This window comes from Meles meles, chromosome 16 (genome assembly GCF_922984935.1).
Source record: "Meles meles chromosome 16, mMelMel3.1 paternal haplotype, whole genome shotgun sequence".
Classification (NCBI taxonomy): Eukaryota; Metazoa; Chordata; class Mammalia; order Carnivora; family Mustelidae; genus Meles; species Meles meles.
In genome coordinates, this window is record NC_060081.1 from 30,168,213 (window position 1) to 30,238,824 (window position 70,612).

Here is a 70,612-nt window from a genome sequence, read left to right on the forward strand (position 1 = left end):
ACAAAATCTCTCAGCATCCCACCACCTGCAGTGGCCTTTCCCAGCCTGTTTTTGACCCTCAAAACTTTCATTGTCAAAATTTGTCAACCCCTTGGGAATTTATACATCACTTTATCTCTTTTTCATAATACATGATAAGTGACATTAGGTATATAATCATTTCATTTTAAAGCAGCATGTTTCTTAAAGTTGCAAAGTTCATTTTAACATCTTGAAGAGGGAGAGAAAAGACAAATGCCCACTTTTCCCCATGTAACAGGTGAGGCATGAAAGTTAATGGACTTTAACAGGAGTGAATTGTTCCAGAACACTTAGGTATAAGAAAGGGCAAATAAAGTTCCTTGTCTACATCGGGTATAATCTGCTTTAAGCCTCCTATCACCTAGGTTGGCTAAAAAGCCCAGGGTCAGTTTTTCCTCCCCCAACGTTTGTATTGTATGGGAATTCTGGAGCTTTTGCAGTTTATCCCAAACGGCAGAAGATCAGGTACTTTTTTTAAAAACGAAGATTTTATTTTTATTTATTTAGAGAGAGTGTGTGCGCAAGCAGGGGGGAGGGGCAGTGATGGGGGGAGAGAGAGAGAAACCTCAAGTCGGTTTCCCACTGAGCATGGAGCCCAATGTGGGGCTTGATCAGGACATGAGCCCAAATCAAGAGACACTCAACCAACTGACCCACCCAGGTGCCCAGAGGGTTAGGTCCTCAAACCATGGGAGTAACTGTTGCTTTTCATCTTTGCCATCTGAAGGCAAAATCTGTGGCTCAGTTCCAGTGTGCCAAGCTTGGTCACAGAAACCTTTGTCAAGACTCCCAGTCTACTATCTCTGAGATCCTAGGACCAGGAGGACCTGAATCCCACCAGGCTCAGGGCCTCATTATTTCAGTGTAATTGCAGCTTCAGCATTGTCTCCATATCAGGAAGCCAGCTTCCTGTTCTTCTCAACCCTGGAAACACCAAATACTAAGCCTCCGGCACAATTCAGCTTAAAATACTCCACAGGTCTAGTCTTATATGAGGGGTGTCTTTAAGGTTCTTGGCAATTTTTTCAGCAGGAGGAACTTAACTCTTTGCCATGGATTAGGAAAACTAAGTCCTTAAGAACAAAGGCCTGGCTACCCTCTTTGGGGAGGGCAAACATTCGTTCCTTTCTCAGAAGGATGTATAGTGAAAATTCCTCAATGTCACCTTGCTACATAATTAATAAAATTTCCTAGTACATATATATGTAAAAAAAGGCTTTTTTGTCAAATACACTTTTCATTCAGGCATAATTATAAACAGCAAAATGCATAGATCTTAAGTGTACAGTTTGATGAGTTTTGATAAATTTATACACCTATTAACTAGCACCCCCAATCAAGCTTATAATACTGCCATAATCCTAGAGAGTTCCTTCATGGTCCTCGCCAGTCTGTTCTCCTCCCACCCAGAGGCAATCTCTATTGTGATGTCTAGAGTCATGGATTATTTTTGCCTCATTTGAACCTTATAAAAATAGGATTATACATCCATTGGGAGATGATTGGAAAAAGACGATGTGATATACATATACAATGGAATATTATTCGGTCATAAAAAAGATTGAAAACTTGCCATTTGCAACAGCACAGGTGGATCAGGAGAGTATAATGCTAAGCAAAATAAGCCAGTCAGAGAAAGACAAATTCCATATGATTTCACTCATATGCGCCATTTAAGAAACAAAACAAATGAACAAAAGAGAAAAATGAGAAAGACAAACCAAAATACGGACTCTTAGCTATAGAAAACAAACAGATGGTTACCAGCGGGAAGGTGGGTGGGAGGATGAATGAAATAGGTGAAGGAGATTAAGAGTATACTATCTTTATTCTTTTTAAGATTTTTTTTAAGTAATCCTTATACCCAACAGGGGGGGTCAAACCTACAATCCCAAGATCAAGAGTGGCACACTCTACCAACTGAGCCAGCCAGGCACCATAAGAGTATCTTGATGAGCTCCAAGTAGTATATAGAACTGTTGAGTCACTGTATTATATACCTGAAACTGAACATAACACTGTATGTTAACTATGCAGGAGTTAAAATTTAAAAAATAAAAAAAATAATTTCCTTCTTGCATATTGCATTTCAAAAAGTCAGTTATTTTTTATAGTTAAAATGTATATAAAGTGTCTATATAAAATGTAAGATAAAGTTTCAAGATGTTAATTGTAAATGATACATTGTTGATGTGGAACCCTATTTCCATTGGAAATATGCCTGGCCATGTGCTATGTATGTTTAATTTTAGTAGATGATAACAAACAGTTCTCTAAAGTAATTATACCAATTTATACTTCCATTAGTAGAGTATGAGAGTTCTAGTTTCTCCACATTCTTGTGAACACTTGACATTGACCATCTTTTTAATTTTAGCCACTCTAGGTAGTGTGTTTGGCATTGCGTTGTGGTTTATAATGTGCATTTCCATGTTTACTAATGATATTGAGAAACTTCTTATGTTAATTGGTCATTTGAAAATCCTCTTTTATGACCTTCCTGTTCAATTTTTTGGCCCATTTTTAACGGTTGGATTGCCAATCTTTTACTTACTAATTTGTAGGAACTCTTTACATATTATAGACATGAATTGTTTGTCAGATGTAGGTATTCAAAATCAATCTTCCCACTGTGGCTTATCTTTTCACTCACAGTGGTGTGCTAATGAACAGAAGTTCTTAATTTTAATGAAATCCAATGTATCAGTTTTTGCTTTTATGCTCAGGGTTTTTTTTGTCATGTCCAATGTAAGAAATTTTTGCCTGCCCCCAGGCTATGATAATAGTCTTCTATGTTTCTTCTAGAAGCCCCCCCCACCTTTTTTTCATTTACATTAAGGCCTATGATCCATCTCAAATTACTTTTTTGTGTATGGTATAAGGTAGGGATCAAAGTTCTTTTTTCCTCCCATAGAATTATCCAATCCCTCCAGGAAGGCAGGGACTGGGTGAAATGAGAGAGTCATTCACCTTGGGCACAAAATTTAAGGGGCATCAAAAAGCCTAGTAAACAAGGTAATATTTAATACAATATTATTTAAAAATAAAAATTAATGTGGAAAATTTATGATGAACAAAATACCAAAATTTTAAATCTGACACTATACTTACATGACTACCTCACCATCACACTCTAAACTCCAGTCGTTTCTCCCAGCACCATTTACTGAAAAGACCATCACTTTTTCTCTTTCAATTGCATTGATGACCCTGTCATAAATCATATAAATGTACACATGTGTGGGTCAATTTCAGGGCTCTTTATTTTGTTACTTTGGTCTGTCTGTCCTTATACTTCACTGTCTTTATTAATAAGACTTTGTAGTAAGTCCTGAAGTTTGGTCGTGTCTTACAACTTTGATCTTCTTCAAAATTGTCTAGTTATTCTAGGTCATTGGCATTTCTTTCTTTTTTTTAAAGATTTATTTTATTTATTTTAGAGAGAGACCACGTGCCCATGTGTGAGCTGGGGGAGGGGCAGAGGGAGAGGGAGAGAGAGAATCTCAAGCGACTTCCTACTAAGTGCAATGCCCAATGCAGGATCACAACCCAAGCCAAAACCAAGAGTTGCACACTCAACTGACAGCCACCCAGGCATCCCAGGTCATTGGCATTTCTGTATTTTTTAATTATCCTGTTAATTGTCACACAAAAATATGCAGGATTTTTATGGGAATGAAACTGAATTTATAGGTCAGTTTAAGGATAATTAATGTAGTAAAAATAATGAGTGTTCTGATCTTTGAATGTGTTTGTCTTTCCATTTATTTAGGCCTTTTTAATTTCTTTTAATAATATTTAGCTTTCCATAAAGAGGGATTTCTGGAGCTATAGTAAATAATTTTTTTTGTCATTTTAAGGAAATTTTTAAACAAATCAAAAGCACATAGAAGTGCATAATAAGGGGCACCTGGGTGGCTCAGTGCGTTAAAGCCTCTGCCTTTGCTCAGGTCATGATCCAAGGGGGTCCTGGGATGGAGCAGAGCCCTGAGTTGGGCTCTCTGCTCAGCGGGGAGCCTTCTTCCCTTCCTCCCTCTCTGCCTGCCTCTCTGCCTACTTGTGATCTCTGTCTGTCAAATAAATAAGTAAATAAATAAATAAATCTTTTTTTAAAAAGTGCATAATGAATCTTCATGATTCCATAACCCAGCTTCAACTCTGCATTGTTCTGAAGCAAATGTCGGGTAACATAATTTCATTCATGATTAAATATGTGTGTCTAAAAGGTAAAGACTCTTTTAAGAGAAAATACTTAATCACAGTATCATTACTATGCCTAAAAATTTAACAATAATCTTTGAGTACCATCAAATATCCATCAGTATTCAAATACCAAATGTAGGGGTGGGAGGTTGGGGGAACAGGTGGTAGGTAATAGGGAGGGCACGTTTTGCATGGAGCACTGGGTGTTGTGCAAAAACAATGAATACTGTTACGCTGAAAAAATAAATAAATTAAAAAATAAAAAAAATTATTAAAATTAAAATAAAAATATTTTATAAAGAGTAAAAAAAAAAAAAAACCTACCAAAATAGGAAAATAAACACTGAATTTGGTTTGGGCAAATACCAAATGTATCATAAATGATATAAATTATTTTTTACAGTCTGCTTGACTCAAGATCTAAATAAGGTTCACATATTGAGATTGGTTGGTGTGTTTAATTTCCTTATAATTTGTAGATTCCCTACCTCCATATCTTTCTTTTATTCTTTCCATTTATATGTTAAAGAAATGGATCATTTGTCCTCTAGAGTTTTGCAGGCAAGATTCTACTGATTAAATACCCATGTTGTTATTTAATATGTTCCATTTTTCTTCTCTATTTCTTTAAATGGGAAAGTTGGGTCTAAGACTTATCAGAATTACTTCTTTGGAGGGAGGGGAGACAATTTCAAAGGTCATGATGATTATTAGGAGGGACACAATGTCTGGTATTTTATTTTATTTTTATTTTTTAAAAGATTTTATTTATTTATTTGGCAGACAGAGATCACAAGTAGGCAGAGAGGCAGACAGAGAGAGAGGGGCAAGCAGGCTCCCCACTGAGCAGAGAGCCTAATGTGGGGCTGGATCCCAGGACCATGGGATCATGACCTGAGCCAAAGGCAGAGGCTTTAACCCACTGAGCCACCCAAGTGCCCCAACGTCTGGTATTTTAAATGCCATTTTCTAGGGGCACCTGCCTGGCTCAGTCAGTAGAGCATGTGACTCTTGGTCTTGGGATAGTAAGTTTGAGGCCCACACTGGGTGTAGAGATTATTTAAAAATAAAATCTTAAAAAAATGCCATTTTCGGAATTATATCAGTACTTCAAAATAGGGTGCCTGGGTGGCTCAATTGGTGAAGCAACTGCCTTTGGCTCAGGTCATGATCCTGGAGTTCTGGGATCAAGTCCTGCATCAGGCTCCCAGCTGCACAGGGAGTCTGCTTCTCCCTCTGATCTTCTCCACTCTCATGCTCTCTCTCATGGTCTCTATCTCAAATAAATATAAACAAATAAATAAAATAAATCTTTAAAGATTTATTTAATTTTTTTATTTTTTAGAATTTTTTATTTATTTCTTATTTTTTATAAACATATAATGTATTTTTATCCCCAGGGGTACAGGTCTGTGAATCGCCAGGCTTACACACTTCACAGCACTCATCATAGCACATACCCTTCCCAATGTCCATAACCCCACTCCCCCTCTCCCAACCTCCCCTCCCCCCAGCAGCCCTCAGTTTGTTTTGTGAGATTAAGAGTCACTTATGGTCTGTTTCCCTCCCAATGCCATCTTGTTTCATTTACTCTTCTCCTATCCCCCTAACCCCCCATGTTGCATCTCCACTTCCTCATATCAGGGGATTTATCTAAAATTTTTAAAATTTAAATTTCGTTTTAATTTTAATTTTAAATTTAAAAATAAAATCTATAAAGATTTTTTTTTATTCATTTATTTGACACACAGATCACAAGTAGGCAGAGAGGCAGGCAGAGGGAGAGAAAGAGGAGAAGCAGGCTCCCCACCGAGCAGAGAGCCTGATACCAGCCTCCATCCCAGGATCCTGAGATCATGACCTGAGCTGAAGGCAGAGGCCAGGGTTTCTATTTTCAATCAGTTTTTTAAAAATTAAATTAAATTATTTATATTTAAAAATATTTTATTTATTTATTTGACACGGAGAGAGATACAGCGAGAGAGGGAACACAAGCAGGGGGAGTGGGAGAGGGAGAAGCAGGCTTCCAGCTGAGCAGGGAGCCAGATGCAGGGCTTGATCCCAGGACTCTGGGAACATGATCTGAGCAGAAGGCAGACTCTTGACAACTGAACCACCTAGGTACCCCTAAGCATCCAAGACTTGATCTCAGCTTAGGTCTTGATATTGATCTTTATCTTGATCTTAGGGTCATGAGGTCAAGCTCTCCATTGGGCCCAGTATGGAACCAACCTAAAAAAAAAAAAACAACTGATTTTTGTGTGTTGATACTGCATTCTGTAACTTTGCTAAATTCATTTATTAGTTCTAATTGGGTTTTGTGTGTGTGTGTGTGTGTGTGTGTGTGTGTATGTGTGTGTATTATTTACGATCTTCTGTAAATAAGATTATGTCATCTATGAACAGAGATAGAGATTGTTTAACTTTTCCTTTCCAAAGGAAAAGATGGCTTTTATTTTTCTTACCTAATTGCTCTGGTCGGAGTTTCTAGCACAATGTTAAAGAAAAGTAGTGAAATTGAGCATCCTTGTCTGTTCACTACCTTAAAAGGAAAGCTCTCAGGCTTTCGCTATTGAGAATGATATTAGCTATGGGTTTTTCATTAATACCCCTTACTATATTGAGGAAATTCCCTTCTATCCCTAGTTTGTTGAGTGTCTTTATTTTTTTTTATTAAATCATGAATAGGTGTTGGATTTTGGCAATCCTTTTTCTCCACCAGTTGAGATAATTGTCCATCTTTTTTCCCCTTTGTGTTATTAATGTGGTGTATCACATTGATTTACTTTCTTATGTTGAACCACCATTCCTGGGAGAATTTTTGCATTTAACGCTTTTATTCAACACTGTTTAGCTAAAACATTTGGCAGTACTATGAATAATATTATGTAGACTCTTATAATACACTCTCTGAGACTGATGTCATGATTCAAAAGGGAGAAATAAAAATTGTTTTATTTGAAATGGTAACAAATGTAATTTCTGCCTTTAAAGTGACCTGGAACAAGCTTGCAAAAAACTTAGGAGATTACGTTACTGATTGGGAAATCCTGACCTAAAGGATCAAATAAAAATTCCATCATTTGGCAAAATCTGGCTTCCGCTTATATTTTCAGCTTTTGTCTTAGCCAATGTGCACCTGACACTCATGACTTTATAATCTTCTTGGTGATGGTGCTTTTGACTTGCCTGGCAGGCTCTTTTTTTCACCAAAAACTTTCTGTTGATTCTTCAGACTCCAGTACAAATGGCCACTTCTTGAGTAATTTTCCCCATCTTTCCCAGGCAGTTAATCACTGTCCTTTTATTCTGTAACACTTATATTTCTGTTATATATTTATTTATTAATATATCTATAAATTTTAATAAATTTAATATATTTATATGTTTTGTTATCTATTTATTTATATACTATTTATGTGTTATATATTTGCCACACTGTATTATAATTTAGCTGTTTAGACATCTGTTTTGCCATTAATGTGAATTCCCAGAATACAGGGGTCATATTTATCTTTGTAGTCCTAGCACCCAACCTAATGCCTAGAACTTAGTAAGCACTCATTAAATGATCTATGAATACATGAATGGGGTGCCAGTTGTGCTGTGGTTATGGACACCAACTGTATCAATATTTGTGTCTGTGAGAGGAAATGTGCTCTTGATTCTCTAACCTAGAACATTTTCTGATTTTATTTTTTTCTCTTTGTGCCTCTCTAGACTTCAAAGCAGCGTAAATTGAAAAAGATCCAGAAACTCACAGGTCAGAAAGATCCTATCCTTTATTCTTCAGCTCAAGGCTAATGACAAATCAACTGTGGGTCTGCTTTAAAACTCCAGACTTTAATAACAGTTTGAGGGAGGGAATTTGAGACAGATTATGTAAACGAAAGAAATGTGCTTATTCTTTCTAGCATCTCCAAAGATGCTAGATTCTTTTTAGCAACTTCCAAAGAGATGTAAACAGATTGATAATTCTTCCTATGCTTCTTTTCCCCATGCTCTCTTTCCTAATTTTCCTTTCGTGTAGAACTCAAAGCATCAGGAAAGAAATTTGGTGAGATTAATGTTTGGTGCAGGAAGTTCCGATAACTTTTTCCCCTGTCATAGGCACTGGGTAGACTCTGTTGGGGGGAAAAACATGTGTTATGAACTTTGATTCCCCTACTCCAACTCCCTACTCGCATGACTGTTCCTGCGCTTTCCAACAGCTTAATCTACTACATGGTGAAGGCAGCAGAGTAGAGTTCAAAATATAAAAACTTGAGACTTGGGTTAAGTCTGAGCTCTACCACTAATTAACTTAATGATCCTAGGCATGATTTCACCTTTGTTGTCTTATCTGTAAAACACCGGGGTGGAACAAGGTAGAGGTGGTATCAACAATTAGGGTGCTAAAAGCTTCTTTACCTCTGTTCCCAGCTTCCCAGTGGGAAGAAAAACTTAGGATGAGCTGCTCGGAAGCTACTTGGACACAGTGAGTAGAGTTGACCTTCACTATCTATTCCTCCTCTCTTCAGCTTACTCTACTGATAAACTCTGTATGAGTTAGGAGAAAGGTACCTAGTACTGTTTTACTTCCCTCACAATGATAGCTGTTCCTTTTCTAAGTTAAGTCACTATTCTTATTGGTTTCCTTACTAGTACTTTAATATCACTTCAGTGACATTGACCTACTCTTGTGTCCAGCTTTTCAGGTCTCCCTATAGGATGGGCCCAGGAGTATGTACTCTGGTCCATGGACAGAAGTCTTCATCAGATCTTCCAACATCTGGAATGTGCAAGGTCAGGGAAGGTCATTTCTGGGGGGAGGTTGGGTGGTGGAAGTTTTTGTTTTTGTCTTAGGTAAACTCTACCCACAATGTGGGGGTTGAATTCTTGAGACCAAGAATTGCATGCTCTACCAGCTGAGCTAGCCAGGTGCCCCAAAGGTGGTAGAACTTTTAAGAGGGAGGGAGGAAGAGACCAAAGAAGGGAGGTAGTAGAGAGGGAAAGAGGGAGGGGAAAAGAGAGGGAAAAGAGAGATTGTTAGGTGGTGGCTTATTTACTTAGTTTTGGCAGTGGGGATAAATTCTGGGTCCAAAGGTTTTAGTCCATGGATCATTTCTGATTGGAATGGAGACCCATACCGTCCTCTCCTCCTGGTAGAGGAATTCTTCACACAAGTAATTGATATTGGGGAAAACAATCTCTTTTGTTGTTATTGTTCTCCCTCGGGCCAAAATATTTCACATTTGAAATAGCCGTTACCTTTCCCTTTTCCTACTTTTTCCAGCCTCAAAGCAAATGGAAACTTTTCTTTATTTCTTAGATCAAGTCTTAAGAAATTATGTTTGCCTGAATCACAGGATGTGATTTCTTCCTCCACCTCCTCTGTGCTTGTGGCTCAGAAGCCTGTTTTACCCTGTTGTGGCTGTAAGAAGGCAAAACATTCTACTAAGGACAGCAGCTCCTTTGGATCATTATGCAACAACTCCTGCCTGTCCCACCTTCCCGTCTTTTCTGAAGGAACAACCTGGCAACTCCGGAGCCATAGTTTACCTATTTTACCCAAAACCCAGTCTTCCATGTTCAGGAACAAAGGCACACCCCTGCCTCCTTTTCAGCTCTCAGAGTTTGGGAAATCAAAACTTTTACAGAATTTGGCAGCTCTTTCACCCTTAAGATCCCAAAACTCTTTTATCAACTCTATGTTTGAATCCCCAGATCTCCGCCAACAAGAAAAAACAAAGAATGGGGGAGAGAGCAAGAGTCATTTGACATTGGATCATGGGCCAGATTTTATTTTCACCAAGGCAAGACCACGATTCTCGGGGTGGGCTCCAATCCGGCTTTCTCCTTTAGCTAGGTGGGAGTTAGAGGGACATATGGCTTGGAAGGTTTATACTTTGAGGGAACAAGCAGTGCCTCTGCCTGTGAGGGAATCATGGGGAATGCTGAATTATTTAATTGAGGCACAAGGAGGAGTTCCTGAACCAGAGAAACCTCAAATCCAGGTATCTGTGCCCATTCATCAAAGCACTGAACAAAGTCTCTACAATAAATTCCCAAACTGTCCATCATTTCAGCTCCATGTGAATATTGGAGTGGAATCTGGATTAAATAGAACAGAAACAAAAATTTCACAGTCACTTATCCCAGGTAAGCAGTCACAACTTGGGGATGGCCCCCAAATCCTTACATCCAGGCCCTTAGTTACATCATTGGGCACTCCACTTCCCAAAAATTTAGGAGCTGACATAATTCCAGAGAAAACCACTGGACTGCAGAAGGAGCCAAAACATGTCCTAGAACTTAATATAGAACAGAGGGTCATAGGTCGTCTGGAAAAAAGGATTCAGCAGCATAAGTCCCACATGACTAATGTGGAATTGACCCCAAGTCTACCATGTCAAGTTACAGATAGTATAAAGGTAACTCCTTTAGCTTTACTTCAAGTCATGGATTCGATGGGGATGATCCCAGAATCACATTCAGAAGTGATAGAATCTGTAGGTTTGTTCCCACAGCCACCAGCCAAAGTTGGGAAACCAATGGAAACCACAAAAAAAGTGAGTGTAAGCACTAAACCATCATATCAAGTCACTGAACCAGTGGAGGTAACACCAAGTGCTCAGCATCGAGTTATGGAATCAAAGATGACCTCCAGACCAGTGAATCAAGTCACAGATAATGTGACGGTAACTCCTGCAGCATTGCTTCAAGTCACAGATTCTATGGGGATGATTAATGAATCACATCCACATATCATAAAACCAGTGGGAAAAACCCCAAGAACACCATCCCAAGCCATGAAATCAGGGGAAATAGCCACATCATTGGACCATAAAGTTATACCATCAGGAAAGATGCATCCAAAGGCAAAATATACAGTTGTGGAAACTGTGGAAATGACTTTTGGGCCACATCCTAAAGTTACTGAATCAGTGAATATAACCTTAAATCCAGAAAGTCAAATCACAGGACCATTGAAGATTCCTCCAGGGCCAATATGTCAAAATACAAGATCACTGGAAATGATCTCCAGTCCATCGCATCAAGTTACTGATTACACGAAAGTTACTCCAGTGGCACAATTACAAGCTATGGATTTCATGGGAATAATTCCACCAGCACCGCCACATGTTATAGAATCTGGAGATTCACAGTCTGAAATTGCAACTTTGGCCCCAGGAGCAACTCAACCAGTCGGTTTGACATCTTCTAGCTGTCCTCCTACTATTGGTCCACCTGGAGTTGTAGGATCTGTGGGTTTACCTCCAAAGCCACCACTTAAAATCACAGAATCAGTAGGGATGATTCCAATGCCATCACATCAATCCATACACTCTTTAAAGGTAACCCCAGCAGCACTGGGGTCACCCATGGGAATGATCATAACACCACAATCACAAGTTGTAGAAACTCAGGATTTGACCTCAAGGCCAGTATCTCAAGTCAGGAAACCTCTGGAGTTGACTCCTGGGTCACGGATTCAAGTGCAAGACTCTGTGGAGATGACTCCACAACCATATGTTCAAGGCACAAAAACTACAGCATTAACCCCAGGGCTACCTCATCAGGTCATGGAATCTCCACGTTTGACCCCAAGGCATCAAATCTTAGAATCTTCAGAGATGTGTCCAAGGAAAAGCCATCAAATTATGGAAACTATGGGGTTGGCTTCTGACCCCATAATCAGAAATCTGGCTGAGCCAAAACAGTCACATCATCAAATAATGGAACATTTAGGGACAGTCCCAAGATCACTGGGTCAAAGAGCACCATCTAAGGAAATGAGCCAAGAGCCACTGCATCAAGTCACAGAATCTGCAGTAATGACCACTACATCTCTACTTCCAGGTGCAGAATATCTGGGGGTGAAGCCAATGCCACAAGTTAAGACTGTGGATTCTATGAAGTTATCCCCAGGATTGCAGAATGTAAAATCTATAGACGTAACTCCAGGTTCGGTCCCACAGATGGTAAAATATGGACAGCCGATCCCAACTGTGAGCCCTATAGAACTGGCCCCAGAACTTCAACTGCAGACTGTAAAATCTAATGAGTTGGCACCTATTTCACAGCTGGAAAGTGGGAATTCTGTGCAGTTAGCCCCAGGGTCTCAGCTTCAAGGTGTGAAATCTATTCATTTGAACCTAGGAACACAACAACAAAGTGGAAAATCTGCTGAGTTAGCCCAGGCACCACACTTGCAAAATAGGAAATCGCTAGATTTGACCCACAATTCACAGTTGCAAGGTCTGGAATATGTTCATTTGGCCCTCCCACCGAAGTTTTCAGATACAAAAGCTGTGGAGTTGATCCTAAGACCACCACAGGAAGATAAGAAATCTATGGAGTTTGCCTCAAAGCCATGGTTACCAGATGAAAGATCTAAGGAGACAGCCCCAGTACTATTGCTTAAAGATGTGAAATTTCCTCAAATGGCAGAATGTAGAAATGTGATTCCTGAAACACAGGTGGAAAGTATGAAATATGAGGAGCCAAGCTCAGGGGCACACATTCAAGCAGTAAACTCTGTAGAGCTGAACCTCAAGCCAAATCATCAAGCCACAGAACCTGAAGGATTAACCCCATGGCACCAAGCTTTGGAATCTTCAGGAATGATCACAGAGCCAGGATATCAAGGAGCAGAAGTAGAGTTGACTTCCAACCCTTGTCACCACAGGAAAGAATCTATGGAGTTGACACAACCATCTTTAAGAAGTACTCCAGGGCCATTGAACCAGACTTCAGAATGTATGCAGGCAAACTCAGTGCCGTTCCAAGATGCTCTTGAGACAATGCTCCAAGGCGTAAAAGCCCTGGAGACTCGAATGCCTCAACACATAATACAAGAATCTCCAGCGTTAGTACCAGGATCAGAGATGCAAGGAATAAATCCAGAAGTGTTGAACCCAGAGTCCCAAAGTATGACGTTTGTTCACCTGAATCTAGGACCATATTCAGAATTTAGGAACTATAAGAAGTTGACCTCAGAACCTGAATTTCAAGGTATGAAATCTGTGCCACTGACCCCAGAACCACAGCCCCAAAGTACAAAACCTGACGGGTTAGCTCTAGGTCCATTAATGCATGGCAATACAGCTGTGGATTTAACTGTACCACTGGAAGTATCTAAGAGGTTGATTCCTGAAACACGCTTACATGTTGAATCGAGGAAACTAAGCGTGGAACCACATTTACTAGCAAAGACATCTTTGGGTCCAACTTCTAGACCAAGGCATCAAGACACAGCCTCTGTAAAGTTAGCTTCTGAGACCCGGCCACAAGAGGAGGAATCTGTGAAGTTAATCCCACAGCAAGTCACAGGAACTCCTGCGATGATGCCCAGGCCATGTTTTCAGAATTTTTCAGAGATGACTCTGGGGCCAGGCCATCAAGACACAGAAACTGCACAGCTGTTTTCTGGGACTTTGCGCCAAGTGGCATTAACACCAAAACCAACAGGTCAAGTTATAGAATCTACGGGAATGACTCTAAAGCCACACCTTCAAGTTACTGAGCCTTCAGAGGTACCCCTAAGGTCAGAATACGAAAACACAGAACCTTATGGGTTGGCATTGTCTCAAGTTGAAAATATCCAGGAGACAATGCCAGTACCACCATATTCAGTAAAAGGATCCCTGGAATTGACTTTGGGACCACAAATGCAATATGAGAAATCAGAGCCACTAATGCAAAATTTGAAATCTGTGAAGTTAACCCCTGTGTCATCCCCAGTAGTGGTGGGATCTAAGCAATTTATCACAGGACCAAAACGACATGTTCTGGAGTTGACCCCAGAGCCACAGTTCCAGGGAGTAAAGTCTATGCAGCTGCATCCAGAGCCACAATTACAAGACGTGGAATATGTTAATTTAATCCAACAGCCAGCTACTACTGGAATGGTAGAATCTGAGAAGCTGGTACAAGAACCAATACTACAACATATAATATCAGAGGAATTGACTAAGGCGGCACAGCTTCAGGATGTGAAATTGATCCCAGGGCCACATTTGCAAAGTGTCAGATTTTCAAATTTACCTCCAGGACCACCTTTTCAAGGAGAAAAGCCTGTAGATTTCATCTCAGAGTCCCCACATCATAGTGTGAAATCTGATGCACTGACCCCAGGTTCCCCAGTGCAAAAAATCAAATTGTCAGACTTTACCCCAGGGCTAAAGCATCAAAGTGTTATGTCCGTACAATTGTCTCCAGAACCAGAAACTCAAGGTATGAAATCTGTGGAACAAAACTCAGGACCACGCTTGCAAGATGTCAGATTTTCTGATCTGACCTTAGAACCAAAGCATCAAGGTTTGAAACATGTGCAATGTATACCGGGAACACAGGTTCAAGATATACAATCCTTGGGATTTGTAACAGAATCACCTTTGCCATTAAGCCAAGGGCTCTTGAGTGAAAATATGAAAACTCTTCCGTCTATTGAAGGATCACAGTTTCACAGCACGCAGTCTATGAAGTTGACCTCAGAACTACAGTTTCAAGGTGTGCAGTCTCAGGAACTGCACCTAGGGCCAAGGCAGCAAGATGTCAAATTTTCTGAATTGACTTCAGGGCCAAAACTTCAAGTTGTCAAATTTGGGGAGCAAACCCCAGGATCAGTGTTTAATGGTGTAAATTCTGTGGAGATGACTCCAGAATTAGCATTTCAAGATTCTAAATTAGCAAAGACATCTCCAAGGCTTCAAGATATAAAACAGGTGGGGCTTACCCCAGGGCCATGGTTACAAGATGTCAAATTTTGTGATCGGACATCAGGAACGCAACCTCAAGGTGTGAAAACTTCAGAGTTAAACTCAGGGCCACAACTACAACATGTGAAATTTTTTGAGTTGACCCCAAACCCAAAGATGCAAGGAGTAAGATCTGTGGGGTTGTCCCCAGGACCTCAAAAGCAAGTGGTCAAGCCTGATATGCTAGTACCAGAGACACAGTTTCAAGGTGTAAAAAATTTAGGGAGGGACCAAATGTCCAACTTGGAAGGTAACATTTCTTATCGAATTGTCTCTCAGCCAGAGAAACCAGATGCAATATCTATGGGGTTGACTCCTGAGTTACAGTTGCCAAGTGTAAACTATTCTGAGTTGGCTAGAAGAACAAAGTTACAAGGTATAAAATCTTCTGAATTGATCCGAGGGCCAGGTGTGGGGGGTATGAAACCAATGGAGCTGACCCCAGACTCAAAACTTCAAGGTGTAAAATCTGAGTTGTTGACCTCGGAGCTGAAAGATGTGAAATCTGTGGTCTTAACTACAGGACAGGGTCCAAAAGGTACGAAATCTACTTTGCCAACCCCTAGTCCACAGCTGGAAGGTGAGAAATCTATGGAGATAACTGCAGTGCCATGGATAGACTATGTCAAACCTGTGAAAAGTACCAAAGATACCAAGCTTCAAGGTACAACTTCTGACTTGATTCTGCATGCAAGAATTCAAGACTCCAAAGCTGTGGAGTTGGTCCAAAGAACACAAATGCAAGATGTGCAAACTGTGGAATTGAAAATTGAAAGTGAGAAATCTGTGCCTTTTGCACCAGGGCCATTACTCCAAGGGTCTGAACTGCAAGGTGTGAAACCCAAGGAACTGACTTTAGAGCCACAAATCCAAGAGAGTAAATTTGTCGACAGTACCCCGTGTTTCAAGCATCAAAGTTTAAAATCTGTAGAGGAAACTCCAGATTCAGAGCCGCAATGTGTACAATCTGTAAAGTGGACCCCAAGGCTAAACAAGCAGGAAGTAAAATCTGTGAAAGTGACCAGAAGATCAAAGTCTCAAGGAGTAAAAACTATGGATTTTGCCCCAAGGCAACAGTTTCAAGAGACAGCACTCATGAATTTAACTTCTGGGCCAGAACAGGATGGCACGATATCTGTAATCTCACCAAAGCAGCAATGTGTGAATTCAGAGCAGGTGAAGAGAGGGGCTATGTCGGACGATAAGCTGTCTTTGGAGTTACTTCCAGAGCTAAAATTTAAAGGTAAAAAACTAGTAGACCTCAATTTTGAGTTACAGTTTAAAAGTATGAAATCAGACTTGACTCCAGAATCAAATATTCAAGGTTTAAAACCTAAAGAATTCAAGCCTGATCCACTTGAACCACAGTTGCAAAGCATAAAGTCTCCTAAGTTGACCCCAGGGTCACCATTGCACCAAATTGAAGTCTCAGAGTTTGCTTCAGAGCCACAGCTTTGTGTAAAAACCGTTGAGTTAAAACAAGAGCCACTGCTTGAAAGTATGAGATGCATTCAGTGGATACCAGGACCTAAGTTCCAAGCTGTGAAATCTGTAGAGTTAAATCTCAGGTCACAGTCTCAAGGTGTTAAATCCCTAGGGTTGAGATCTTTGACACAGTTAAGAGATGTGAAGTCATCTGAATTGACTCTAGGGTCAAAAACTCAAGGTGCGACATATACAGAGTTCAACCTTGGGCCACAGTTGCAGAACATGAAAATCCCTGGGGTGCTCCCAGGAACACAGCTGCACAAAGGGAAGCTTTTGGCATCAACCTCAGAGCCACAGCTTCGAGATGTAAAAACTACTGAGCTCAAAAAAGAGCCACAGCTGGAAAGAATGAGGTGTATCCAGTGGATACCAGGACCTGATTTCCAAGGTGTGAAGTCTATAGGGTTACAGTCTCAAGGTGTCAAGTCTCTAGGGTTGAAACCTTTGATACAGTTAAGAGATAGAAAGTCATCTGCGTTAACTCCAAGGCCAAAGCTCCAAGATACGCAATCTTCAGCATCACTCCAGGAACATAAGCTTCAGGACTGTGATTTGACACCTTGTCTACAGGTTAGAAGTGTGAAATCATGTGAGCTGACTTCAGGGTCAAAGCTCTGTGATATAAAATTTATGCCACTGAAATCTAGGCTTTGCATGCATGATGGGAAATCTAAATTGACTGCAAAATCAAAGCTTCAAGAAGCGAAACCCTTACATTCATCCCCAGGAGCACAGCTTCAACGTGTGAAGTCTCTGGTGCTTATGGAAGATTCACAGCTTCCTGGTGTGAAATCTGGCGTATTAAGCCAAAGGTCACAATTACAAAGCAATACAACTATAGAATTGAACTCCCCACTACACTTGACAAGCATGAAGTCATCTGAATTGACTCTTCAGACAAAGCTTCAAGGTGTGAAATCTGAGAATTTCAACTCTGGGTCACAGTGGCATGATCTAAAACCTTCTAAGTTGTCACCTGAGGTAAAGTCCCAAGATAAGACATTTACTGAGTTAAATCCAAGTTCACAGTTGAAAGGTATAACATTTTCTACATTGATCACAGGGACAAAGATTCAAGGTACCAAATGTACAGATTTCAACCTTGGGCCATTGTTACAACATGTGAATTCTTCTGAAAGGACCTCAAAGACAAAGCTTCAAAATGTAAAACATAAAGAAAGCTGCCCCAGTCCCCAGGTGCAAGTTGTGAAATCTTCTGACCTGACCCTTGGATCAAAGCTTCAAAATGTGCAATTGGTGTTCAACCCTGACCCACAGTTTCAAGGAGTGAAAAGTTCTAAATCAATTTCAGAAACAAAGATTCAAGATATGGAGTCTGTGAATGTCAAACCTGGGCCACAGCTGAGACGTGTGAAATCTTCTGAATTGATACAGGGGACAAAGCTTCAAAAAGTGAAGTCTGTGGATTTCAAGTCAGGCCCACAGTTGGAAGATGGGGCATCTTCTAGATTGGTCATGGGTATAAAGCTTCAAGATGTAAAATCTCTGAATTTTAAGTCTGGACCACACTTGAAGGATGTGATATCTTCACAACTGATCCCAAGGGAAAAGCTTCCAGGTGTGAAATCTGCAGAACTGAAAGCTAATCCAAAGTTACAAGGTGAGAAATCTTCTGATTTGATCCTGGAGAGGAAGTTTTCAGGTGTGAAAGCAGGCCCACAGTTACAAGATGTGAAATGTTCTGAGTTGATCATGGGTATAAAGCTTCAAGATAAAAAATCAGCAGGGTTTGGTTCTAGATCACACTTGCAAGGTATGAGATCTTCTGAAGTGATCCCAGGGTCAAAACTTCAAGAAGGGAAACCCTCTGAGTTCAACCACGGTCCAAAGCTACAAGGTGGGAAATCTGATTTAATTCAGATGAGGAAGCTTCAAGGTGTGAAATCTGTGGAGTTCAACCCTGGACCTCAGAGACAAGGTGAGAAATCTGACTTGATGCTAGAGTGCAGACTCCAAGATTTGAAATCTGTTGAGTTAAAACCTGTTCTGCAGTTACAAGGTGTACCATCTTCTGAGTTAACGCCAAAAACAAAGCTTCAAAATGGAGAACATGTGGAGCTCCTTACCAGACCCACGTGGCAAGACATGAAACCTCTTGAATTGACTCTAGGTGCAAAGACCCAAGATGTGAAATCTTTGGGGTTTGAGTCAGTCCCACAGTTACAAAATAGGAAATTGCCTATGTCGACACCAGGATCACACATTCAAGCCCTGAAATCTCTGAAATTCAGCCCTGGGGCGAAGTTGCAAGGTGCAAAATCTCCTGAGTCTGTAAAGCTTCAAATAATGAACACCACAAAGGTCAACCATGACCTAGAACTCCAGGTCACAAAACCCTCTGAGTTAGCTTTGGAATCAAAGATTTGCAATGTGATATCTTCCGAGTTCAATGCTGGGAAGCCGCGGCAAGAAGAGAAGTCTTTTAAGTTGAAACCATGGCCAGAGCTTCAAAGTGTGAAATTTGTGGTATACAACCCTGGACTACATTTGCAACATATAAAATCTTCAGAATTGTGCAAAGAGACAAAGCCCCAAGATGTGAAATCTAAGGAATCCAATCCTGAGCAACAGTGGCAAGATGTTAAATCTTCTGAGTTATGCCAGGGATCAAGGCCTCAAGGTATGTCATCTTTCAAGTTCAATCCTGGGCCACAGTTACAAGAGATAAAACCCGAGTTGTGCACAGACAGGAAGCTTCCATATGAGCAATTTCTGGAAACGAAGCATCAGCCTAAATTACAAGGTGGGAAATCCTCTGAATTTAATCTAGCCCCACAGCTTCAGTGTATAAATGTTAGGCCATTCAGTACTGGACCACAACTGAACAGGGTAAAATCTGAGTTGAATTCTGGATCAGAGTCTCGAGGTATAAAATCCCAGGTGTTCTGCCCTGGGCCACCTTTGCAAGATGTGAATTCTTCTGCATTTATTTCAAAACCAAAACTTCAGTGTGTAAATTCTGTTGGATGCAAATCTGAGCCACCCTTGCAAGGTATAAACCCTTCTGAATTAACTTCAGTTTCAAAACGTCAAGGTACAAAGTCTTCTGAGTTGAGTTCAGAGATCCCAAGGGAGACGACTGTGGTGTTCAACCTTGATCCACCTTCGCAAGATTTGAAATCTGAATTGATTCCAGGGTCAAAGTTTCTTGCTATAGCACCTATGGAATGCGACCCTGAGCCACAGATGAAGTGTATAAATTCTTCTAAGTTGAATCCAGAGCCAAAATTACAATGTGCAAATTCTATGGGGTGCAAACCTGGGCCACCTTTGCAAGGCGTACAGTACTTTGAATTGATTCCAGGGACAAAATGTCAAGGTACAGGATCTCAGGTGAATCCGGGATCCAAGAATCCAAGTGAGACATCTATGGTGTTCAGCGCTGAACCACATGTACAAGATTTAAAATCCGAATTGATTCCAGGGTCAAAGTTTCTTGCTGTAGCACCCATGGAACGCAACCCTGGGCCACAGATGAAGTGTGTAAATTCTTTTGAGTTGGATCCAGAGCCAAAGTTACAATGTGCTAATTCTATGGGGTCTGAACTCGGGCCACCTTTGCAAGGTATACAATCTTTTGAGTTGACTTCAGGGGTTAAATGTCAAGGTATGGGATCTTTTGATTTGAATCTGGGGTCAGAAGTTCTAGGTATGAAATCTCTTATGTTCAACCCTGTGCAACATTTACAAAATGTGAAACATGAATTTAGTCCAGGGACAAAGTTTCAAGGTATAACATCACAAGAATTAAACTGTGGCCCACAGCTGCAAGGCGTGAATTCTTCTGATTTGAATTTTGGGTCAGAACTTCAATGCATAAATGCTATAAAGTTTAATCCAGACCCACAGATGCAAGGCATGAAACCCTCTGAATTGAATCCTACGTCAGAATATCAAGGTACAAAATCTATTCTGTTCAACGCTGGACCACATTTGCAAGGTGTGAAAGCTTCTGAGTTAATTCCAGGGACAAAGTTTCCAGAAATACAGTTTTTGGAGAACCACTGTGGGTCACAGCAACAAGTTATGCACCCAGTGTTCACTTTAGGCTCTTCACTGCATGGCAGGAAATCTGTGTTATTTTTACCAAAGCCACTGCTTGAAGATGTAAGGTCTGTGAAGATGAACAAAGAGCCAGTGTCTTGTGGTGGAAATTCTGTGAAACTGGCTTCAGGCTCTAAGCTGCAGGACTTGAAGTGTGAGATGTTTGCACTAGAGCCATGTTTTACAAAAGTGAAATCTGTGGAGTTAAATCCAGGGCCACATCCTCAAGGTATGAATTCTGGGGAGCTGCCCTCACACCTCAGGCAGCATAGTGAGAGATCTGTGGTGTTTGCACCAAAGTTGTGTTTTCAAGATGTGAAATCTCTGGAGTTGAAACCAGGGCCACAACCTCAAGATGTGAATTCGAAGGATTTGATTTCTTGCCTCGGGCAGAAATCTGTGGTGTTTGAATCAGAGCCATGTTCTCAAGATGTGACATCTTTGAAGTCAAACCTACAGCTACAGCCTCAAGGTGCTAATTCTTCAGGGTTTCCATCATGCCTAAGGTCCCCAAGTGTTAATTCTGAGGTCTTTGCACCGGAACTATGTTTTCAAGATGGGAAATCTGTAGAGTTGACACCAGGGTCCCAACAGCAAGGTATGAATTGCCAAGAGCTGACTTCAGGATGGCACGGTATGAAATCAATAGTGTTGGCACCAGAGCCAACTAAGAAGTTCATACCAGGACCCATGTTGAGTAGTGTTAAATTTTCAAATTTGTCTCCAGAATCACAACGACAGGGTGAGAAACCTTTGGAGTTTCCTCCAGAAGCAAAGTTGCAAAGTATAAAACATGTGAAATTGTCTTCAGCATCTCTGCAACAAGATATAAAATCTGTAGAGTTACTATCGGGGTCACTGCTTCAAAGAACAAAATCTGAGGAACTAACTCCAAAGAGGAGCTATCAAATCACAGACTCCTCTGAGATAATCCCTAGGCCAGGGCATCAATTTGTAGAAGGTGCAGAGATGATCCCAACACCAAAGCCTCAAGTCCCTAAATCTGTGAATTTGGTGATCCCAACACCAAAGCATCAAGTCTCCAAGTCTGTAAATTTGATTTCAGTACCAGTTTATCATACCACAGAAAGGTTGGCACATCAAGGCAATGAAACTGTAGAAAACTCTATGGGGTTGACCCCAAAGTCAACAAGTAAAACCATGGAATCTCCAGGAATGCCTCTAAGGCTAGATCTTCAAGTACCAGAATCTGATGATCTGACTCACGTGCTAAGGAATCAAGGCTCTGAATCCTTGGAATTAACCTTAAAGAAAATCCCAGAAACACTAGAGTTGCTCTCTCAGTCATGGCCTCAAGTTAAGGACTTGGGGGAATCACATACAAGGTCAGTGCAGGAAGTTACAGGATCTGAAGAGATGGCACCAAAGCCCAAGCATCACACTACAGAAACTATGGGGTTGACCTCCAAGGCAAGGCCAACAGAGAAGGAACTCCTTGGCATGACCCCAAAGCCAATAAGTAAAACCACTGGATATACAGAGAGCGCTCCAAGGCCCAATCCTCCCTTTGGCATGACCCCAAAGCCAATAAGTAAAACCACTGGATATACAGAGAGCGCTCCAAGGCCCAATCCTCCCTTTGTGGAGGTGATCTCCAAGAAAAGACTGCGAAGGGAAGAATCAGAAGCACTGACTACAAAGTCATTACATCACGTCCCAGAATCTTCAGAGATGACACCAAGGCTAAGATATCGAGTTCCGGAATCTGTGGCTTCAACCTCTAAGCAATGGCTTCAAAGGGGGGACTCTTTAGATTTGTCCCCAAGGCAAAGAGGTCAAGTTACAGGACATGCAGAATCTGTAGAGCTCACATCTGAGACATGGCAGCAAGGGGATGGACCAATGGGGCTGACACAGTCACAGAATCAAAGTATGAAATATTCACAGATAGCTCCAGGACTACAGGGTCAAATTACAGAGTTTATGAGGATTAGTCCAAAGCCGCTAGATCAAGTCACAGGATCTACAAAGACACAGCTTCAAGCTGCTCAACCAATAGGAATAACCTCAGTAAGCCCCCCCAAGTTTGTTGAATATGGGAAAGTGACTCCTGGGCCACCACTTCAGGTTGTAACTTCTGTAGCATTAACACCAGGGGGAACCTCTCAAATGGTAGACTTCGTTAAACTGACTCCAAAAGTACAAGATGTGAGACCTTCCGAGTCTACCTCAGGGCTATGGTTGCAAAGTGTAAAATCAAAGGAATTAACCACAGAGCCAAGCCACCAAATTTTGGATATAACGAAGTCCACAGGGTTTCAAATTGTAAAGACTGTGTTAATCCCAGGGCCACCACTTCAAACTGTAAATTCTGAGGAATTAGCACCACTACCAATTCCTCAGATTGTAGAACCACTAGGAGTCTCCTTAGGATCAGCTACTGAAGTAATAGATTGTTTGGATTTCTTCCCAAGGCCACACCTTCAAGAAATGGAAGAACCTGTAGAACTAACTCTGAGGCCAAATACTGAAGAGAAATCTTCAGAATCACTCTCACAGCTAGCATTTACTTTGCAGGAATCTACAGTGTTCACTCATGAACAAGGGCTTCAGGCTGGGAAAGTAATGGGGATAAATATAGGGCCTCCTCAAATCATGCAATGTGAGGATTTGAATCTAGTACAGGTATATCAGAAGAGGGCATCTGAGGATTTTATTTCAACAGAGGAGTTACAAATAGGGAATTATTTCTCTAGATTTCTACAGAACTCCTCAAACTCGCTCATCTCAAGCTCTGCCGAAGCATCTGAATTAGGAAGCCTTTGTGATTTGGAGATGCCAGAAGTGTCAGGGGCCTTGGATATAAAAAACTTTGGGACAGATATTTTGCAGTCTGAAGAATACTTTCTAGACTCTGCTATGATACAAACTTCAACCCTTCCCTTGTCTCTTCACAATCAACCCTCTGATAAGACAGCTAACATTGTAGAAACCCCACATTTTGAGATCCCAGGAGTGGGTGTCATATTTAAGAGGACTGATAAGAAGCCGGTGGGGAAGCTAGAGAATTCACTCCAGCGCCTATCCCAACATCCACTGCAAAGCTGGAGATCACCATCTAGGACCTTCCAGTCAGGATCAGGAACTCAAAGAGGCCTTAACTGGTCTGTCTTGAGCAGACAACAGAATGTCTGGGAGAATCACTCCTGGAGACAGCGACTACCCAGAAGATATCTCTCCAATATGCTAGTGTTAGGGAATGTCTTGGGCACCACTATGGAAAGGAACCTTTGTTCTCAAACACCTTTAACGGGAAGAGCCACTGCAGATATCTGTCAATCTATTCAGAATTTATTTGGGGTTCCTGCGGAACTGATGCAACTTTCCAAGAGTCTGCTAGAGAAGAGTCGAAGTATTATTTCTCGGACTTCAGTGTCCAGAAACTACATTCAGAGACACACTTCATATCATGGTCACGAACAAAGAATAGCCTTAAGGATGTGGACACGTAGCTCCATGTCCTCCATAATACAGCAATACTCTGGGGCTAGCGCAAAAATAAAGAAAAGTTCGAAGCTTAGTGATATATCCCAGGAAGTCATTCAGCACGTGCCTGTTTCGTGTACAGAGGGCCAGCCTCCTGTCCCAGTAAATTTAGAGTCTTCCTTCCATACACTTTTCACTAGGAAAGATTCTGTTCCAATGGAAGAGAGTGAGAACTCACAGAGTTCACAGACAAGGATTTTTGAGTCCCAACACTGTCTCGAGCCAAGTTATCTTCCCCAGGCCAAGACTGACTTGTCAGAACAGTTCCAGTTGCTACAAGATCTGAAGCTAAAAGTAGCAGCAAAACTGTTAAGGAGTCAAATACTCCCCCATGTACCTCCACCTCTAACTTCAGGTCTGGTTTTAAAATACCCTATGCGCCTACAGTGTGGCCGATGTGTAGGACTTAATTGCTGTCATAAATTACAGGGCACGTTGCGGCCTTACCTTCTTATCTACCCACAGCTCCACCTTGTAAGCACTCCCAAAGACCACGGAGAGATTAGGTTGCATCTTGGCTTTAGGATGCGAACTAGGAAAAGATCCCAAGTCCCAAAGCATCACAGAAGAGACAGATCCATCACATCAAGGAGTTCTATATCACCATCACTAAGGAAAGCTAAAGTCTACACTCGAGCTTCCAAGAGTCCTACTTCTACAATGGATTTCCAGTCTGTATCTTCCCCATCTCCTGCTCCTGTACAAGTCCACATCAGGCAAAGACAGTATAGGATCCCTGCCCTAGCAGGAAAGATGACAGTTGGAGGGCCAGGGCGCTATGAGTTTACTCAAGTTCACTCTCTACCAGAGAGTGACTCTGAAAGCCATCAGGATGAAAAATGGTCTAAAAGGAGAACCAAAAAGACCCGTAGTTCAAAATACCCAAAGAAAAGAATCACTATGGGAGGCAGGACACAAAACACAGAGTTCTATACAAATGGTAGAACCACAATACGGAGTCGTCCTCGGGATTTACCAGCCCAGTTAAGAAGGAAGAGGAATGGAGCATCTCAGACAACTACTGCCTCTTCAAAAAGACAATCTAAGAAACCCTCCCAACCCAAATTCATTCCACTGCTTTTTCAAGGTCTAAAGAAAGCATTCCAGACGGCACACAGAATTATGGGTTTTGCTGGACAGAAGCCTGAGGACAGGTCAAGGCCAGACCATTTGTGTTCAAGCAAAAACCACGATCCAAAACAAAAAGCCAGAGATTATTCCTCATCGAGAGATATCAAAAGAGAGAGGATGTCAGTTGCTAAGCTAAAGCCAACAGACATCACCACTAAGAAGGAGAAGATGTTATGGGAAGAAATACAGCAATTCAGATCAACTCATCAACCAAAAAGAGGTAGCTCTTTCCAACTTAAACATACCCAACTACCCAAGCCCATGGTTTCCCAAAGAAGTGCTATTTTCAAAACCACTTCAGTCGGACAGACTGTGGTTATTCTTCAAAACGACAATAGCAGCAAAGGTAAGAAAAACTCCTACAGATGTGAAATCTCTAGCCAGGAGTCCAAGAGCTCCAAAATAGGAACCAAAGTTCAAGTCAGAGGGAGAAATCTACATGGTTCACTTAAGAGAACCTCACACAGTCACCTTAAAGAGAAACTCACACCCAAGAAGCAAAACCACCATAGCTTCTTAAGGGAGAGAACCCCATGTAATTCCTCTGAAAGGAGCCATCACAGACCCTCTGAGAGGAGCCATCAAAGTTCTTCTCTAAAGAGACATCACAGTCCCTCTGAGAGGAGCTACCGAAGTCTTTCCGTAAAGAGCCATCACGGTCTCTCTGAGAGGAGCCTTCGAAGTCCTTCTCTAAAGAGACATCATGGTCCCTCTGAGAGGATCCACCAAAGCCGCCTTCAGATGAGCCATCACAGTCCCTCTAAGAGGAGCCACCGAAGTCTTCCTCGGAAGAGCCATCATGGTCCCTCTGAGAGGAGCCACCGAAGTCCTTCCGTAAAGAGCCATCACGGTCCCTCTGAGAGGAGCCACCGAAGCCTTCTTCAGAAGAGCCATTACAGTCCCTCTGAGAGGAGCCACCGACGTCTTCCTCGGAAGAGACATCACAGTCCCTCTGAGAGGAGCTACCGAAGTCTTTCCGTAAAGAGCCATCACGGTCTCTCTGAGAGGAGCCTTCAAAGTCCTTCTCTAAAGAGACATCACAGTCCCTCTGAGAGGAGCCATCAAAGTCCTTCCCTAAGGAGCTATCACAGTCCCTCCGAGAGGAGCCATCAGAGTCTTCCTTGGAAGAGCCATTACAGTCCCTCTGAGAGGAGCCACCAAAGTCTTCCTCGGAAGAGATATCACAGTCCCTCTGAGAGGAGCCACCTAAGTCCGTCCCTAAAGAGCCATCACGGTCTCTCTGAGAGGAGCCTTCGAAGTCCTTCTCTAAAGAGCCATCACAGTCCCTCTGAGAGGAGCCATCAAAATCCTTCCCTAAAGAGTTATCTCAGTCCCTCCAAGAGGAGCCATCAGAGTCTTCCTTGGAAGAGACATTACAGTCCCTCTGAGAGGAGCCATCAAAGTCCTTCTCAGAGGAGCCATCGAAGTCCCTCTGAAAGGAGCCATCACAGTCCCTCAGAGAGGAGCCATCAGAGTCCCTCTGAGAGGAGCCATCAGAGTCCCTCTGAGAGGAGATGTCGCAGTCCCTCTGAGAGGAGATGTCATATTCCCCTTGAGAGGAGCAGTCGCAATCTCTTTCAGAGAACTCATCACAGTCCCTTAGAGGTGAGAGGACACAGTCCTTTTGAGAGAAGACAGCACAGGACCTCTGAGAGGAGAGGTCGCAGTTTCTCAGAGAGAACTCACTGTAGTCCCTCTGAAAGAAGTGGACGCAATCTCTCTGAGAGGAACAGACACAGTCCTTCTGAGCAGAGCCAACAGAGCCACTTTGAAAGGGACCAGTACAGTTGGCGTGGCAAAACCCATCTCAGTCCCTCTGCGAGAACCCATCACAGTCCCGTTAAGAAGAGACTCAAACACAGCTCCCCTAGGGAGAGGCTCAGACAAGGTCTGTCTAAAGATTGCAAGGGCTACTCAAAACACATCTCCTAGAATGTTGCCATGGTACTTGATGAAGAAGCAGAAGTTTTTATAGTCAAAATGTGGAGATTGTTGATATATGAAACAGAAGCCAAGAAAATTGGTCTTGTGAAGTAAAACTCTTTTTACATTTAGAATTCCGTTTCAGATTTCTTCTTCTTTCCCACCCTTCAGAGGACTTTTTCTTTGTCTTTTGGCTTTTTCTTTGTCTTCAAAGACATTTGTGAGATCTGTAAATTTTTTTTTTTTTAATGTAGAAAATGTGAATTTTTTTGTCCTCTAATTTGTTGATGCCCTGTGTACTCCCTTGGTTGTAAAGACATCTGAATCCTGCCTTGGTTTTCTTTATACTCACCAGGTACAAATTACTGGTATGTTTTATAAGCCGCAGCTACTCTACACAGCCTATCTGATATAATCTTGTTCTGCTGATTTATTTCTTGTAAATATTAAAATGACCCCCCCCCAAAAAAAACATGTCTCCTAGGGACCACACACAAAATACTCCCAAACAGGCCAAGTTTAGAGGCCTGAAGCTGAAAGATGAGAAGAGATTCATCCCCATTATTTACTGTCTGGTTCAAGATTTCACTGACCTGCCCCTTTTCTGGCTTCTTTCCTGCTCAGCCACTGCCTCCGATACCTGCACCCTCAGCAGTCAAAGAGCTTCAAGGCCTCTCTACCTGGAGGGAGGGAGGGTGGGAATGGGTCTGTAATTTCTCTAAATAAAGGGGCAATAATTGATCTCCACCTAGAAAGACCACTCGTGTGCTGGAGGTGGGGAACGGAGGGTGAAGGGATATTTGGTGTCCTGCAAAGGGATGGAATGCGAGGAAGGGGCCCTGAAGCCAGGTTTGGGGCTCCAAACCCCACCTACAGCTTCCTGGGGTGGGGTCTCAGAGGAGGGAGTCATGTCACGTGACTCACTCTGGCCACAGCCCCCTTGGAAGCTGCCAGGTGGAAGTAGACCTTCAGACCTGGGATCGGCGGCGCCGACTCCATATCCCCCTCAAACTCCTAATACCATATTTCTTGGAATCAAAGATGCATCATTTACTTATTTTTTGTTATTTTTTGTTTCAGACAGCATGAGTGGGGAGGGGCAGCGGGAGAAGAAGAGCGAATCTAAGGCAGATTCTGCAACCAGTGCAGAGCCCAATGCAGAACTTGATCTCACAACCCTGAGATCATGTGCTGAGCCGAAAATTCAGAGTCAGATGCTTTACCCACCAAGTCACCCACGTACCCCAGATACATCATTTAAAACTTCACATTCAGGGGCTCCTGGGTGGCTCACTGCGTTAACCCTCTGCCTTCGGTTTGGGTCATGATCTCAGGGTCCTGGGATCGAGCCCCGCATCGGGCTCTCTTCTCAGCAGGGAGCCTGCTTCCACCTCTCTCTCTGCCTGCCTCTCTGCCTACTTGTTATCTCTCTCTGTGTGTCAAATAAATAAATAAAATCTTTAAAAAGAACTTCACATGCAACCCAATTTCTAAGAAAATAATATGTGATTATATATATGCTTAGGAATTGATGAAACCTACTGACTTGGCTTCACTGGCTAGATTCTTCTTTTCAGGAGCTTCTATGTAGAGGAGGAGCCTCTGCTTTCTTCCTGGCTTCCATCTGGCCCCAGTTCTGGCCTCTGGATTTGCCCTTCCAGCTCTGGTCCCAGGTCTACCCCCTCCCTCACTAAGCCTCCCTCCCTCTCAGTCGAGACTTCACCCTCCTCTGAACTCCACTTCAAGTCACATCCTTTAGTTTTCACCGAGCTTCTCAATTAGTTGAGCCACAGTGGTCCAACTTCCCCCAACTTCAGGCTGTTAGGGGTTCTGCCTTAGATCCCTTTTTACAGTTTTCAAAGTTCTGGCTCTAGCATCTAGCAAGCACTCAGCAGGAACGTTGCTGCCTGAGTGAAAATGAGAGGCCCAGGAGGAAAAAGCAATGTCTGAGGAGGAATGCTGGCTGTGAGAGCAGTCTGGGAAGTAGATGGCCAAAAAGGGTGTGGCCCGCCTCACCTTCATCCAGCACTTTTCCACCAGGCTGCTGCTGCCTGAGTCCCACACCTTGAGGTAGCAGTTGACAGCACGGCTATACTCCCCAGCCTGCTCCCACTGGCGAGCTTGGTCCACGAGCCCCTCCATGCCCCTAAGATGAGAGTACACGTGACCAGAACAGGCTGGGCAGCGTGGCCTATCCGGTGCATACCTTGTGACCCACCCTCCAGCCCTGCTGACACTTGCTGCCTCCCGGCGTCATATCTGGCCCCTTTCTTGGTAGCCTCCCGCTCCTACTCTTCCTGCAGAGCCTCCAGCTGGCCCGGCACATAGTCCTTGCAGATCCACAGGGCATCACTCCATAATCCAGCCTCCTGCTCAGATTTCCAGGTATCAGGAAGGCAGAGGCCGGCATGACACCTTCCCACTGCCACACAGGTGCTGTACACTATGGGCCACGGATCCCTAGGTCCTTGGACCTCTCTCCTCCTTCTTGTCTCCTTCCCCCTCTCCATTGCTAACTCTCTGGATCTTTCCCAGTAGTATTGGTTAGTGTAGTGCTCTGTGGGTTCTTACACTCTCTCCCCCTCCCCCTCATGGCCCTGAATCCGGTGCCCTACCTTATAATAATTGAGGGCCAGGCCTGGTCCCTGGGCCTGAAGCAGCAGCACTTCTGCTTTTGGAAAGTCCTCCTCCAAGGCCCCCCGGACCTGCCCCACAAGCACCTCGGCGACACTGTCAGGATCGTGAGCCTCGGACACACACTGAGCTGCCTCCCAATCCTGGTTATGGACAAACCTGCTCCCAGAAGAGGACACAGGGGAGGCTCAGTACCGGACTGAGGCCTCAGTAGTGGGAGACAAACACCCATGTCACAGGGGGTAGAAGATTTATTGGTACCAGGATCAGGTGAAGGTGGCAATGCCAGGTCCTGGGGCTGTGGTTGGGAGGACGGGAGTAAGGAATTGATGGGTAACTCACATGAGGGCTGCTTCCTTGGGATTACCAGCACTGATGAATTCAGCTTCAGCCTTTTCAGATTTACCCTGTAGGGACAGAAGTGCAGCCACACATGATCAGAAGCAGATTGCCATCATGGCAGCCGTGAGAGGAGGAGTTCAAGGTCAAAAGCAAGGGAGAAGGAGCACATCCATACCTCATCCTCCAGGTACATAGCATATCGGACATGAATCTCAGGGGTTTTATGCTTGAGGTCCAGCCGAGAGAGTTCAAAAGCAAATTCCCATGAGCTGAAATGGAAGGTGTAGGTAAGGTCTGCCTACTTAGTACTTTCATTTTTTTTCCCATTTCTTTTTTTTTTATTTATTTTCAGCATAACAGTACTCATTGTTTTAGCACCACACCCAGTGCTCCATGCAATACATGCCCTCTCTATTACCCTCTACCTGGTTCCCAACCTCCCGCCCTCCGCCCCTTCAAAACCCTCAGGTTGTCTTTCAGAGTAGTACTTTCATTTTATAAGAGGAGGAACAGGGCAGGAGAAAACAGAAAGGGCAGAGACAGGACCGGGGGAGGGAAAGACAGATTGAGAAGACAGTCCATATGAAGTGATACAGAAGCACACACACATGTAAAGAGGACGTGGGTCCGGGGACACTTGGAAAAGCCTGTGCTTCCTGCGACTAGTGGTCATAAGGGAATGGGATGGGCGTGAGGCAGGGGACCGCAGTTAGCCTCACAGAACTACTCTTCCTCAGGAGCAAGGGCTCTGGGTTCTTCACCACTTCCTCCTGAGTCACATCTATACTAGCAGAAAAACTGTCTCTCTAAAACATTAAGACTACCCTCAGCCATCTGACTCAATGCAGGATTATTACTGGTCTTTGTAACATTTGCTTAAGAAAAGTTCTTTTTGCATTTAACAGAAGCACACTTCCATCACTCAGAAGTCAATTACTGGCTTAGTGCACCTTAGCTTTAAAAGCTCTTCTCTCTGGGGCACCTGCCTGGCTCAGTCTGTAGAATGAGTGACCCTTGATCTCGGGTTGAGTTCAAGACCCACACTGGGTATAGTAATTACTTAAAAAGGTCTTTTTGAAAAAGAAGGAAAAAAAGCTGATCACGTTCCATCTTCTTAGAACAGCTAAACACTGTTCTGAGTCCCTGGGGAGCAAGGGCAGAGCGATTGATTCATTCCTTGCCTCTCCATCACGTTCTTCCAAGGATTTCTTCACTCCTGCCTCCGTTTTCAGAAACACTTCTCAGCTATACAGCAATCTTCCTTGTCTACGTAGAGGCTCTTTCTCAAAAGGGGCCAGTGGAGAGAAGTCTTAGGGCCTCACCATTTGTCAGCGGCATGGTCAACGGCAGCTTCCAGGAGTCTGAGCTTATTAAGCAGTCTCACTGCGGACTCTCCTCCCAGGCTCTTTGCCCACAGATAGGCCATGTGCTTGTGGGCATTAGCTCCTCCGTGAGCCTTGGCTACCTGTGAAGCAAAGCCATTTGGCAATCCTCCCACACAGGGCCACATGGCTGCTCCCTACTCCCCTCTGATCGGACTTCAGCTTTGACAAGGGTCCGGTCTTTCTACTAGAACAGGGAGAGGGCTCAGTTTTGGGGTCTGTTAGCCTGCTCAGGGTCCAAGGATGGACTTCAGGTAGTTCACAGACCCCCTCCTACCGCATGTGAAATTTTGCCTGTCAGTATGAACATTTTTCAGAGAGACCCACAACCAGTTCAGAATGCATCACTTGAGAGTGGGGAAGAGGGACAGGCGCATCCCCAGAGTGACTTGGACTCCTTACCCGGTAGGCTTCCTCCCAGAGCCCATTGGACCGGTACATGTTCACTGTTGCCTTCCACTCCTAAGCCTCGAGGTAGTGATACTCGGCCTCCTGCAGTCAGCCTTCAGCCTCCAGCTCCTGGGGAAAGGAGGGTCAGGATGGGGCGAGGGGGATGTGGAGCCTGTTCGGGGAAGAGATGGCCGAGGCTTGAGAAGGACTCACCTTGCCCAGGTGCAGGTGTGTGTCACTGAGATCTGGGCGGTGCTTCCCTACCAGGCGGATCATATCATCACACAGCTTGTGCTTTTTGAACATGGGGATGGCAAGACCAGGCTCTTCCACTGTCATGTAGTGCCTGGGGAGGGGAGAGACACCCCAGGGCTCCTCGACCTAGATTCCTGCATCACTGCCTTCTAGGCAGACAGCGCGCATCCTTCTCCCTGCATGACTCCTCTAGGGCTGTGGCTCACCCTTCCGCCTCCGGTACTTGCCTTGCTTCTCCATCTCCAGGGCCTGGGTGATGTACAGCACCGACACGTCTTCCAGCCTCATGCACTTCACTGCCAGCTTTGCAGACACACAGAGACCCAGTAGCCTCCGGCGCGCTTCCGAGGGAAGCAGGGGGGCTGCGGAGTGGCCAGGGAAGCATGATTTGGGGGTGACCTGTGTTCCCAGCAACTCTGAACCTTCCCAACAACCACAAGGGTTTGTGTACGGATGCTTTCCTGGTCAGTCCAGGGAATTCCAAGACCATAAGGAGCAAAGTCAGAACTATATTCCGCTCACGCAGAAAGGCCAGAGATGCCCTGTGGTGGGGCGCGTGTTCCCACTCCCGAGCTCCCGCCGTACCCACCGGGTTCTGGCTGCAGGCAGGGAATGAAGTTGCCGCTGTGACGACAGCTTGGGGAGGGGCAATTGGGGCTCCCCAGCTCCCAAACTCTTCTGCTCGCTTCGGAATTACAGGTTGGGAACAAGGGCCTCTTCATCCTTGCCTTTCCCTGTGGCTAGGTATCCAAGCGCTCCAGACTTTTCTATTTTGGTGCTCTTTCTCAGCTTTCAAGGAGGCCAGTGAAGAGGGGACATCAGAGCCCAAGGAAAGTAGGGACAGCCCCAGGGAGGTGGAGCCCTCGGACGAACTGCGCCCCGCTCTCTACCTTGTGGGCTTGCTCCCAGCGGCTGGCCCGAGTGTACATGTCTATTGCATCTTTTGTTCGGTCTCCCTTAATGTAGAGCTCCTCCACAATCTGTGCTCGAGACAGCAGACACAAAAGGCCGAGGGCAAGAGCATTAGAGAAAGAGCGTTAGAGCCTCTGCAGGGGGAGAGCAAACCTTAGCTGGGATGGTGGGGAGAGGATAGGACCCTTAGTCCCCAACATGGAAGAAAAGAGGGCTATCTTGTCTCACACCCTCTACTGTTTTGAAAACAAAAACAAAAAAACAGCCAAGACCAGAATGGGGACAATACAACACGCAGTTTAAAAGGACCTAAAAGGACCTCGTACTTCTGCAACACAGGGCAATTCCACATTGGAACTCCCATGGAGTTCCATAGAAGAGAGCTGGAGACTCGCTTTATAGATCTGGGAGAGGGGTTTGTGTTATGTTGGAATGAAATAAGGGAAGAAAACTGCTTTCTTCTCGCTCAGGGTGGCTGGTGCTGCTGGGACCCAGAAAGAAGGATTTGGTGAGGTGGCCCCCACTTCCGGTTCTGAGTTCTCTTCTCATTCTGTACTGCATTGCCTCCAGCTCCAGCAAGGGACTTTCCTCACCTCATACTCCTGCAGAGACGCATAGTGTTGGGCCACGCGGGGATAGTATTTGGACGCAGTGTTCTGGTCCTGTAGATCTAATATATAAATGGCCTTCTTCCACTGGCGGGAGCCCAGGGCAGCTTCCATTGCCTTAATGGAGCACCTGGCAGAGTTGGGAAAGGCATCTGTGTGTATGAGGCAAGAGGAAGACAGGTAGAGGTAGGGAGACACCTCAAGCCTACTCCAACCTACATGGTGTCATCTCTGTTGGAGCCTTGGTGCCCTTACTTGACCCATCACCTTGGACCTCACACCCAGTCTCAGTTGCACCCCTCTACCTGGCTTCAATATAGTGATTAATGGCTGCATCGAGCTGCTTCTGCTGCACCAAATGATCCCCCAGGTCTCTTCCAGGCTCACCACTTCCACTGGGAATGCCAACCGAGCCAGCTCCACCGCTGCCAGGGACAGAGAGGGCACTCAGCTAAGACTTCCAGGGATGGGACTCAGGGAAATGGGGTGTAGAAAATAGGTGAGAAGTGGAGGGATGGAGAACTGAGCCGATCCACCAGAACAGATGCACAAAATTGGTGCAGGGGGATGATTTGGGCAAGACTCTAACAGGGAAGGCGGGGCTGTAGGGGGCAGTACCTTTCATGAATGCGCTGCCTTTACAGTAGCACTCCAGGGCCAGCTCTGGGTTTCGAATCTTCTCAAAGAGATCACCTGCCTGTTGACACATACCACATGACTACAACAACAGCCTGAAGACGCTGGGTCAGGGCCCTAGGACAAGCTGGTTGTCTAGCTGTGGGGCCACGGGAAGGAAGGATCCAAGAGGACTCCTGGCAAAACAGCAGCAGTTGACATTTACTGAGCACTGAGAATTCTCCTACTTTCTTCACCGCCCCTATGATTCTTCTTTACCACCCTAGGAGGTAAATGCTATCATTACTCCCATTTACAGAGAGGAAATTGAGAAACCAAGGTTTGGAAAGGTTCACTTAACCCACGGTTATACAAGCTGTTAAATGGAGCCAGGTAACTTGAAAGAGTCTAAAATCCCAAGTCTGTCCTACTAACTACACTCCTATGCCACATTTGGAAATACACATCAACACCTGGACTGGAGGGCATGGGTGCTAAAACTCTGAAGGGGTACCTACATAGGGGAAGCAAAAGCAATAAAAATCTTATAAACTGGGATGGAAGAATGTTTGGAATAACTACCTGAAAGGTGTTACTGGTTGTAATGGCAGGGGACTGGTGCCTTAGCACGGGAGGAGCATCTCACACTCCCGCCCCATGGAAAATGGCCTCTGGCCATCCTTCCTAGCTGCCCACACCTCACTTCTGGTCTGCCTCAGCTCTCAGCGACGTGGAGCTGCCTTGCCTCGAGTGCCAGTTTGCTCAAGGTTTTCCACATTGCCTCTGTTTCTGGGGTCATTTCCAGAGTCTCCAAGAAGGCTGTGGCCCTGAAGAGAGAAGGAAGGAAGGCAACAGTCAGGTCTTCCAGCCTCAGAACCCAGCCTCTCCCACCACCTCCCGGGGATATCAGCCCAGCCCCTCACCGGGTGTAGCTGCCGTCATCGATGGCTGTTCCAAACTCGATCAGGCCCTCATCCAGCATGCAGGCAACAGTTGTCACACCTTCGGTCACCATCACCTCGGTCTTCCCCCCGCCCTGCTCCAGACCTACCACATCACCCTGTAAAATTTCAATCCCCCCACCCCACCCGAATTCCAGTTTAGTGTCTCCACGACTCCACTGCAGAACAGACCCCGCCTTACCCCACCCTAGCGCTTACACACTGAGGGAATGACAGTGGCCCTTGTTTGCCCAGCTGTTTAGTTTCCTTCAAGCAGGTAAGAATCCCTTATCTACACTAATGCCCTCAGGTTCCTGTACACTCAGAGCTGTGCCCGCACTAATGCCTGGATGTAAACTGACAAAGCGTCCAATCACTTCTGCTTCCAGCTTGAGTCCTGTTAAAATACAACTTTAACCTGGGCCCTACTTTTGAATACATTTGTTGCTTAGGTCACCTGAAGAAATCACTAGGCATGCTTCCTAGTCTCCCACGGGGAGGAAGGAAGGGAAGGAGGGAGGGAGGAAAAAAAAGGAAATGTAGGGAGGGAAGGAAGGGAAGAAAAGGAAGGAAGGGAAAAAGAGAAAGAAAAAGAGAAAAACAGAAAAGGAAAGGAAAGAAAAAAAAAGGAAAAAGCCAGTAAGCTAAAACCTGAGCAGGAAAAAACAGGGGAGCAAGTGGAAAGGGTACAGTCGCCCTGATGGCAAACACAGCAGCGGATGAATAAACCAGGGGTCCTCCAGCAGGATGAGGGGGCGATTCTGAGGTTCTGTTAGTCATGAAATCTGGGATCCTCTCTTCAGGAAAGGGAACAAAAGTCATTAGTATGCCTGATTCCTGCAAAAGCAAACACTGATCATATCTAGAGGAAAACATGCCCATGTTAGGCCCTTGAGATTCTAAAAATTATATTCAGTGTAACGTGAGCCCCCCAATAAAATAAAGCTACCAAAATAGAAGTTAACTACCATAAAGGAGTAAACAATAACAATAACTACAGCACTTTTGGACCTCCAAGGATTTCCAATATTAAAAATAACAATTATGGAAGAAACCAGTTATGGAATATGAAAGAATTGTGAAATGTTTAAAGACCTAAGGGATGGAATGAAAAATTAAGCAAGAGACAAGAAACTATAAAAAATGGCCAGGTTGTGCTCGCTTCAGTAGCAAATATACTAGAAGAAATGACCAGGCAGACTAGAGAAAGAACCAAATGAAACCGTATGAAAAATTCAATATTCAAAGTAAGAAAACTCAGTGGGTGATTTCAATAGCAGATAAGACAGTGGTGACAGTAAACCTCTGACTTGCAAGATGTTTCCTTTTTTTTAAATAATTTTTAAAAAATTGTATTTATTTATTTATTTGACAGAGAGAGGGAAACAAACAAGGGGAGTGGGAGAGTGCGAGAGGGAGAAGCAGGCTTCCTGCTGAGCAGGGAGCACCATGCAGGGCCTCAATCCCAGGACCCCGGGACCCCCGGGATCATGACCTGAGCCAAAGGCAGACACTTAAGGGCCAAGCCACCCAGGCACCCCTTGCCAAGATGTTTCTTAAGGAATTATCCAGAATGTGCATGGAGCGAGAAGGAGGAAGGAAGAATAAGAGGTTCTAGAGGCACAAAGACAGGACAAGAAATGGAACACATACCTAATTAGAGTTCTGAGGGTGAGAAAGAGTTCCAGAGAAGCAGCAACATTTAAAGAGCTCATGGCTGAGGAACAAGGTGTCCTCGCAGATGGGACACACACACACATGCGCGCGCGTGCACGCGTGCACATACACACCAAGCACGGTTAAGTAAGAGGACATTTATATGCAGACATAATGTACTGAAGCTTCAGAATGCTGGAAAAAAGAAGACTTTAAAACCAACAAGACAGGGACGCCTGGGTGGCTCAGTCAGGTAAGCCTCTGCCTTAGGCTCTGGTCACAATTCTGGAGTTATGGGATTAAGCCCCCCCCCATCCCTCCCTGCTCAGTGGGGAGTCTGCTTCTCCTTCTGCCCCTCCCCTTGCTCTCTCAAATAAATAAATAAAATCTTTTTTAAAAAGCAACAAGACAACACAAGGAGCTGTTAATAAACTTCTCAGAACTAAGGGGGTCAGTCGATGGGATGATAATATTTGCAAAAGACTAAGAAAAACTGTCAAACTGTTCTTTCAAGAACACGCCAAATAAAAACATTTTCAGATAATTCCATTTTGGTACTTTTCAGAAACTGAGGATTCATCTTCGAAACACTTTCTCTCAAGGAGGTAACTCCAGAGCAAAGGTCAGCAATGCAAAAAGAGTGAGCAGAGAAACTGGCACCATGATGGTAAATGTAACCAAATTCCAGCTGTGGAAAAGAATAACGTCTCACTTTGGGGATAAAAAAATACTGGGCAATAATGGCAAAGGGGAGGTAATCAAAGTTCAGGTCCTTGTATCATTTGCCAGGGGTCAGATGCTAAATAAGCTGAAACTATTCAGAATAATTTAAGGGTATGGTAAACTTCCAAGGGTAACCACTATAGGAGTCAAATGTATGACCTCCAAAGCAAAAATGTGAAAAATGTGTTTAAAACAGGACAAAACAGCCCCCAAGCGCCAAACGTAATTAGTCTAAAATGAGGAAAGAAAAGCAGGAAAGAAGAGATGTAGAAAAAAGACAAAAAGAACTATCACATGCTCCCTCTGTATCCACACCAATCATCCTCACCTAGCACAGGGCCTCTCTTGTTTTCCCTCCCAGATTCTGGAAGGTCACTGGAATGTACATGATGCTGGCAGGACAGGAGAGTGACCGATCTTCAGTCTGATAAAAAAAGAAGCTCTGAACAGCTTACAACAGAGAATCCTCACCCAGGAACTGACAGAACTGCCCCCGCTAAGGGGGCTCTTCCAGTCTAAGAGAACTCATTATGACCTGGTGAATTCCCAGGGCCACTGGAATAGAGAGGACAGGATACAATGTCAGGAATCTGAACAAGGACGGTTCTGGAGCCTAGCGCACTGTGGGGAAGGATCTAGGCTTTACTTGCTGACTCTATCACAGAGATGATGGGTGGTGGGCCAGAGAAAACCAAATAACCTTTGGAGCTTCCTCAGGGCCCTAACTGATCAGTGAGACACTATGTCTGAGGTCCCCTGGCACCGACATACCCTAATAGAGGATGTGGTGACCCTCTTGGGTGCCTCAATGTTGTACCACACACACAGGCTGTTTCGGTTCTGAGCCACCAGCCCGTCACTTCCTGGGACCAGTGCACGTAGGAGCAGAAGTGGAGGATCACCGTCTTAGAGCAGCTTTCAGTATCGTACAGATGCAACTGCGGAAGGAAGAGGTGGACAGCGCAATCAGAAGGGGTTATGGGGTGGCTTCTGATATTGACCATTTCTCTAACGAAATGTGGTGAGCTGACCCACCCCTCAGGCAGATGCTGGATTTCAAAGCTTACTAGCCTGCAATGCTCGACGTGTATGCTGACTTGGTACATCCTGACTCTGGCCCATAAGAGATGACCAAGTGAGCCCAGAGCTACACCAGAAATTTAAGTTAGCTGAAGGTCAGACTTTCATTCTTAGAGTTTAACTCTGGGCCAGAGTTGCCAGACTGGATCACAAAAGTAAGGCCACCATGCACATTCAATGGTCTGGAAATTGGTGATGTGGCTTTCCCATCACAATGAACATGAAATGAAAAATTACCAGAGAGTCTCTTTGCCCTCAAGATTGAGCTCTTTGGTGATAGCATATTGAGATCAGAGTCAATAAGGAGTTTGGGGGAGACTGTCAAGCCAGCCTTAACACTGTGGGGTACGTGTAGCTGAGGAATGCTGCAACAGGTGTGGGTAAAGTTCAGCCAGGCATTCAGGGGTGAGGCAGTCTCCCGAGGGCACAGACTTGTGAACAGTAAAAGAGAAACCAGCTCCCAAATTTCCCTCTTGACTTTGGTGCCATCACAATACCATCTTCTCACAATACCATCTTCTTAAGGTATGGGCTATGTTAACAGATGGGCTGTGATAACAGACACCATGTTGATTCTTCTGTGCCTTTTGCTATGTTGATGGCATAGTGCACCAAGAAATTAAGCCCATCCTGCCCCCCGCAATCCCTGGCAGCAGGTAGTATCACATCCTCTATGGACTACTCAATGGCTAAGGCCTTAGTAACCCTTCTTACACGAAGTTTCCAGTCCCTGAAGAGAAGCTTGTGCCCGTTTCATTAAGTTCCAGCCAATCCACACGGCTCTCATGGCTGATGGTGCCAATGTTGTAGCCACCAGTCAGATCCACTACAAAGTAAAAGAGAGAGGGTTAAGAAGACAGATTCCACATAATCATATACAGACACAAGGCAGCCTGCAAAAGTCTTGCCTTTAATTATTATGTTGGGCTTTAAGAATGTTCCATCAGTGTAGAGTATGAGGAATATGACATAATTTTGCTAAGATGCTTACAATACTAGATTTATACTAAAATTATAGAGATTTTGTTTAACTCTGTAGCTAGCTCAAAAGGTCCAGATCCATCAAGAAATGAGATTCCTCTCTGGGATCTTGGAGTTGTCTCATAGCAGATCAGAACAGATCAGAGCAACGGGCATCCTTTACTCAAGAAATCCTCTGGAAGGCAGCACTGAGCACATTAAGGAAGAGCCCCAGTTCCAGCACAACCATGAAGAGAAAGCTGATGGATGAAACGACCTCGATGAACATATGTGCTACAAGGAGTTCCTTGCACTTTGAGTGTCAATGATGTAAGAGCCCCGAGGGGCAAACAGTGGAGAAGGCACACAGACAAAACAGAAGGAACCTCTGATTAAAGTCAGGCTGAAAGTGCTGAGGATAAGTATTTTAGTTTGGTGTGAATTTTGCAGACAATGTAAGATAAGATCACACTTACGGACTGGCTAGGATGCTTTCAGGGAGTCTCCTGAACACGGCGCCTTCACAGCTCTTATTTGTATACGTTACCAATGCGCAATGTCCTGCCTTGATCCGTGCTCAAGCTCAAGACCAAATGCCAGCTAATGTCTACAACTGGGAAGACCAACCTAAAAATGAAATTTCCTTTAATTAAAAGCCAACTTCATAAAGCCATGTTTCAATGTCTCAATTTTTAAGTAGAATCACAGAATACTAGAGCTGTGGGACCCCATCTCTGTGAACACCCTGAAATTATATACAAAATTATATGTTTATGATATTCTTCTGGGAAAGGATCTATGATTTTAAAAAAAAAAAAGATTTTGTTTATTTATTTGAGAGGGAGAGAGAGAGACAGAGCATGAGAGGTGGGAGGGTCAGAGGGAGAAGAAGACTCCCTGCCAGGCAGGGAGCCTAAAATGGGACTCGAGGATCACAACCTGAGCTGAAGGCAGTCGCCTAACCAACTGAGCCACCCAGGCATCCCAGGATCTATGATTTTAATTAGATACTCAAAGGGGTCACGAATGAAAAAAGGTTAAGAGAAGGTCATTTTATACACTATTGAAGACAAGCCCTTTGTAGTGGGATGACTTGTCCAAAGTCTCACAGCTCATTACTGCCACTGGAACATGGGCCGCCATATTACATCATTTCCATTACAACTCAACAATCTGATGTGAAACATAAAACTCATGAACTGTAAAGGTATCTTAAGAACAGCCGCATATGTATTTGGAAACTTGATTTATAAGAGGTGACATTACGAATCAGTGAATGGATTTCCAATAAATGGTTAAACATGGAAAAAGTAAATTATGAGCCACACCCACGTTACACACAAAAATTAATTACAGATGACAAGCAAAAGCTAAAAATATTAAAATGTAGGAGGGAGTAGGAACCTTCTTTTTAAAAAATTTTATTTATTTATTTATTTATTTATTTATTTATTTATTTAACTCTACACCCAGCTTGGGGCTCATACTCACGATCCTGAGATCAAAAGTCACATGCTGGGGCACCTGGGTGGCTCAGTGGTTTATTAAGCCTTTGCCTTCAGCTCAGGTCATGATCCCAGGGTCCTGGGATTGAGCCCTGCATTGGACTCTCTGCTCAGCAGGGAGCCTTCTTCCCCGCCCCGCCCCCCCCCTCCGCCTACCTCTCTGTCTACTTGTGATCTCTGTCTGTCAAATAAATAAATAAAATCTTCAAAAAAAAAAAAAAGAGTCACATGCTCCTCTGGCTCAGGCAGTCAGGTGCCCCAGGGAAACTTCTTAAACGAGACCTCAGAAATCAGCTCAGGTCCTGATCTCAGGGTCCTGGAATCAAGCCCAGCACCAGGCTCTCTGCTTGGCAGGGAGCCTGCTTTCCACTCTTTCTCTGCTTGCCGCTGTGCCTACTTGTGATCTCTCTCTCTCTTTCTGTGTCAAATAAATAAATGAAATCTTAAAAAAAGGGGCGCCTGGGTGGCTCAGTGGGTTAAAACCTCTGCCTTCGGCTCAGGTCATGACCTCAGGGTCCTGGGATCGAGTCCCGCATCAGGCTCTCTGCTCAGTAGGGAGCCTGCTTCCTCCTCTCTCTGCCTGCCTTTCTGCCTGTGATCTCTGTCAAATAAATGAATAAATTCTTAAAAAAAAAAGAACTAGGTATGGGTACACAAGTAATAATATTATTAATAGCTAACATTTATTAAGTGCTTATTATGTGCCAGACATTAGTCTAAGTGCTTTTCATATAAGGTAGGTACAATTTTTATCCCCATTTTGTGGATGAGGAAACTGAGATACAGAAAGGTTAAGAAATTTGACCTAAGATCACCCAGGTATAATTGCAGAAGTGGGGAGGTTTGACTCTAGACCTTGTTCTTAATGAGGCTATATGGGTATGTTATTCTCTATACATCATAGGGAATACTGTGCTGTTCTAAATACATTTTTCCATGCTTGAAACATTTCATGATACAGTTAATTTTTTTAAAGATTTTATTTATTTATTTGTCAGAGAGGGTGAGTGCACAAGCAGGGAGAGCAGAAGTCAGAGGGACAAGCAGGCTCCCTGCTGAGCAGGAAGCCTTATGTGGGACTTGATCCCAGGACTCTGGGATCATGACCTGAGCCGAAGGCAGGCTCTTAACTGCCTGAGCCACCCAGGTGTCCCCAGAGTTAATTATTAATATGTAAAATAAGATGTATTTATTTATGTGAACACTTGTGAAATTCAAATAAATTTTGTCAACACTGGCTACCAATGTCAAACTCTACAGAAAATAAGTCCCCTTCCAGTTCGAACAGTCCATTATCCTATGTCCTAAGTCTAAACAGGAAAATTCATAAATTGACTAAAGGTTCCGCTCTACAGTTCACAATTCCTAGCCCAAAGATACATGCCTAAAGAACATGAACAATTATAGGGACAAGCTGATATGCGTAACAGTTTATGTGTATCTATACAGCTAGATGCAGACTCACACACGTGGATTAGAACACTTCCCACATCCTCTGTGAGAGCAGGGCCATACATTAACCTGGTGCCTCTCAGATTCCTGCATTCTCCACTCTACACACCCCTGTGATATGGAAGCATACTAGAAACATCTGTTTTGTTATCAGAATTATGGGAGAGTCTTACCTATAGCAATAGTCTTAACATCAACAAGAGAAGCCAATTTCTTATAGTCTCCCATCCCTCGTTGACGCCGCTCATTAATACGGACACTGAAACACGAAGGGTGAGGTAAGGCAGAATGGACTTGGGTCATCGGGATGTTTAGCAAGGGCCCCAAAGTACCATATGGGATGACGTTTTTAGATGAATCTTGAGGATACAGGAGTGAGAGGTTAAAAGGGACTTCTTTGGGGTTTCAAAAATTTAGAGAACCTTGTGGGGTTACCTGATGAGGTGGGGGTTCATGAATTCAGTACGTACAGAACCCAGGGTATCATTACTCCCATATTCCACCAGGGTTAGCTCTCCAGCATTGAAGATCATGCACACCTGGGGATGAAGGGAACTGTCACGTGGCAGGAAGTTTGCATGAAGAAGTCTGCATGGTCAACAGTAGTAGAGGGAGATGTCTTGTCAGTGCAAAGTGACTCCCACTTTTCTCTGTATTCTGTTCCTCTGCCTATCTCGCCCTCCTTTCTTTATCTGCTCTTAGCTAGGAGGTTTACTGAGATGGTGAGGGTTGGTTAATCAAGCTCTACTCACATTCTCAATTTCAAAGAAATACTTCTCATTGCCACCAGATCCCTGCCAAGCCACGTGTCAAAGAGAGAGAGGACATAAGAACAATGTGGGTAAGTATCCAAGACAACGCTGAGACAAGGACGGGGTAGGAGGCAGAGAGAAGGAGTTTAGGAAGGCCCTGATGTTCCACAAGTGGGGTGCTGTGTCACATTCTGCCCTAGACTTCTAGGCTTCTGAGTGATCCTGTAAACACTGTCCAACAGTGGGAATTCCCATTCCAGGATTCCAAATCTCCAGGGTCTCACTCCCAGGTCCACCAGGTCCCCAACGCCAGCATCTTAGAGCTTTTACTTAGAGATCTTCCCCCTTAGGGACCTGGGCTCCCTGGAAGTAGCAGCTCACGATGCTCCATTCCCTGCCCCTCCGCCTGGGGGTCCTACCTCACTAAAGCGATTAGTGTTCAGGTCCCCAGCAGCAGCATGTCTGACGTGTGGGCCACCAGGTAACTAATGTTCCTTTCCGAGGATTTTCACCTCTTCTATCCCATAGCCATAGTGTGACTGGAGTACCACTTGGGTCCCCGATGACAGGTTCTTCACAATCACCTTGGTAAGGTACAAGTCTGAGCCCCCTGAGGCTTCCCTCAACCCCAAAGAGGGGTTAACCTGCCGTGCCCACCTCCACAGTGTTCAACAAAGCTAGTATCTTGTTTCCTCACCTAGCCTAGGCTATTGTTGGTAAAAATGACACCTCATATTCACACAGTGCTTTACTATTTACAAAATGTTTTCAGAGATTATCTCCTTCAATGCTAATACATAATACATACGGGGTCAAACTAATCACTCTCCTTACAATCCTCTACCTCTTGTGAAAATCTTTGTGATTACTTTAATCATGGTGTATACTGATCATACTGTCATTTCATATACTTCTTTGCTAAAATGATCCTGATTAAGGAACAATATAATACAGACAATTATCTTTGTATTCTCTGTCCTAACAGTGCTCATGTATAGAGAATGGACAGAAAATGAAAGAACAAGGGTGCCTGGCTGGCTCAGTCAGAGGAGCATGAAACTCTTGATCTCAGTTGTGGGTTTGAGCCCCAAGTTGGGTGTAGAGTTATTTAAAAATAAAATCTTAAAAAAAAAGAGGGGGAACCTGGGTAGCTCAGCTGATTAAGCATCTGCCTTCAGTTCAGGTCATGATCCTGGGATCAGGCCCCACATTCAGCCCCACGTCCAAGTGCTCCCTCTCCCTCTGGCCTTCCCCTGGCTCCTGTGTGGACACTCTGTCAAATAAGTGAACAAAATTTTTAAAAAAAGAGAAAAAGAATGAAGGAACCAATGAATAATAAATGGAAGGAAAAGGGGACAGAGGTAGGGAAAACAGAAAAGTGGGCTCAAGAACAAAGAAATTACCTTGCAATGTCACACACGGTGAGTTCAGAGGCCCTAAAGCAATGTTATGCACCTGCATAATCCTAAACTCCCTAGTTAACAACATATAGGTAATAAAGCTTTTTCTGTTTTGTTTTGTTTTAGAGAGGGATGGAGACATGGGTGGGGCCGAGGGAGAGGGAAAGAGAGAATCTTAAACAGACTCCATGCCCAGTGTGGAGCCCCCATGTGGTGCTTGATCTCACAAGCCTGAGGTCATGACCTGAGCTGAAATCAAGAGTCCCACACTTAAGACTGAGCCATCCAGGAGCCCCAGGTAGTAAAGTTTTAAACCAGGAAGATGGAAGTGGCGATCTCTGTACCCCTTAAATTTGGTGTTTAAATCTTTTCTTACAGTAAGCTGGAAGGGCTACAGCAGGAAAGTTGCCAAAGAGTTGCCTGATACACTCTGTTCTCCAGAACAGCTCTGCCAGGGGTTATATTTGACACTGTGGCAGTGTCCAGAAGGAGATTTTGGTGCACTGGCTATCAGCTGCTCACCTGGCTAGGTCCCACATATGTCAACTCAAATGGATTCTTGTAAATGCTTCTCCGGAGGCAGCAGTCAAACTGTTCCACTCCACCACAGAGTGTGCCCTAGAAGGGAAAGCGACAACATAAAAGGTCACAGGCATCAGAAGGATATCTAGAGACACCTTTGAAACCCAAGTTCTAGAATCTAGGAAAGAGTTGGCAGTAAAAGGGCTGGCAGTTTGGGGAAGTACCAAATGGAAAGAGGTGGCACTCACAGCACTCAAGGACAGTGATGGGATGAAGGAGAGAAATCAGCCCTGCCTACAGAATTCTTTGTCTCTTTTGGCTTCCCATAAAGTGTGAATTTCTCTTTCCTGCCTTTAATGTCATCTTTTTAGGTTGGAGTCAAAAGGGAAGAGGAGATTCTCTAGTTTCAGGGAGAGTGCTTTAGGCTAAGTCTGGATTTTCCACCCAGGCAGAAAGGGATTACTCTTAAAACACACCGCACAGAGTCGTGAGCCATCCCGTTTCCAGGCCAAGGCAGTGACCGTATTTAAGTTGGCAATCTCCTTGGGCTTTGCCACTTCCCAGATACTTCTTCAAGGGCTTTAGTTGAGTAGCCGAAGTCTGAAATTAAGAAGGTGGATTTCAGAAGAGATGGAGACTGAGCAAAAGGGTGGAAATGGGTGGGTAACTGAAGGCAATGAGTCTTGCTGTATCAGCGAAGAAAGGAAGTGAAAGAGAACACACATGCTAGGGAATCTCATAGGAGAGGACTAAAAGGTTCCAAGGAAGGAAGTTGGGACAATCAAGAGAAAAGTAAAATGGGGTGAGAGCGATAGGAGTGGAGAAAACAAAAGGAGATCATGGCTGGTGAGAAAAATGAGCTGTTAGCAAGGCAGAAATAAGGAAAAAGAAACAGAGAAAAAGGAAGGAAGAGACCCACATGACATCGAAGGGGATAAAAGGACAGGGCTAGTAAAGCTGATGTGAAGGGACTGGGGCCCTTTATTTATTTTATTTTATTTACCCTTCCATCATCCATCTATCCCGTCCTTCCTTCCTTCCTTCACAAAACCTTTAAGCATATATTATGTACTGGATTCTAATTTGGCCACTGGAGATTTAAAAACAATGAATAGGCCCTCTTCTCAAGGGCGTTTCAGTTTAGCCAGATAACTATAAACACCAAAGTGTAATATCATGGGACAAACACCGAGCCAGTGGTCTGAACAGAGGCAATGGTAATACAAAGACAGTGGAGATGAATTCCACTATGGAGTCCCATGCAGAGGCACAGAGACACAAAATCCTGGTGTATTGTGGAACTGCCAGAGTCCCAACCGATGGTGGGAGCAGGAAAAGGGAAGTGAGTGAATTAAAACCTGAGGATCTCTTTCAACCTACATGGATTTCCAACCATTCTCCCACTCTGGTTGAAAATAACTGGGCTAGAGCAAGGTGTACACAGGGAAAGTAGGCAGTAGATGCACATGGAAAGGGACCCATCTGTCATAACTTCCCAACACAACAGACTGGCCCCCAGGGCTTGCAGCAGCGGTGGTGAACTCCCGCTCCTGAGAGTCACGGCTGTAATCAAAAGTTTGTAGCACATGGCCTTCCTTTCCATAGGCTACAATTCTCTGATCACAGCCTGCAGCCACGATGCTATTGGTTGCCCAAGCCAAGGGTGGGCAGGGGTGGTTCACCAACTTCCCCTAAGACAGAAGTAAAGGGTTCCAATCACTCTGACTCTGACAGCCTCAGCCAGGGATTTTTCCTTTCTAGGAAAAATTTATACCCTGTATCAATCTTCCTCCCAACATTTTCCCACCCCAACACATCCTAATCTGGAGAACTTCACAAACCGTCTTTGTGTTTTATACTCTTACACACATATGTATGACATGCACACACATGTCTGACATTGTCCTCAAGAGGAAACCTCAAAAGGCTTGTATGTTGAGTTCTTTAGTAAATACCTATAAGGCCCCCAAAGGGACATATCCTACACATTAACTAACACTGGCTAGGTCCACACGGAGCATACAGCTCTTTCTTTACAGAAGAAATAAATTTCATTATTACCTGAGTAATTCTTTTTTTAAATCTCTTTTGGCTTCCAATAAAGTAGGAATTTCTCTTTCCTGCCTTTAATGTCATATTTTTAGGTTGGGGTCCAAAGGGAAGAAGAGATTCTCTAGTTTCAGGGGAGACTGCTTTAGGCTAAGGCCGGATTTTTCCTGGTTTGGAGAAAGTCACCCAGGCAGAAAGGGATTACTATTTTTTTAAAGTTTTAGTTATTTAAGTAATCTCTACACCTAATGTGGCACTCAAACTCACAACCCTGAGATCAAGAGTCACATGATCCACCAACTGAGCCAGCCAGGCACCCCTCTACAAGTAAGTCATAAGGTAAGTTAGTTGGACAATAGAGAATTACATAAAGTAAAACATAAACATTCATTTTATCCCCCACCCTTTCCCTTTTCTCTCTTGAGAATGACTTTTCCTATGAGTTTATACATATAAATACACTTTTTACATAGATAAGAATAATTTTCACTTTCCCTTACTCTCAGAATCCTTTCCACTCGATTCCTCTTTGCCCACAAATATTAAGCTGTGGCCTCCTGAATAAAAATTCTCTCTGTGGCTGCATCTAAATGTGCCCCCCACCAACCACCTCAATCTTAATGTTCAACCTCCCCTAGGAGGGATCTTGGGTTTCTTTACCCCCATCTCACAGCATCCTTTAGTCATACCTGTGACTCTCCAGGCCTTCATCATCGAAGAAATACCTAACAATGGTGCCATCTGCATGACCAGGGAATTCCTTTCCCAGAGGAACTAAAAAAGTGAGTGAATTAAAAGGAAGAGGAAGAGGAAGAAAGAGATTACTCTGTCTCACCAAGAAATCCCACTTCTGTGTCAAACATTACCCTACCTGGGCTCCCTGCTACCACTCCTCCCCATCTTCCATATTATAGTCTCCCAGTCCCGACATCCCCATCGCTTCTTCCTATGTCTCCAAGCTTGGGATACTGCTCTTCCGTACTCATTCTGTTGTCAGTGATACCACGTAAGAATCTGTCCCATAGATGGTAGATGATTTATTAGTTTTAGTGTTTGCTAAACGAACCTGAAAATGGGAAAATGGATACAAGTCTGGTTAGGTTCCTTTCAATCCCACCCAGATCCTAAGGAAAGAAAAAGAAATAACAAAAAACTGGTCCTTCTGTTTTCCCCCCAATATATAACTTGACCCTAAGGAAACATTTAACCGTATTTCTCTCTCCAGAACCATTATCCCCACCCACAACCTCTCTTGTGTTTCTCTTCCTTCTTTACCTTCCCTTCAGCCAGTCCAAAAACAATGATGTGCTCTGCCGGCCACTGCAGACAAGTGCCAGCACTCTGTAAGGAGGAAATCATGAAAAGGATAACCCTGTCCATGTAGCCCAGCGCATTTATAACAAACTGAACCCCCCACACGTGCCACCACCCCAGTCGCCTACAGCAGAGAAGAGGACACAGCAGGGCTCAAGGAGGAAAGCAAGGAGGATGGGCAGCCACGCAGCGCCATCCTCCATCCTCTCAGTTGGAAAAGTCAGACTGACAAGTTTTAAAAATGCAACTTCTGGTTACATTTACAAGTAGATATATTGATATATGTTTGTTCATCCAAATCTCCCAGAGACAGGTCTGAACTTTACCGTCTGGATGAATTTCTTACAGATGACTTTCTTGTCACCCCTGCCACATAAAAGGAGGGAAAACACATTAAAAACACTTTCATAAATAAAGTGCCACACGTGATGCTGGGGGAAGGGAGGAAAGACCAGGTACGTTCCCTGCTCCCCCTAATGTTTCCTACCGTTCCATAGGAGCCTTGAAAGGAGGCATACAATGAAACCCGAGCAGTGTTAGAACAATAACAAAGATGCTGTGTCACCAAGGGCTCCCATCACAGGTCCTCATGCTGTCCTTAGGCTGATCCCACCAGGGATGGGATCTCACAACACATGAGGCAGGCACAGATAGGGAAGCAGCAACAGACTCGGGAAGGCCTTTGCTCTCCACGTCCCAGCCTGGACCATCATCTTCTCTACTCCCCTTTCCCCAATGAGACATTTCTTCCTGCCTTCCCCTTCTTTTCCAGGTCACCCCCACCTCCCAGTCTCTATCCTCACCAATCTTCTCCAATTTTGTACACATAGATGATGTTGTCGGTCTGTCCTATGGCAATTTTAGTGGAATCAGGAGAAAAAGCCATGCCCTTCACCATATAGCTCTTCCTGCCATATTAAGAGTTAAAAAAGGAAAAGGAAAAAAAAAGTCATGAGTACCCATGGTAGAGAAAAGAGAAGAAAAGGTGTTTGTGTGACTGTATGGAGCGTGAGGGATTTATCCTGAGAAAAGATGGGGCAGGCCATTTCCTATGCAGATGGCTGGGGAAGTTAGGAAGTTTTCCAGATTCATAAGACCCCATGAACAGGTTAAGGACACACAGAGTACTCTCTTCACCTTCATTTCAGCTGGTTTGGTGGAGAATTTCTCTCTCCACTCCCCATGTTCATCGTATAGCAACACCACTCGGTCCACTGTGCAGACGGCAAACTTGGCATTGTTCTGGGAGCAAGCCATGCAGGTCACCTTTGCAGCTCCATCTTGCAGAGGCAGAGGGGGCAAAAATAAGCCCAGGTGTTCATCCAGAGTGACAAAAGCATTTCTAGTTCCTTTAGCTCTAGTGTGACTTTGGTCAATTCTCCAAATCATAGTTCTTAAAACAAAAGATGCATCTTGGTCTCCAAGGCTATAAAACCCCTGGCCCAGGAGAACAAGGTGCTTTAGAAACCCATAATGCAAATACACTTTGAGGTGACACACAGTATCAACTGTACCAATGTGCCCCTGCAATGGTCTTGCTCCTTCATAGCTCAACTGAAATAAATTCATTTGGTCTGATAAGTTTTTCTTTTTTAATAGGTTCTGGTCTTTGGCCATTCATTCAATATACACATTTTTTTTCATTCAATATTATTTTTTAAAGGTTTTATTTATTTGACAGAGACACAGCGAGAGAGGGAACACAAGCAGGGGGAGTGGGAGAGGGAGAAGCAGGCTTCCCAGTGAGCAGGGAGCCCAATGTGGGGCTCAATCCCACGACCCTGGATTATGACCTTGCTGAAGACACTTAATGATTTAGCCACCCAGGCACTCCTCATTCAATATTTTTTGAGTACCTTACTGAGAAAGGCATGTAGCCAGGGGCTCAGAGGAAGACAAAGAGCAAAATACAGTCCCTGCCCCCAGGCTAATAACATGGTGCAAAACAGAAAAAATCCCATTAGAAAGGCATGTACAAAGCCATGATAGTTTGGAGAAGTCTGAAATCGTTTTATGTTTAAATGACCCAACTTTAAGGTTTGAAGAATTGGATGTAGTTAAATGGGGGAAGTTATCTGAAGTAGAAGGAATGATAGGAGCAAAGGCAAATCTCATTAAGAGACAGTAATTTAATTTAGCTTAAACTATCTTACAAATAGAACAGAAGAAGGAAGACAGGAAAAACAGTGAGGCCAGCACAAAAAAAAAACTTTGGCATTTGGCCAAGGAGTTTGGGCTTATTTGGTAGGACAAAGACAGGGAAAGTTCTGGAATGGGGAGTTAAACAATCAGAGTTGAGATTTAGGATGAAAAGCCACCAGCTTAGTTTTTTTTTTTTTAATCCCCCCCCCAAACTATGCACTGCTCAGAAGTCCAGTTTTGAAGTGATCATCTCCCAGTCAATTATTCTCTTCCACATCTGTCCACCACCTGGTCCTCAACGGTTCTGAACTAAGGACTTCCCTCCTTGAAATAAAACATTCAGCTTCTGCTCCAATAGTGTGATTAATACTTGGGCTCCAGAGCTCTGGTTTGAAACTTTGTTACTTTTCACTCCTAACCCACCTACCTCCAAAGTCCCAGGTTTAAAAGGCCTATTTTTTTCTTCCCTCCATCAAAATCCTCAGAGTCAGAAAATAGCCACACCACCACCTTTACCCTCCCCCACCGCTTGATTGAATTAGGTTCGAAAGGCTGAGGTTCCTCATTTTCCTTGCTCATCATCTTCCCTCATCATTTTGCCAATCCTGGGCGTTTGCCCTACCCTGCAACATGACATCTTATTTTGAAAGATTGAAGGGGATTTTCACTTCCAATTATTCCATTAGGGTAAAGGAATTTTTAAATTACAATTTCGGGGGCAGTGTCCTGAGCAATGAGCACTTCTCTCTTTTGTTCTAATTTCCCTCTATTCTCCTAATACCACATTCGCTGTGAAGCCTTCCTCATGCCTCACAGCACTGTGGTGAGGATTAAATGGGGGCAGGGAGTAGAATAATAACAACCAACCTTTAACAAGATCTTACCATAGACTAGACATTTTGATCCATGCTCAATATGCATTGTCCTTTTACTTCATAATGCTGAGACAGATATGATTATGCCTATTTTACAGATGGGGAAACTGAGGTTCAGAAAAGTTAAGTAATTTGCTCAAATTGACATACACAGTTTCTAAGGGGATGGAACCAAGATTTAAATCCACGTATGTCTGGCTCCACAAACCACAATCCTAACTCCTTAAATTATGCTGTCTTGCTACATAGGAAACATTCACTGATGGCAGATACTATCATTAGCTTTGTATGAGTCTATCCTTTGAATTTTGAATGTTCTCTCTCGTCTATCAGTTTCTACAGGGTTTTTTAGTTTGATAAGGCTATGGGCACATGACTTTCCTTAACTCTTCCTCCAAAGCCCCTCAGGCTGCTATTATTGTTACTCCCATTTTCCAAATGGAGTAGTTGGGTGGGCCTCAGAGACTGTGTGCCGAGGGCTTGAAGTCAGCGCGATTGGACCATTTATTTAAAGTGGAGCTGGCACTAGGACTTGAATGCTGGTCTCCTAGCTCCAAAACCCAGCCTTTCTTTAGCATGGTTCCTCTCCCGGTGCCCATCCTTTTCTGAATCTGAGATCTTCATCAACAGAGCGCACGTGAGGTCTTCCGCACTCCGTCTTTGGGGCTTTTACCTAAAGCGCTTGTTTATCCGGGCACAGACTTAGGTTCGTTGTTTACACGTGCGCCCAGCACGGGGCCTCGTACACAACTGAGGTCAAATGAAAAGGAATGAAAGCTACCGAAGTTAGTGGTCCGTCTTGACTACCGCACACTGCCTACCGAGCAGAGATTCCGCATACAGTAGGCGCTCAGCATGGTGAGATTTCAGTTCCCCCACTTCTCTGGGAACGTTAAGGCTGGCGAGGGAAGGAGGAGGCATGCAACTCCTCACCTGAGGGCTCAGCAGGGTCCTCAGATGCTTCAACTGCCTGAAGAACACCTGTCTCTCTGATGCCACCAGTCAGCGACAACTCCCGTCGTTACCTGGACAACCCGCCACGCAGTCTCAGAGACTGCCGCTGACGCAGATGCTAAGAGAGCCGAACACTCTTCACCAGGTCCCCACCTAGCTTCGCCTTGAAGCAAACAGAAGGTGCGCAGGCGCAGTGAGGTCTAGGGCGGGACCCCGAGAGGACTCGAGTCCTCTCTTCAACCAATCCTGTCCTTGCTTGCAAACTCAAGCTCAAGCCACGCCCACAAGCCCTCCACATACTCCAGGTCCTACCTAGGTAATGGCGGTCTTTCTCACACCGTGATTGTGAGTAAAGTGTGGCCGAATACTTCTTTTAATCCTTACAACCCTGGAGGAAGGCAGGGCGGTTGCTTTCACACGTTTTGCAGCGGGCCGGTTTTAACCGAAATAGGCTATATGATTTGCACGGGGTATCACAAGGCTAATCATGATAGCTAACTGAATACTCAGTATGCCTCTGCCAGGTACTGGGCAAAAGGTTGTAGATGCATTATCTCATTTAATCTCAAAGACACCTTTTGAAGGGGATGGCATTATTAGTTCCATTTCACATCCCAGGAGACTCAGGATTAGAGGGGTCACTTAACAAACTAACAGTAAATGATGCAACTGGGATTCAACCCAGAGCTGATGCATTTAAACAGCCTTTATATTCTGAACTTCTAGCTCCCTATATCTATGCCATGCTTCTATACCCCGTGCCACCTCCATCCCAAGAGATGAGGTGTCCAGAGTCCAGAGATGTGAGTGTTTCCGTGCCAGTGGCCAGTGAGAGGTACTACTTCAGAACTGGGAAGCAGTGGATCAAAGACTGCTGCCCAGATCTGGATGCTTTTGTGGTTCAAGGCAGAGGGCAAATGAGAACTTGGCTTATCTGATAGGATGAAGTTAAGTCTGTGATACCTGGGGTTGGAGCTAGGTTAAGTAGAAAGGATAATGACTTCTTGATCTATTTGGATTGGGGTCCCTTTCAGAATTACTGGCCTAAATTCTTGTAACATGCCAGAGAGACTGAGATGCAGAAAGGAGAGTTCATACACCTCCTCTGGAAAGATCCGAAGTTGAGAAGACCTCTGATTCTCCAGAGAGTATAGCATATGATGTCCAGATTCTGGGTTCTGCAGCCTTTCCCCCATAGTGCTTGCAAACATCAACAGGTATTTCTCTCATTGGCACCATTCCCCACCCTTGGAATTTAGGAAAGAGTAGAGGAAAGCCTCTACTTTCACAGGAAGGAAGTAGCCCCAGAGCCCAAAGTATAAGTCTTTTGACAGGGGAGTTCCAACCCCTCAGTTTTATTTCCATAATCCTCCTCTGGATATAGTGGCAGAGAGTGAATATAAACTCACTTACACTTTACAGTTATTATTGACTTTGACCAAATCAGCAGAGACAGAGGCAGACAGAAACAAAAGGAAGAGTGAGGGCGGGGAAGACTCTAAGTACAGGAGGCACAGGGTAGGAGCACGTGGACTGAAGGTTCCATTAGTGGAGCTGCTCTTTGATTTGTCCCAAACACCACTCAGTCCTTTTCTGGAAATTAACTGAGGTTGATGGAGGAGTCAGAGGAATAAATGGTGAAAAGCTTGGGTGTCAATGTGGGCAGTGAACTTGAAAAGGTTACCGGCCCCTCTCGTGTGGTATAACCTTCGTTTCCACGGATGCAGGAGAATTTATATCCCCCCGCCCCTTCTTTTCCTTCTCCGCCCTTCTCACTGAACAAAACAAAAGGAATTAGGGCTCTAGTTTTCTATACCCATTTCTGTCCTCTCCCCACCCATTCCAGGTTATAGAATCAAAACAAATGCCTTAAAACAATGAGAGTGTTCCTGTGGAGTTGGTGGTGGTGTGAGAGGCCCTTGTGGTCAGGGGAGAGACAGTGGGGAAGTGTCTTCAGCATACTATACAGTGTCCCATACAGTCATCTCCAGTTTGTCCAAGAACGTTTATTGGAAAAATGTCCAAGGGGTGAGGTCACCAGCAGCAGCTGGGGGAGGGGGGCTACCAGGTGAGAGGGGGAGCACCTGAGGCTCCGTGGAAGACATTGGAGTAGTGCAGTGCAGCATCTGCCCCAGACCCAGACAATTCCTTTGAGTTGCTGGGGGAGGTGGAGAACCCCAAGAAACACCCCTCTCTGAGACCCAGAGGCAAGATGTGGGGGCAGCTGGGGATGCCGAGAGACCTGATGCAGGTGCGATGGGGGCCCCATCTGGGACTTAGTGGGATACAGTTGAACAGGTGTCTCTCCCCTTGACCTGGGGGATGGAAGGACATATCCCATCTGATAGCCATTCCCCAGGTCCAGGGGCACAGCCCCTAAGAGACCTACCTTCTGGCCCTGCTCACAGTGGAAAGAGGATGGGTACCAGGCCTGAGATTGTGGGAGTGTCATTACCCTCTAAGAGATTATGGGATCCTTCAGTCTTGGGCAGATCACCAACTGAGGCTCTCCCTGACCCTATCCCCATCCCCAGGTTGTTAGTGCATCTGTTTTCGAGTTCGGTTTCTTCACTCATACATCAATGGTCTTGATGGATGGTGACTTTTTCTGTTTTGAAAAAAAATGGCTTGAGTCTCATGTCAGGAAGGTAAGAGCCTCCTTCATCCCAAATATCCATTTCCTTTCTCTTCCTGCCCCTCTTTGGCCTTCTCCCTTTCCCTGACTGCTTCTAGAAGCGAAATCACCCTTCCCTCCCTCACTGGCCCCACATCATATTACCTGTCTCGTCCCCACTGGTCTTCCCTGAGGACTCTGTTCTGGCCCCTTCCCCTTCTCCTTGGGGTTGTTGTTGGAGTCGTTGTCCTTGATGATATCATACTGACAGCAGAAGAGCCCAATTACAGCTGAGACACAACAATACAATCTGCACCTTGATCTTGACCTCCCCACTCACAGCCTTGAAGGGCAGTGAGATACCCACACGGTTTCTAGAAAATCTGAGAAGAAAACCCTTGAATTTCGGGTGCTCATATGCGAGCACCACCCTCTTAGCCTTCCTCTCCTCAAACTTCTGCGCACCCTCAACTAAGCATCTCCCCTGCATTTCCCTCCCTGCCTTTTCCCCTGACAGCCTTCACCACCTCCCACCCTCACTGAGCCCCCACTCCCCCAATCCTTGGTGCCCCGTGCAGCTGCTCACTCACTGGCCCACATGAGCAACACCACCACAATAACCACTTCCCCTGTCTGCAGTGGTCGCTGTCCATCCAGACCCTCCACTGTGATGTCACCTGAGAAGAAAGAGATAGACTCCAGGTTATGGGGAGCGGCCACAGAGCTCTTCTATGCAGACCCGTAAGGATGGAGAGTCTGGGGGCAGGGTTGCCCCTGCGAGCCCCTCTCTAGGAAGGTGGACAGGTAGTTAGAGACCAAAAAAGCAGGACCGTTGCGGGCAAGTATTCACACAGACTGCGGCGGCTAGGAACAGACGGTGGGGAAAAGGAAGCTTAAAAGCCCTTCTCCCAAACAATTCATTATCAGCCTGTTTATACCCAGTCCCCTGCCAACCTTATTCCTTCGTTTCTTGGCAGTATGATGAATTAAGTCAGCCTTTTATTCATCTAAGCTAGACTGGCTTGTTTGGGGGGAAGTAAACAAGAGGCTAAAGGGCAGGTAAAAAGCCAGAGAATCCAAAGCTTTTGGGAGTGGAGGATAGCTGAGCCTCTCACCTGGGCTTGAGCTGTTGGAGGGTAGCCGGTCAGAACCCTTGAGAGTTCAGAAGTGCACCCGAGGCCTTGGGGGGCTCTCTCCCCAAAGGCCGATGCTCTGAACCTGCATCGTGTAGTCGCTGTCTTCAGCCAGTCCCCAGAGGGCACAGGCCCACGTGGTGGTGTTCACCTCCCAGATCACAAGCTGCCCAGGGCCAGTCTGTCGCTGCGGGGAGATGATGGGACAGGAGGGTGGTCTCACACCAGTCCCAGGACTCAAACATCCAAGCACTCCACGGAGTAGGATGACAAGGGCAGCTTGAGCCAGGGGACACCAGCTCCCAGATTCCCCCACCACGGGGAGGGGAGCTTTGGTCCCCAGTGGGGGTAACGGAAGGAAGGCTCAGAGTTCCAAGGACACAGGCTGAGGGAGCAGAAGGGTAATTCGTACTTGCTGGGAAATGGAGTAGCCAATGACAATGTTGCCTTCTGGGATGTCCCAGGACACAGTGGCCGAGCTGGTTCTGAGGTGAGTGACTGTCACATTCACAGGAGAAGGAGGCCCGTCTGTTGGGTGCCAGAGTGAATAGGTTAACAGGTCCCATGTACGGACTAGCTCTGCTTGATCCCACTACCCCTTTACTCACCTGCTTGCACAAAGCCCAGGTCCCAACTGACCAGCAGGAGGACCTAAGGGCTTAAATATGGGGAGAGGGGCATCAGCGAAGCCATGGAACCCACTGAGTCTGCTGGGAGGCACTGGGGCATCCACTTGACATCCAGGTGGGGCTCCTGAAGGTGGCCGGAGTTGTTGGGGGCGGGTTCCAGGACTGCCCAGAACGCACGGGTGGCAGCAGCTCTCCCGGGCTCCCCACCACCCACAGCAGCCCCGGATCCCCCTACCCCCGGTCTCCCCACGCCTTCCCCGCCCCAGCGTCACCCAGGGTCCGCAGTGCTATGTTCTGCCCTGCCCACACCGACGTCCGCGAGTCCTCGCGGTAGGTCAGGCCTCGGCAGGCTGCTCAGTGCCCAGAGGGCGGCCCATCACCCGGCTCCTTGGCGCTGCCCCTACCCCATCCTGGCGCGGGCCCTGTGCAGCAGGCAGCGCATGACAGAGCTGCGGGCAGAGGGCAGGTGGAGGCCGAGTGGGAGTGGGCCACGGGGCTGCGGGGTGGGGGGGCCCAGAGCTAGGAGGGGCCGTGTAGTCTGTCCCTGAGTGTGGGGCGGTGCAGGCGCTGCCTGGCTGCTGGTAAGAGTCCTGGTACAGAGGCAGTGCAGCTGTCCCCCGGGCCCTGCAGTGGGATGTGACTGTCCAGGCTAGCTAGCCGCCGCCTTCTGCAGAGCTGGCCCGGCTCAGTCCACCGCAGCCCGACCTGGACGTGCTGGCCAGCCCTGCCCCCCAGGGTTCTCGCTGCACTCATCCCCCTCCTGCCCCGTCCCTATTCTCCCGGGGCTCCTCCAAGGACCCCTCTTACCTCTGATCCCGGCTCCTTCCGAGGAGCCTGCTGCGTGCATAGGGAGAGGAGCAGGTGCAAGGGTCTAGGGCACCTGGGAGGGCCCCTCCCTCCCGGGGTGGAATTAGCCAAGTTGGAAGGAGGAATCCCACTTCCCCTGCGGGAGGGGACAGAGTGGCCAGATAATTGTTCTAAAAATCTCCTACTTGTAGACTGTGTCAGCTTTTAAATCTCTTCCCCATTCATAATGTGATACTGATTCTCTTCACTCTCATTCATTCTTTCATTTATTAAACAAATAATTTATTGAGTGTCACCTAGGTGTCTGGGCATGGGAAGAGCTGGAGTACAGCGGTTAAGACAGCAGGCTGGGTTTATAGCGGTGGGAGTCTAAAGAGTAGCAACCTATGTTTTTAGCTCTTCTTCCTGCCTGGCGTGGAGAAATTGGTCGTCTAAGTGTCAGGTTTCCCAAAATCCGAGCGTCCAGAACCTCATAGGGCTGTTGGCAGGATCCAGTGAGAGAATGTTGGGGAATGTCGTTATAAATCTTCTGACACTGTGTGAGTGAGGGATTGTCATGAGTTTGCACCAGTCTGTTAGTTACTTCATTCTTTTAGCAAACATAAATCCTTAAACTATTTCGTGAGATCTGGAGTAACAACCTGGGTGTGAGTCCCCTTTCTGTCAACTGTGTGATCTTCAGCAATGACCTAACTTCTCTGAGCCTCTGCTTTACCATCTGCAAAATGAGAGTGTCAGTATGGTCTCCTTAGTGTGAATGTACCCAGTGAGATACCGTATGTGAAAAGTGCATTGTGCAGTGTAAATAAATGTTGGCTAATGTTGTATTTAGGGCAGATACTTTGGTTTCTAATTCTCATTGCAGCATTTCTATTTCTGTGGCACTTTTTTTCCTGTAATATTCAGTTCAGCGTGTGTCCCTCTGGGGCTCCAAAGCTTCTGTTACCTTCCTTCTGAGTTGAAAGAGTGAAATGGAGCAAGAGGCGCAGGGAGGACTCTGTGTTCTGGACTTGTGATCAAGCCATGGCTCAGGTCCTCTGACCTCTGCTGTCCCTGAGGACCCTGATCTCTGGCCTCCTGTTGCATCCTGGTCCCAGAGCACTCTGCTCAGGGATTCTCATTGTCCTGGGACTGTGTATTATTCTGCACTTCTGAGCTCCAGGCCCTCCAGAGAAGAGGTCATTGTGTCCAAAGGTTAAGAGCAATGAACCTCAGGTTTCCCCCTTCATGGGGCAAAGCAGAGCCTGGGACGTCCGCATGCATGCAAAGAGGGACCCCTGGAGCTTCCCTGGGGTGCCCAGAGGGCTGGGGGCCAACTGGTCAGGAAAGGGTGCGGGGAGAGATACTCAGAGGCGGTGGTACTCAAAGAGGCCAGGGTACCTGGGTTAATCATCACTGTGGCTCAGATGAGGCCCCACCAGCTGGAAGCAGAGTTAGCGTGACAGAAGGTTTTGTGTGGCTGAAGATGCAGGCACGACAGGGTGTCCACAGCGTGCGACCATGCCAGGCACAAAACGGTTTCAACACGTGATTGAGACCCCAGAGCCTGGCAAGTGGGAGGTGAGACCCCCTCCTTCCGCCTTCTCCATGTTGGTCTTCTGCACTGATTCCAAGAATCATTTCTCATCTGGACTTCCCTCCACCCTGGGTTTCTGTTTTCCCTCTCCTCCTTCCCATCTTCCTTCCTGACCTTCCCCTATTAGGCCCAGAGTACCAAGTTCAGGCTAAATCCTTGGATGGTGTGTGTGTATGTGTGTGTGTGTGTGTGTGTGTCCCCAAACCTTGTGCCTGCTGCCACTCCCACCTCCAGATCAAGAGGCATGAGTGAGGCTTGGTCTTTCTAAGGGTGATACGCAGCTGGCCGACAGGTTGAGGGAAAGATGCTCAATGTCATCGTCAGGGAAATGCACATCAAAACCACAGTGAGATGTCACCTCGCACCAAGCAGAATGGCCACCATCAAGAAGAGAACCCATAGCAAACGCTGGAGAGGATTTGGAAAGAGGGAATGCAGTGCCCTGCGAGTGGGGAGGCACCCTGGTGCAGCCACTATGGAAAACAGTATGGAGGGTCCTCAAAAGATTAAAAATAGAGATACCCTATGATCTGGCAATCCCACTTCTCGGCATCTGTCCACAAGAATGAAAACAGGAACTCAAAGAGACGTGTGTACTCTCGTGTTTGCCGCAGCCAAGACACAGAAAGAACCCGCGTGTCCCTCGTCCCAGGAATGGGTAAAGGAGATGCGGTCCAACCATGGGATAGACTATGACTCAGCCTCAATAAAGGAAGGACATTCAGACACCTGCTACCACACGCAGAAGCCCTGAGGACACTACGCTCTGTGGGGTAAGCCAGTCACAAAGGGACAGACGCTGCATCCCTCTGCTTATATGATGGACCTAGACCCGGCACATTCACAGGGACAGAAAGTTGAGTGGTGGCTGTCAGGGGCTGGGGGAAGGGAAGGAGGGACTAGTGTTCAATGGGGACATCACACAATTTGGGGAAGACGGAGTGCTGGAGGGGGACGGAGGGGACGGTTGTGTCACTGTGAATGCTCCTGATGGCGCAGAACTGCAGACATAAAAACGGTTAGGATGTCCTCATATCAGGGAGAGGGGGAGGGGGCTATGGACATTGGGGAGGGGAGGCGAACCATAAGAGACTATGGACTCTGAAAAACAACCTGAGGGTTTTGAAGGGTCAGGGGTGGGAGGTTGGGGGAACAGGTGGTGGGTAATAGGGAGGGCACGTTTTGCATGGAGCACTGGGTGTTGTGCAAAAACAATGAATACTGTTATGCTGAAAAAAATAAATAAAATGGGAAAAAAATGGTTAGGATGGTAAATTTTATATCATGTATATTTACCATTTCAAAGAATCACTTCAGCTTTTTCTTCATACTTCTTCAGAAAAAGATTTATTTATTTGAGAGAGGGCGTGAGCACGCATGCCCAGGGGCAGAGAGGCAGAATCCTCAAGAAGATGGTGACGTGGGGCTCGATCTCATGACCCATGAGATCAGGACCTAAGTCCCAAACCTAGAATCAGATGCTCGACCGACGGCGCCACCCAGGCACCCCTCTCGGTACTTGCAGTGTGGCTCCCAGAATATTTAAAGGTGCCCGTGGCCAGCACCTATTGGGGCTGGTGAGCTCTGTAGGTCTACCTCCCATCCTTGTGCCCCAGAGACTTGGGCCCAACAGGTCTGGGACGGGGCTGACAAGTCTCCAACATTTCCTGGGGAGATCCCGAGGCCACTGGTCTGGAGACCCTGCTTGAGAACCACTGCCAGGGGCACACGGAGCAGCCCCCACTTCCCGGTGGAAGTCCTGAGACCTCTGGTTGGCAGAGGGCCAGCCCCTACGGTTGTACTGGCAGAACCACCATGAGGGACCCAGGTGGGAATCTCCACCTGAACCGGTCGCTGAAAGACACCTGAGCACCAGGGCGCAGGGGGACATGGGTATCGCCGCTCCCTAGGGAGACCTTCACCAATGGGGCGGGGGGGCCACCTGGATGCTTGTCCTGATTGACCCAAGGAGCTGTGTTGACTTCAGCGGGAGGAAAGCAAGCGGCTTTTTTCTTTCTTTCTTTCTTCCTTTTTTTTTTTTTTTAAGATTTTACCTATTTATTTGTCAGAGAGAGAACACAGGCAGGGGGAGCAGCAGGCAGAGGGGGAAGCAGACTCCCTGATGAGCAGAGAGCCCGATGCGGGAATCGATCCCAGGACCCTGAGATTATGACCTGAGCTGAAGGCAGAGGCTTCACCAACTGAGCCACCCAGTGTCCCAGCAAGTGGCTTCTTGACGGGCTTCAGATTCGCCTCCCACCAGGGCACGACTGACAATGGCTGTAACTGGAAGTCCAATTCTGAGAGCAGACGGCACCTTCCACCCCTTTCTCCCATGCTGGCAGGAGACCGTGGTGACGGGCACTGTGAGCATAGCCCCCCAGTTGCGGGGGATGGCACAAGGCTCTTTCCTGAGAGCCTGCTTGCCAGCAGCAGCACGGGCCTCTGCCAAACCCCAAGCTGCCTGGGGATCCACAGGTTCCCCCACCCCTGCTGAGACGGCCCCGCCGAAGCAGCCAGCACGACAAGCTGACCAAGGGCTGGGAGAACGCATGGGCCCTGTCCCAGGTTGCCCACCGCAGCAGCACAGGACTTCACCCCTGGGTGACAGGTCTGCATCCAGCAGGCTGCTGGGCAGTGTTACAGGCTGCAACTGTGTCTTCCCAATTTCCTGTGATGGATTTCTCCCCCTGCCACACAGGATCTCAGAATGCGACTGTGTTTGGAGAGACGGTCTTTAAAGGCAGAATTAAGTTAAAACAAGGTCACGAGTGTGGGCCTCATCCAGTCTGACAGGTGTATTTACGAGAAGAGACTGGGGCAGAGACACACAGGGGGACCAGCACGTGAGGACTGGGGAGAAGAAGACACCCTCTACAAGCCAAGGAGGGAGGGCTCAGGGAAACCAACCTGTCCGGGCCATGACCTCGGACTTCCAGGCTCCAGACCACAGACATATGTGTGTGTTGCTGATGCTGCCCCGTCTGTGCCCTGTGTCACCCTGGCCCGAGTCCATGCACACAGGAGCTGCTGGGAACGTGAAAGATGTGGCACCAGGAGACACCTTTCACGATGAATGGGCTTGGTGACAACCCGTGGCAGGCAGTCGCTGGGGCGGGGAGGCAGGCCATCATGACCACCTCGGTGCCTACCAGGTGCCAGGCCGTGATCTCTCATAAGTCCTGTCATTGCGGCAGTGACGGGCGTGATCTGGGCTCCGCCAATGTGCAGGGGTGTCAGGCTCCATTCGATCCCCACCGTGGCACTGGGATCTGCACCTGCCTACAGGTGAGGTCACAGCCCCAGGTCACTGGCCAGGAGAGCGAGGAGCGGCCATCTCTCTCCCAGTCCAGGTTCCGCCTTGGAGCACAGAGAGCAGGTGTCGTGCTCTCTCTCCCACTTACGCCCTCGCCCAGGACGACAGCCCATGCTGGCAGCTGGGGGAGGCAGGGGGCACTGCCATGACCTGCAGCTGCTTCCGTCCAGCAGAAGGTGGGGGGGGGTGTGTGAAGGGGGAATGTACAAGGGGGTGCAGGGGAAGGAGGCAGAGGGCTCAGAGGCAAAGGAGAGATGGGGAAGGCGCTTGAGAATGGTGGTTTAAAATTATAGCCAACAGAGATGGGCGTCCTGCACAGACGTCACGTAGAGACAAACAGCCAGGAGCACAGAAAGGAGAACGGATGAGAAAGACACAGCAGGGAGAAACGCAGTCGACCCGGGGTCTGGCCCGCCCTGCACGCACACCCCTTCCTCTAGAGTCAGGCCCAAGCCTCCCTCTGCCCTGGCCCCGGAGACTTGGCGGGATTGCCTCTGCCCCCAGCCAGGGCGCAGGCCTGGCCACCCAGAACATTCCATCCAGATCGATTAGTTCAAGGGGAAAAGAGAGATAGATCAAGGCCATGAGATGTAGCCCCACAGCTCTGGCTAAAGCTCCCAGAGAAGAAAAGCCATTTCCCTGGGTTTGCTGATGCTGCGGGCAATGTTGGAGCAGACAAGGCTGGGGGACGGAGCCAGCCAAGTCTGAGGACACAGTCGGAGTACCTGGGCACATCTCTACCATGACCTACCACGGGGGCTCCAGGTATGGGAGCCAGTCAATCCCCTCTGTAGCCCTCTTTTCTTTCTTCTCTTTAAGTCACCTTGAGCTGAGTTAGGAAAACAGGAGGGGCCTCGAATGCTTTGCTAAGGAATCTAGACTTTAGGAGTCCAAGCCAGGGGGGTGCTTGCAAATGTCAAAAACCAGCTCGCTGGGAAGGAGGCTCATCTACAGCATTTGCGAATTTCTATGGTCACTCTCAAGTCCCCGCCTGTCACTAGAGATGTGTGTTGTGCCCATTCCTGACCGCACCACTGGGGACAGACTGCACAGTTGTCTCTGGGGAGCAGTCAGGAGCCAGGCCTGGCCATCCTGGGTCAGGCCCGGGGGACCCAGATTTTCCTATCAGCATTCACTGAGACTCCCCTCAGTTTGTCTCAGTGTAGACTAGAGTGAAGACAGAGACATTCACCTACCTAGCAGGATTACGCAATGAACCAGACACGGGGCCGCCCCACGACAGAAAGGGCCGCTGTCTGCAGGCAAGGGCGAATTAGACCAGTGGCCAAAAGGCATCCTTCACCGGCTCTGCTGGGCGGAGTGAAAGGAGAGACCTAGCAAGGCTCGGCCATAGGCAGGCCCCTGTGCTCCGAGGGCTGGGAGACTGCATCCCGTCTTTCTAGATGAGGTGGGAGGCTCGGAGAGGTGAAGAGATGGACCCACGGTCCCGTACTGAGACGTGACCCTGTGCCTGGTCTCCCTGCGCGACCATGCAGAGGAGGGAGTGTGCTGACGGCCTCATCCTGTGGGCGCTGACGCTTCTCTCCAATCCATGCACACCCGCGGGCTGCCTGCTCTGGTCCGCCCACGGCGCGGACCCCTGTCTGTCCCCACACATCCCCCAACATGCACATACTCCCTCCCTTCTGGCACTCAGGGTTCATTTTTATTTTTATTTGTTTGAACTCCAAGCTTGCTCTGCATCAGAGCTCAATGAAATGGGCTGTCAGTGTGGCCGCAGAGCATGCAATGGGCCACGTCTGAGACATGGCTGCGGTGGCATCTCTGAAGCAGGTGACACAGTGTAGCCCAGCTGACGGCGGAGCCTCCATGTTGCAGCTGGGCCGCCTGGCCGCACGGAAACACTGCCTGTCTAAAAACTAGAGTAAAGAAGGCGAGAGGCTGTGCTGGCAGTTATCCAGGCATGGCCTCTGCTGAGGTCTTCACATCTACAAATGCAGCTTTTCCTTGCATGAGGGCGTGACTAATGCAGCTCGAAAATCAGACTCACTACTAGAGCCCAAAGGTGGGGAGGCAGGAGTCTTCATGAGGACATGACATGGCTCCCCGTTTTGATGACAGCACAGGATGGTGAAGAAGAACTTCAGATCCATGAAAGCAGGGACCTCATCGGCTCCATTGGTCACGGAATCCCCAATAACTAAGAAGGAGGGATGGTAAATGGACAGATGGACAGATGGATGAGTAGGTAAATGAAGAGATGGATGTATGAATGCATGGATGGATGGGTGGATGGGGGGAGGAGCAGATAGATGGATGGATGGGTGGATGCATGGACAAAAGGATGAATGGATAAAACGATGGGTGAGTGGATAGACGGATGGGTGGGTGGATGGATGGTCAAAAGATATTCTTTTTTTCCCTAATAACTTACAGGAAAGGCATTAAAGTGTCACTGGGCTTTCCTACAACTCCAACTCGTCTGTCTCAGTATAGAGCAAGCTCTGCTGAGATACAGCTGGCTGTTCCCAGGACTTAGATGGTTTAGATCCCCCACTGAGCCCTGAGCTGTGTGCCTTTGAGCAAGTCACTCCCGCTCCCTGAGCTCCCTAGTTCTCATCTGGGAAAGGAGGTGGAGTCACACTCACCATTGGGTCTGATCGAGGATGGTGTGCGGTGCCGTGAGCCCATGAACATTAATGATGATTATCAGTTTTCTGAAATGCTGAGTATTCTTAGCCACTGCATGTTTTATCTCTGGGAGTGGTGACTGATTCCCCTTCAGAGTTTCCAAACTGGGAATATTAAAAACTAAATGACATTTTACGGCCACAGTGAAGCTGGCAGCTGGACCAGTGCCAGATCTCTCTAGAAGGATTCTGGGGACTCGCTTCACTCATTCGCAGCAGCTTCTACCTGCTCAAGATATGCTCGATAGCCCTGCTTCTTAACCTATTTCCTCTTTAAAATAATCCTAAAACACACAAAGTGTGTAAGAAACCAGGAGTCTCAGCAAAATGTCTGTGACGGTCATCTACATTGTTCTGACGCCTTCCCCCCATCATGGTGCCGGGATACCCTGCAGGAATATGCTGTGGCCCCTTGACCCATTTTCCTTTGTGTGAGCCCTTGGACAGCTTCCGATCTGGGGTCAGATAGCCCAAGGCTTCTAGGAACTTTCCTGCACATTTAAAAAAATTTTTATTGTGACTTGTGCACTCCTCTCTCCTGGGACTATATCTGGGGGTAGGGCTTCTGGAGAGACTTCGTAAAGAAGTTTATGTGCAGCTTTGTGAAAAGATAGCAGAATGCTGTCAAAGTGGTTGAGCCCCATCTCCCCGCCGTTCGTGAGCCATGAGGAAGGCTCAGGGGTGCCACATCTCCCCCGTGCCAAGCCAGGGCAGCCGGGGCCCTGCTCTGTGGGTCGCTGGCAACCAGGTGCAGAACACGGCTGCACAGCGAGGTAGGCATGTGGTGGAGCACATGGGGGGCGAGGTATAGTCACACCAGGTGGACACACACGGATTGCCCCTCAAGGGAGCTGGCTTTCCAGTGGCACCCAACATGGTGGGCCAGAACAGCCCTGTGAGGAACTAGGGGAAGAAACTTCTAGAAGGAGGGAGACGTCGTTGGTGACAACCACCTTGTGCTCTGGGTGTCTTCACCGGCTCTCAAAGACGCCTAGAGGGATGCCCCCTTTTGAGTGAGCGTGTGGGCTGTGTCTGTCTCACGTGCAACCAGGCAGAGAGGGTGGGGTCCCAGAATCAACAGGGCATTACTGGCAAACCAGGTGGGGATCTGAGCCTGGTGGCTAAGGGCTGAACGCTCATGTCCCCCACACTTGCCCTGGTGAAGCCCTGGAAATGGGAGGTAATTTGGTGCGACGAGGTCACGGGGCTGGGGCTCCATGGTGGGATGAGTGCCCTTAAAAACAGAGGAAGACATCATCCCCCGTCCCATGCTAGGACAGGGCCCCGGTGGGTGGCTACGGGTCAGAACTGGTCCTCACCAGGAAACACACTGGCTAGCACGTTGGTCTGGACTTCCAGGCTCCCTCCACGCCGGTGTTTGAACTGCCTGCTCAGGGTGTCTTGCAGCTGCCGGGGCTGACGCTGTGCCTTCAGAGCTCCTTCCCATCCCTCTGCTGGAATGTTCCTTCGCTGGCTCCTGTGGGCTGGCTCCTGGATGGCGCCCGGTCTCCGCTCAGATCCCCTCTGATCAGACATGCTGGCCATGGGCCCTCACACAGTAACACCCCGTCTGTGTCAATGTTCTCTCCTCCTAACGCATGACATTTGTCTTCTGACAGTGAACAAAGGGTGTGAGTCCCCCAGGACACCTGCCCCAACAGGGCAGCCCCCCCTTCAGCCATGGCACAGGGTGTCCCCGGATCAGCACCCGTATGAATAAAAGAACCAGTCCGCCTCCTGTGCACTCCCTCCTGCCAAGGGAACTGCGTCCCGGGGTATGGAAATCCTGAAATCCTTCCCGGGAGCTTGAAGCCCTGGAGGCAAAGTGCAAGGTCTTCTGTCCAGACAGAGACCTGGGAGATACGCTGAAGACCCAGGGTGGGACAAGTACAAGGGACAAGAGGTCAACAGTGTGCCCCTTTGTTTTTGTTGGGCCTCGTCTTGATCCTTGTCGTGGAAAAGACCTGTTGCAGGGACCCTAGGATTAAATTCCTATCTCCGCCATGGCTTTGTTTTCCCCTCTGCTGCAGACGTGAGGACACCTACCAGCTGAACGGCATGAATGTGGGCCCCAGGGCCGTGGCTGGGCCACGTGTGGTCCTCCCACAGCAACTCCGTGAGCGGTTCCCTCATTCTTGATCTTTACGAGAGCAAAGGGTGCCCTGTCCCCCAGATCCTAAGTGGGCCCCGGGCCCATCTCCTAGATCAGGAGCCATAATCACACTGTGAAGCAGCCGTGCATGGGCACACGTGGTTTCTGGAACGTGTCCCAGGCACGTGCATTCTGGGAGTGCATGGCAACTCATGGGACAGGGATGGGGAGGCGCCGGTGGGCCGGGCCAAGGGGCCTGGCGTTGGCCGCTGAGAGGCAGGAGGGCAGGGCCAGAAGCCAACTGGGCTGAGAGCTTTCAGCGTGATCTCAAGCACCACCCCACTCCCGACCACCAAAACCAGCCTGGAAAGGTGCCAAGATGAGGGTATTAACAACATCGGTAACAACAACGGTTGTTTTTCTCAACAACGTTCATCCTCAAAAGAACACAACAGCCACCCTACTCCAAACCCCAGAAACCCCCAGGCATTCGTCATTTCCCCGAAGAAACAGCACTGAGGTCAGGGAAATCTGACTGAAGAACACAGTGCCATTTCCATGCGCAATCCCATCGCCGTGTGGCCGCTGTCCCTCGGTCTGGGCCACGTCAAGGACGCCCATGCCTCCCGCAGTCACAATCCCAGTTACATCCTGGGGCCCCAGGGCTGATCCAGGTGCGCGGCCGCTCCGAGCACCACAGGCTGTTTCAGAATAGGCAGGAAGCATGAAATTTCTCTGACGCCCTGACGGAAAGCACTCGACCACGTGGAACAGAGTGAAAGGTATAAAATTAGATAGATTAACCCAACTTCCCGGAGAAGCACCAGGTTTGGAGCTGGAACAGCTGTCCTCACTGTTTCCGGATATTAAAACAAAGAGAAGAGAAGCAGAAAGATGTGGGGAGGGTGCAGGAGCCTCTTTCCCTTGGCCGGGGGGCGGGGGGCACCAGGTGCAAACAGGTGGCGGGTGGCAGGGTGCATGGCCCAGGGCCCTGCCTGCAGGTTTCGCGAGCCCGTCTGCCCCCTGCGACCCGCACGGCGCCAGCCCCAGGCACATGCAGCCCCACCATCTGATCACTAGCGTGTGACAAGACATGGTCTTCTTGTTACCGCTTAACTGGGGTTGTCAGTCACCTAATTGCTTCAATAAAATATAATTAATTAAGAATAATGTGTCGAGACACATGAGCTGGAAATCGCACACGGCAGTTTCTAGATTTTTCCCAATCATCCGCATCCTGCCAGACTAACGTGTTCATATTTAGACAAAGGGGGAAGCTTTCCAAAGTCAGTGATGGTGCTTTCCCTTTCCCTTTGGATTCAGGAATAAAGACAACTTGGGGTGTGTATGTGTAGAGAAACAGGGTCCCGTGAGCCCTTGGGAGCCTGAGCATGAGCTGCCGATGAAGACATAGACGCGGGAGCGTGTGCTGTGAACACAGCCCACGGCCACTGGGAGAATGACTCAGAGAAGGGCACACGTGAGGGAGGGACATGAGTAAGCGAAGTACAAGGGGACCCCTTGCCCTTCTCTGAGTCCAGCTCACACGTTTCCCACGTGTGTGGAGGCACAGCACCCATATGGAGGTGGGGGAACAAGGTGGTCCCTTTCCAGAGTGTCCTGACTTCTGGGGAGGTGGCCACTCAGCTCCAAGTATGACATCACCCTGATGACAGCAACCGGAAGCCGATCCACCCCCACCCCAAACACACGTCACGTCCAGAAGAACAGAAGTCACGTGAGGTGACAACCTTCATGAGGCTGAGGGTCAGAGGTTCACACAGACTCCCTCAGACTCACAGGGACATCTGCTCACGTAACGCAGCCCAGGTTGGCAGTCCAGAAGGATTACAGCGGTCCGAGGGGTCATGCTGACCCAGCCCACTTCTGGTGTATGTACCTGTGGCTTCTACCTTCAAGGTTTCCTCCTGGTCCAAGGGAGCTGCTGGATCTCCAGCCATCACTTCTATGGTCCACACAGAAAAAAAGGAGGAGGAAGAAGGTTGAGGGAGAGGCAGAAGGGAGAGTTTGCACGAAAATTTTTCCAGGAGCTCCTCCCATAATCCCATGTAAATGCACTGGGTCAGAACTTAGTCGTGTGCTGACAGCCAACTGCAAGGGAGCCTGGGAAATGAGCCTTTTGTTGGGCCGACTAGTTGTCCTGAGTAAGTCCATGGCTCTGTAAATAAGGAAGAAAGGGGGAAAAGGGATTTCCCGCAATCGATTCCACTGTGGTGAGCAGAGGGAACACTGCCGAACCCTCCTGTTTTTTCATTTGTAAAGTGGCCTTCAGGTAAGACAGACGCGAGCTTTCAGGCTGAAGCAGCCGCAAATATTCATCAGGACAAAAATCTGTTCTTCACTAAAGAGCTAAGTCATGAGGACAGGTTTCCAGCCTCACAGGGCAGAGGACCCCAGCAAACCTTCACATCTGGAAGGCAGCCGTCCATGGAAGCCGCCAGAGGAGCCGTCACGGACAACCGCTGGGCTCGGGGGGCGCTCTGTGTGCCGGCAGCTCCTGCACCCTGAGCAGCAGGGGTCACCCGTGAGCCCTCGGCCCCTGCCTGGAAGGCCACCTCCTTGTCCACGCGTCCTGGGGGCAGAAGCAGTCTCTCCGACACCACAGCACACGTGCAAGCAGGTGCGTAACAGAAGAGCAATCGAGAATCCCGCTTACAAGGCGGAGATGTTCAGTGCTTCACGTCAGGAGGGAGCGAGGGGGACGCTGCCCCCCCAGTTCCCATGGTGATGTCCCTTCCTCCTAGGAAGGAAGACAGGCTGTTGGGGGGACAGATGCGCAAGAACCCACGTTGGTGGAGAGAAGGTAAGAGACAGGTCTGGGGGTTGGGGATGCGGCTCCCTCTACTTGTGAGTATGTTTGGAATTTTCTGTTAATTTTTTTTTAAAAAGTCAGGTTCCTTTTTTTCTTCTCAATAATTGAAGATCCTGTTTCAAGAGTCTTGTGTTTGAAGAAGTTAATATGAATAAATATTTGGGGGTCCGTACACAACACACGTTAGGCAGTCAGGCCCAGTGTGACGTCCTCATGACCAGAGGTCGTGCAGGATCAAAATACTGGGATGGAAGAGCGCGCTGGCCCAAGGGAGGCTGCCAGGCTGGGCCCAGCTGGAGCACCCTGGGCCCAGCTGGTGGGCATCAGGCTCCAACCAAACAAGGGGAAGGGGCCCTTGGGAACACAGGACGGCTTTTAGACGGCAGTCCCACTGTCCACCGCCCAGAGTACACGCACA

General features: G+C 46.7%; 4 protein-coding genes and 2 pseudogenes across 4 annotated transcripts; 4 read left to right on the top strand and 2 right to left on the bottom strand.

Annotated features, from left to right (window-relative positions):
* Window positions 1-8,719: 8,719 nt before the first annotated feature.
* On the top strand, window positions 8,720-11,421 carry LOC123926564. The gene is made up of 3 exons (XM_045980522.1): window positions 8,720-9,009; window positions 9,536-10,637; window positions 11,398-11,421. Exons 1-3 carry the CDS (start codon window positions 8,963-8,965, stop codon window positions 11,419-11,421), a joined length of 1,173 nt encoding a protein of 390 aa, XP_045836478.1. The 5' UTR covers window positions 8,720-8,962.
* A 511-nt stretch (window positions 11,422-11,932) lies between these two features.
* On the top strand, window positions 11,933-13,444 carry LOC123926565 (uncharacterized protein C2orf16-like). Its single transcript, XM_045980523.1, has 2 exons — window positions 11,933-13,279; window positions 13,417-13,444. The coding sequence occupies exons 1-2, from the start codon at window positions 11,943-11,945 to the stop codon at window positions 13,442-13,444; spliced, it is 1,365 nt and encodes a 454-aa protein (XP_045836479.1). The 5' UTR covers window positions 11,933-11,942.
* Window positions 13,445-13,532: 88 nt separating this feature from the next.
* LOC123926566 lies at window positions 13,533-22,986 on the top strand. The gene is made up of 2 exons (XM_045980524.1): window positions 13,533-20,205; window positions 22,955-22,986. The coding sequence occupies exons 1-2, from the start codon at window positions 13,551-13,553 to the stop codon at window positions 22,984-22,986; spliced, it is 6,687 nt and encodes a 2,228-aa protein (XP_045836480.1). The 5' UTR covers window positions 13,533-13,550.
* A 1,818-nt stretch (window positions 22,987-24,804) lies between these two features.
* Window positions 24,805-27,089, top strand: LOC123926567 (uncharacterized protein C2orf16-like). The gene is made up of 2 exons (XM_045980526.1): window positions 24,805-24,837; window positions 25,806-27,089. Exons 1-2 carry the CDS (start codon window positions 24,805-24,807, stop codon window positions 27,087-27,089), a joined length of 1,317 nt encoding a protein of 438 aa, XP_045836482.1.
* Window positions 27,090-29,956: 2,867 nt separating this feature from the next.
* Window positions 29,957-44,455, bottom strand: LOC123926568 (annotated as a pseudogene).
* Window positions 44,456-54,602: 10,147 nt separating this feature from the next.
* Window positions 54,603-57,296, bottom strand: LOC123927153 (annotated as a pseudogene).
* Between the last annotated feature and the right edge of the window lie 13,316 nt (window positions 57,297-70,612).

Excerpts from the sequence above, each read along its gene's own strand:
- LOC123926564 (XM_045980522.1), top strand. The coding sequence starts at position 8,963 with ATGGACAGAAGTCTTCATCAGATCTTCCAACATCTGGAATGTGCAAG. Across the intron at positions 9,010-9,535 it reads CAACATCTGGAATGTGCAAG|ATCAAGTCTTAAGAAATTAT; the intron begins GTCAGGGAAGGT and ends TTTATTTCTTAG. Across the intron at positions 10,638-11,397 it reads AAGTTACAGATAGTATAAAG|GAGCAACTCAACCAGTCGGT; the intron begins GTAACTCCTTTA and ends CTTTGGCCCCAG.
- LOC123926565 (XM_045980523.1), top strand. The coding sequence starts at position 11,943 with ATGGAACATTTAGGGACAGTCCCAAGATCACTGGGTCAAAGAGCACCA. Across the intron at positions 13,280-13,416 it reads CAAAGTACAAAACCTGACGG|CAAAGACATCTTTGGGTCCA; the intron begins GTTAGCTCTAGG and ends CACATTTACTAG.
- LOC123926566 (XM_045980524.1), top strand. The coding sequence starts at position 13,551 with ATGATGCCCAGGCCATGTTTTCAGAATTTTTCAGAGATGACTCTGGGG. Across the intron at positions 20,206-22,954 it reads TCCAGGGACAAAGTTTCAAG|GCCACACCTTCAAGAAATGG; the intron begins GTATAACATCAC and ends TTTCTTCCCAAG.
- LOC123926567 (XM_045980526.1), top strand. The coding sequence starts at position 24,805 with ATGAGTTTACTCAAGTTCACTCTCTACCAGAGA. Across the intron at positions 24,838-25,805 it reads AGTTCACTCTCTACCAGAGA|AGCCATCACGGTCTCTCTGA; the intron begins GTGACTCTGAAA and ends CTTTCCGTAAAG.